Source organism: Gymnoscopelus microlampas (assembly GCF_963454915.1).
Source record: "Gymnoscopelus microlampas genome assembly, chromosome: 3".
NCBI classification, from domain to species: Eukaryota; Metazoa; Chordata; class Actinopteri; order Myctophiformes; family Myctophidae; genus Gymnoscopelus; species Gymnoscopelus microlampas.
In genome coordinates, this window is record NC_139940.1 from 36,080,533 (window position 1) to 36,152,621 (window position 72,089).

Consider the following 72,089-nt stretch of genomic DNA (forward strand, 5'->3'; position numbering starts at 1 on the left):
CAGCATAAAAAAGAAGTGGTGGATCAACTTTGGGCCAATGGATATTACATCAATCATTGCTATGTTTATCGTACAGTAAACAATTATCAAGAACCCACAAAAGGAGAAAATGCTCCTGGTTGTTGTTTACTTTTAACTCCTACTTTCCCATCACCCTGTCCTCAGCCTAAATGGCAGATACTATACCCTGGAAACAGGTCATTGAGGTAATGTGCTACCATGTATAAAAGTGTTCATTTTGTGGTCAGCAGGTTTTTTCATGGTGAGTGGAGTTGTGAGCTCTCCTTATGAGAGTCTTTCCATAAACTGCTGCTGGACAACTGTTTTAAGACTGGGAATACATGTAGAGAATAAGTTCATCCAAATGTCACTTACAATTACCTTTTCACAGTAGCTGGAATCCTCTTCCTCGAGGACAAAGCAGACAAACTGTGGCAGTGTATTTTGGTAACACTAATATCACTACAGAACTGATAAAACCCCATTTGGTTGGTTTAGCTACTGTACATGTAACAGGACCCAGTGGATTATATACTATATACGTATGTGTAAATGTAGCCTTCCGGGTTGAGTTAAATGAACATTCAGGTTTTTACCATGTATTCAATTTATTCACTACAGGTAATAATAAAACACAATACAATAATAATATATAATACAATAAAACTATTAATAAGCACAGGTAATAACAACAATATATGATACAATAAAATATAATATATACAGTAATAATAATTAATTCAGTGTCATTGTTCACAGCCATTGCCAATTCTGCATGTCTCTGCAGTGGTCCACAAACCTGTTCCATGATGAGACATGCCAGTAAAAGTGCAAAGGTGTATGGGCCTGTTGCAGAGTCTGTTCTGTACACCAGTCATTCATGGCCACAAAGCCCAAGACCACTCAGGACTTGTCGTGGCCCTGGTCCAGAGCGTTAGTGAGTTATCTCTAACTCACTAGCGCTCTGGACCAGAGCTAGACTTGTCCCAAGCCTCATCCAAATCTCCGGCTGGATCTTTGCATGATGCGCATCGTCAGCCATGTCCACAGCATGCTTCCAGAACGTTTCAGACCAGGAGAGTACCGCAGCAAGCTGAAAGAGGTCCGAGGCTGTCGTCGGTTGGCTGTCGTCTGGCCTGTGCTGCCGTTAGCTTTCTTTAAAACTCTTAGTATCGCCTCCAAAGCGTCCTTAATCTCTCCTCTTCCCTCCTTGCAGCAAGACAATAATTCCTTAAGCAGGAGTTGGTACTTTGTTATTCTCTGCAAAGGCTTGACGAGGAAGGAGCTGAGAGAACTGGCAATGTCCAGACCATATTTCAGCTGGATGTGGTAAAAGTAGGATCCAGCGTGTTCCTCCACAACAAGTTCGCTGGAAGCAGGCATGTTCATGCAGTAATTCACATACATGTGAAACTTCTCAGCCCATGTCACAAAGCAACGTCCCACATCAGCTGGAAGCTCACACTCGACCAACTGCTTTAGGAAAACATTTCTATGGAAGTCATAGATGTCCTGCATGTTACCAAAGATGATGGCTTCCTTATTGATGATGCTGGCAGGTTTCTCCCCCACTCCACTAGTCATCTCCCACAGGTAGATCTCCAGGCATTCACGCAGATCCTTGGTGTAGGCTCGCTCTGTCTTCAACAGTTCATCCATGATGCACCGCATCTTCCGGACAGACTTCTGGTCGTCTGTCAGAGGCTGGTGGCCAAGATGAAGTTCACCAAGTTGCTGCGTTGACGGCTGTTTTTGCGACAACGGTCCTCCCTGGTGTTTGTGAAGGGCATGTCTGAGCTCTTCAGTCACAGCAACGGGGTCCTCTTCTGGCTCCTGGAAGCTCTCAGTGTTCAATTTGAGAACATTATTCTCTCCGCCGACCGTTAAGCAGTGTAACTCCTCCAGGTCTAACTTGAAGAAAGTCTCCTGGTTGAAGAACTCCTCAACGTCTCCAGCGAGCATCATCTGAATCTGTGTGTCTTCCATCATCACTATCATCATCAACTGACAACCTGTGGCTGCGAGCGGCCTTTTATAGCCGAGCGTGACGCAGCATCAAATTTGAAAGATTCATAAAATAATAACCACGGTAACGCGCCTCTGATTGGCGGAGCGCAGGTCACAGGTTAAGTTCATGTCTCGTGATCGCGTCGTGACCACGCCCACTGTCCAGCCAGCTGGCCGTTAACTTTCAAACATCAACACTTGTGACGTCAGCGTTTTATATCAGGTACAGTTTAAATGATGCCGTTACTGTAGTATTAATATGATGGGCATTTATTTAACATTTATTTAACATGTTCTCTCAGGATGTATTGTATTAAAACAACTACATGATTAAGGTGAACATCGTTAGCTTAGCAAACGTAACGTTAGGTAAGCTTAGCTAACGTAACGTTAGCTAAGCTAACATTTTAAGTACTCCAAAAGTGTACATTACTTGAGTAATTGTAATTAGTTACTTTCCAACACTGGTAATTTGTTATCACTTTAGCGCCTATTCGTCCTTCTAGCGAAAATAGCAGATCTGCAAGATGAGGGCTTGAAGATCTGGTAATTTCTCTATTTTTGAAAAAAGTTTTATTTAAAAGGTTTTTGCCCTAAAGGGACAGGACTGTGGTTAATCTCGCCATAGATTTTATCGTTTATTTATTTACACCTAACTGACATTTATGTGATGTCTGATTTGTGATCATCATGACTCGTAAAAAAGTAATGTAGTATTAATTTAAATATAATTTCTTCTGTATATTATTTGTCAAAGCATGTAAAAAAAAATATGCCGTTACGTAACGTACACGCGCGATAATTATTTAGTGTTGTGTGTGGCTGATGGCCCTGGTGTGGTGGGAATGACAGTTCATCTATTCTAGAACAGTAGGCTAATGATTTATGTGCAGAGGCAGTTTTCAAACTTTTTTAGTTGTGGTATGACAACTAATCCGCATTTAAAATGTGAAATCTGAAGCTGGGTATGGAGGGTCATATATGCAAGAGGTGAAAGTGAAAATGTAAGCTTTTACTACATGTTGGGATATACTGGTGTTTTTATTTTCTGTTTTCATTATTTGATTGTCTAGGTTTTCTCAGTTACTATGTTGATCGTTCTGGTGTTACAGTGTTTGTGTCCCTTTTGTGACCATCTGCACCTACTATCAAGCTGGGAAGTGCAATTTGTTTAACATCTACTTTTTACTTTTCTAAATGTCTTTCACCAAAGATATTATTCTCCACTCTGTCTCTCAAGGTTCAAGGTTCATTTTATTTTGTCTCTCGAGGGAGAAATTTGTCTTGGAGTTAGAGCCCCACTGCATACATATAACAGATCAAAGAAAATAATACAAAAAACAACAATACAACAGTAAACACATAGACAAGATATATTGCACATATTCCCTTAACAAGGTGCGTCTAGACATTTCAAAGTCTTCTTTGTAGTCTTAGATTCAGTATTTGGATTGACATAGGAATGAAAGAATACTTATATCGATTATATTCCCACCTTGACGTCCTATACCTTCTACCCGATGGTAGTAGATCATACTCTGGGTTCAGTACATGCAAGGGATCAGACATAGTATTCTGGGCCTGCCTTATTACTGCTTGCTCAAAGATGACCTGGGGCCTGATCGGGGGGGTAGACATCCCCATAATCTTCCCCGCCATATTCACTAGTCTTGTAATTTGTGATTTGTACACAACCGTCAGGTTTCCGAACCAACTGGATATTCCGTATCTTAAGATGGACTCAATACTGGCCCTATAAAAAGTCAACATAATATTTCGACTGACTCCGAAGAGCCTAAGCCTTCGAAGGAAGTGTAGACGCTGGTGTATCTTTGAACACACAGTTGTAACATGTGTATGCCAGCTCAGATCCTTGTCAATCTGTACTCCTAGGTACTTGTATGAGGAGACTTGTTCTATGTTATGGTTGTGAATGGCGATCATGCTGTGGTCCCCTATGGACCTGGGGTCCACTATGATCTCCTGTGTTTTGCTTACATTTATTTTCAGATGGTGTTGATCGCACCACTCTGTGAATTTGTCAACACCTGATGTGTGACTGACGATGTCACTGTTGCTCTTGAGCAGACTAAGAATCACAGTGTCGTCTGAGAACTTTAAAACAAACTGATTCGGATTTGAGCTGACACAGTCATCAGTGTACAATGTAAACAGAAGGGAGGAACTAACTGTTCCTTGGGGCACCCCTGTACTGCATAGTGTCTCCTCTGAGACAAGTCTCTGAGAAAGAGACTCCTCTTTCTCCCCCACTGTCCCACTGTCCCTCTGACACACCTGTTCCTGTTTCTTTGCTTCTTGCATGTTGTTAGAGTGTTACTACCAACTTTTCCTGAGTTCTTGTTTGTCTTCTCTTTTTAAAGACTGTAACACCAGCACCATTATTTGTCTGCTCAGAATGAGGACCTTGGCTCTCGGCCTGTTCTGCCTGCTGTGCTGTGATGCAGCCCGGCCAGAGAAGCGACGCCCCAGACCCGACGTTTCTAGGACCCTAAATGAGTCCACTATACCAACAAAGATTGTGGGTATGTAATCTGTTACTGTTACTGTGTGTGTGTGTGTGTGTGTGTGTGTGTGTGTGTGTGTGTGTGTGTGTGTGTGTGTGTGTGTGTGTGTGTGTGTGTGCGTGTGTGTGGCAATGACATCGCCATGAATGGAATACGTTTGTATACTAATTTATTTAACCCATACCGAGCAGTGCATGTTCAAGTTACACTCAAATAAAGCAGTCATGAATTCCCAGTGAGACTCTGGCTGCAGTCAGTCCCGTGCCGCCACGTTAATGAGAGGTAGTAGCCTGGAGAGGCACTCATAATCTGAACGTTTATGGAGTGATTGATGAATGAATGAATGCATTAATGGATGAAGGCTGGTGTGTGTTAGGAGGGTTAAATCTCCGATCTCTCGGTGGCCCAAATAAATCCACAGCATGAAGAATCACCTGCGCTGGGCAAAGGTTTGGAGCGTCAGGTGTCTATGCTTAACCCAGGTTGTACATAACTCCATAGGACACGCTACTGTATATAGGTTTGGGAGACCTCATTGTCCATGAAAAGATTACAGTGGTGCCGCGCGCTGGTCCGACTCCCAAAAATGCTCTCACTTAAGTGCTCGTATATTTTGATAATAGCCAATGCAGCCATATCTGCAATCTTATCTGAATGACTGTTAAAGGGACTACACCATGAATTTTAAATTTTCCTTTTTTTTGGTGTGTTTTTGGTCTCCCCTACCTCTCTTCTATACCAAAAAATACCCCAGTTTGAACACTCAGGCTTTCACAGCATATCTGGGGTTTTATGTAAATTGGTCTCAAAACAGGCCAAACTGATTTACGTCACTAGCGGTACAATCCCGTTTTTTAGTTCCAACAAAAAAAAAAAGTGGGAAGGTTTGAGGGACATAAACAATATGATATTAAATATTAAATGTTTTTTTTTTAATTCATGGTGTAGATCCTTTAAAGCAGTGTTTAAGTTTAAATGAGTTTATAGAATGTTGTATTTTCACAGGGATTATTTATTAGTGTGTTAGATATACATTTTGGAGTGGATACATGTGTCCATATGCCTGTCAGACGGTCAGACAGTGCTGCTCCGCATGTCTACAATGGAACAAAACGGGGGTTGCTAGAGTCTACACGCCCTCAGACCTGATGTGAGATCTGAGTGGGCCGTATGCTGAAGTCAAAGTCACGATAGATTGATAAATTGGTGATCTCGCCGTACGCCCATTATTTGGTCTACACCACGTAGATGAATGAGAATGTGTCTATATAAACTGAGATCTGTTGTTCAGTTGAGCTTACTGCCTGCTTTCAAATGTCGTTGTAAGCACTAAGGCTGTCTGTACTCAATAAAAAAGTGTAGATTTCATACATACATCTCTTGAAACTAGACATACAGTAATGCCCTTTTTAAATATTTTCCAAAAGACGCTATAACCAGATACCGTTAATTACCTCTATTTAAAAGGGTAGTCTATTAAAAAGTGATACAATATTGAAATGACCATACACAGAGCACAATCTATTTGATCACTACCCCTATGATCAATATAGAGAAAAGGTTATAGTTGTTTTCATTTATTACTGTCATGTGGCTCAGATTTGCTACCAAGTTAGAGAGTCATTGGGATTACATTGTTTTATGATAGCAGATTCTCAAACTAGGTGATTGTGAAGTGAGATTTCTCCAATTTGGTGCTATAAAATGTTACCATATGTTTACCAGTGATAGACGTTGACCTTCTCACATTATTTGAAAAGAAAAAGTGACCTGACCTACTGAGAAATTGTTTGGTGGAAGGTCAAAGTTCAGAGTAACGTACATGTGTTGAGTTGTGTAGGTAATTATGAAGTGAGATTTCTCCAATGTTACCATAATATGGTAACATTTTACTGCACCAAATTGGAGAAATCTCAATATGTTTACCAGTGATAGAAGATGACTTTCTCAAATGGTTTGAAAAGAAAACATGAACTAACCGACTTGTGTATTTTTGGGTCGAAATATTTTACTTTTACTCCACTACAATTATTTGAAAACTTTAGTTACTAGTTACTTTGGACATTTTGATTATTATTACAAAACATACATTAACCACTTCAGCCCCATTTAAACTTTGGCTATTTGAAAATAGCCGATCTACAAGCTCACAACGTATCACATCTTGTAGATCTGATAATTTAAAAAGATTTTAATACATTTTATTCACATGATACCTTGTGAAACAGGACATTCTGCATAATAAGTACTTTTACTTTTGGTTCTTTAAGTATATTTTTATGCCAATACTTTTGTACCTTCTTCACTCAAGTAAATTTTGATTACCGGACTTTGACTTGCAACAGAGTATTTCTACATTGCAGTATTGATACTTTTAGTTCAAAATTGTATTACTTTTTCCACCACTGTTGGTGTATAGTGATAGTCACTGATAAATGGGAGTACACAGAGAAGGCAATTTAGGTAGACTGGCTACAAGCTTTGCTGTGGAGGTACAACTGTAGAGGAATATTTAATCTGTTAGAGCAGGGAATGCCAAACTGTGGTACCCTGGTGTGCGCAAGCTGCCTCTAGGACGTGTGTGACATTAATAGTGTAATGCTGGTGTTATAATTAAAAATATTTTCAACACATATACATTTCTGTGAACGCACACGCACACGCACACACACACACACACACACACACACACACACACACACACACACACACACACACACACACACACACACCATATATCTAGGTGTGCCCTGGGATATTTTGGCTATGCCAGGTGTGCCTTTGGGAAACACTGCTCTTGAGGATAAGGATAAAATATATATTGCTGAGTTTTGTCTGGTGGGATAAGTTTAACTGACATTCAGTTTATATATTTTAAGACATCCATCAGTTGATTTTCATTCTGATCATTTATTCCAAAGCTATAGTTTGTGTCAGAGTGGCGCAACTCACATGTATAACTCTATAAAAAAAATGTTTATGGACAACATTTGAAACTTCATTACATAATCAGAGAGTGACTTAAACTGCAGTTCTTAAAAGCAAAATAAACCTAAAAGTTTTGTTGTCGTTAACTCTGCTGGGGCTGCTTGATCCCAGCCTGGGATACCAGATTTGATATAAACTCACGCTTAGTTTGTGAGACTATTATAGTTGATTTTGTGTATTTAGCCAGCTATCAATACCCTAATTAAAGTATTAAGCCGTTGTTTTTGATCTATAGAGACACACGGGCGGAAACGGAAGGCCTACAAATTCACGCCCACTTTTGAGACAGCGCTGCTACTCGGGGTCCGTTAGAAAGATGAACTGCAGCTCTCAATGCAATCTTTATGAGAGGCATTGTAAAATACCGTCATTTCATTGGTTAACTACTGAGGCTGTAGCGACTTTTTTGGTGTTCTAATAAAGTGTCCCATTTGTTTGATTTGTCCTTTTTAATGTCCCATATCTGTCATCTCGATATACTACCCACAATATACTATAATATACTCCATCAGTATGTCAAAACCGCTAGCATCGGAGATCTAGACTTTAAGTGGTCGCATGGTATATACGTCACGGACGCATCCCTTGAGGTTTTCAATACCCAGAAAACTGGTGAAAGTGGACGTTTTCAATATGTTTTGGTCATTATCTCTGGAACAGAAGGTCCAATCTGCTCAGTTCAAAGCTTGTTGGGTGCGTGACTTTGAGGACATTAAGCACGCAATGACACATTTTCGGGTTATTTGTTTTTTTTTAGGGGAGGCGAGATCTTAGTTGGGCAGGCGACCGCCTGTCCTGCCTCTACAGTGTGGGTACACCACTGGTCGGCGCTCGGAGCTCGTAAAGACAGTGATGTCACTGAAATGCGACAACTTGTCTGTCTGCCGTCTACCCTCTGCTGTGTTAACATTATGGGTAACTCGTTAAAGTGGCAAATTAAATGTGAAACAAATCAACTATTAAGAAAACAAGAAGATATGTTTACAAAGACACTCCATACATTTGGAAACATGTTTTTATTTAAATCAATATCGTCTCCAGTTAATGCAGGATAATTTTAAAAGTAGGCTAATTCTCATATCCTCTCATAGGGAATGCATTGAGAGCTGCAGTTCGTCGTTCTAACGGACCTCGAGTAGTGGCGCTATCTCAAAAGTGGGCGTGAATTTGTAGGCCTTCCGTTTCCGCCCGTGTGTCTCTATAGAAACACTTTGTTGAGTTTAACACTTTAAAAGGTAGGTGGAGCTATTTGCAGATTGACATACCTGGCACCGTGTTGCCATGTCTGCTTATTATAAGCGACTTTGGGCTTCCTTTTCTGTAAAGTTGCTTGTAAAAATTGGTTGCGGTTTGCATTTTTTTGGGCTTGTTTCTAACATGTAGGCCTGTACTTGCTTATTTAGGGTTGCAATACATTTTTTGTAATTCGTTTTTTAAACCAGTGCACGGTTCTCAAATATTTTTATATATGTTTTGTGCCCAGGGTGCATTTGTGTTGTTAAAACGTTTCAAACATATTCCAAATATTCTGCATTTTATTTCATGAGTTTTTGATTTTTTTCTTCTTCAAATAGCCGATTCAAAGTGCTCAAGTAGCTTCTTTTGGGCTTGTTTTCTTAGACCTGGTTGCTTATTTCTCTCACAGAATATGGCAACACTGATACCTGGCAACCCAAATCATCGCAATGTGTGTGCACTGTGCTGTGTATTCTGTTTGACCAGACAGTCAGACTCCCCACTGGGAACCTCTGGGGTTGATAGAGACTACCAGAGAGACTGACTGACTGCTGTTTAGATGGCTGTTAGAGCGGAATAACTCTCTAGTTGTTGTTAATTTGCGCTTTTTTTTCCTAATGTTGTTTAAACCAGTGGTTCTCAAACATTTTCATGTTAAGGAACCCCACATTATTTGTAGACCCAACCTTCTGAAAATATTTTGTGCCAGAGAGTGAGACCCACATCAGATTCTTCTTTGAAAATAGCAGATCTAGTTCGGCTATTTTCCAAATAGCCAATGTAGTAGGTAGTTAAGAGTGTGGCTTCTTTTGGGCTCGTTTTCATGGACCTAGTTGCTTAATCTCTCTCACAAAACCTGGCAACACTGGACCAGACTCCCCGCTGGGAACCTCTGGGGTTTAGAATAGAGAGACTGCTGTGTTTAGATGGCTGTCAGAGCGGAATAACTCTGCTAACGGCATTGCAAACAACTTGAGGATTATCTAGCGGGTGTCCAGCGGCGCCGAGACGGTAACATGGAGCGAGAATTCGAAGACATAGATTCGTCAGGACGATGGCAAAACCTCTACAATGTAAGTCAGTCGCGATCTCACGGCGGGGCCTCTCATGTGTTTCTATGGCGATTGCTGCTTGGTTGGTTGCTAGCTTAGCTTGCTAACTAGCTAGCAGTGGTGTAAAGTAACGAAGTACATTTACTCAAGTACTGTACTTATAAGTACTTTTTTTTTTTTTTTTTTACTTTACTGGAGTATTTCCAGTTGTCTGTACTTTTACTTCTACTCCACTTACATCAGAGGCTAATATTGTACTTTTTTTTTTTACTCCACTATATTTATTTGAAAACGTAAGTTTATTTGTGGACTTTGAATTGGTTATTCCTACAAAACATACAGCTCTCTTTACATTTCGGCCATTTGAAAATAGCAGATCTGCAAGCTCATAATGCGTTTCGATGCGACGCATTGTGAGCTTGTAGATCTCTTTTCAAAAGATTTTGTATACATTTGAAAACTTGTGGAATGGGGACATTCTGCAGAACGAGTACTTTCTATTTTTGGTACTGTGGGTACATTTTTGATACCAATACCTTTGTACTTTTACTCTAGTACATTTATAATTCCGGACTTTACTTGTAAGGGAGTACTTTCTACATTGCAGTATTGATACTTTTACTTAAGTAAAAAAATGTCCGTACTTTTTCCACCACTGCTAGCTAGCCAGCTAACGTTATGCAGCTAGTGGCGAGCTTTGCCAAAGAAGCGCTCACCTTTTTTCATTATTTATTATTATTATAGCCTGTTAGGGAAGTCACTTATTTGGTTGGGTGGTCGACTTGAACGCATTGTGTCTGACTGGTAATAACATGATTCCGGTGTCACTTTAACGAGAAGCTAGACCACGTTAAGCTACCCCGACTTCCGTAGCTAATGAGCTAAAACGTGCACTAAGTAACACACCGCTGCTAACGTTAGCTTTCTGGGAATTAAAGATATACGCCAAGGATAAGACCATGACGTAATCGGTGTTGCCATGTACGCTTATTATAAGCGATTTAAAGGGGTTTAAGCGTTCTTTTGGGGGTTTGTTCCTGAGGTGTAGTTGCTTATTTGGGCTTGTTTACTAATGTTGTTTAAACCAGTGGTTCTCAAGTCAAGGACCCCCAAATGAATATGTCCGTGTGTGTCCCCATCTGAAAACATTTTGTCCTAGGGACCCACATACCAGATTTGTGGTGTTCAAATTATTTCAAATTTCTAACTTTTTCCCTCAAGATTTATTTGAAAATAACAGATCTACAAGCTCATGGGATGTATATAGGTTTAAAGTGTTAGTCGCTTCTTTTGGGCTTGTTTTCATAGACCTAGTTGCTTATTTCTATCACTCAATCTGGCAATGCTGGAGGTAATAAACTATCGGAAGTGTTGTGTAGTTAAAAGTAGTCGATCTACAAACTCAAAATTGTTGCAGCACGAGTGACCTTGTAGATCTGCTATATACCTGTAAAAAAAACTCAACTTAAATGCCTCATGGTGTCCTGCTGCCATCAGTGCTTATACTTCTCTCCACTGTGGCTCCACAAAAATGACGTAATTTAAAATAATATAATTATATTTCACTTGAAAATACGTCATTTTTAAAGAGCTGAAGGCGCGGTTCTTTCCGCTAATGTTTAGTTGTGACGTCACAGGCGAATCCCAGGTTGTATGCACCGTCAGCTGAACTGCAGCTTCTGAGAAGTCATCAAGACTTCCCAGAGAAAAGCCTACCGTATGTTTTACCAGCAGATTATGCTGCTCTGCTGTTGATACAGCATCCGAGCAGTGGTGGGGAAAAAGTAAAAGTATCTTCAATGCCACAATGTAGAAATACCCTGTTACAATTAAAAGTCTGGAACATTTACTTGAGCAAGAGTGCAAAAGTATTGGCATCCAAACGTACTTAAAGTGCCAAAAGTAAAAGTACTCATTATGCAGAATGTCCCATTTCATAAGTTTGGTTTTCAAATGTACAAAAATCTTTTGAAAATAGCAGAGCTTGTAGATCGTCTGTTTTCAAATGGCCGAAATGTATATTTCGGCCATAAATAATTGTAGTGGAGTAAAAGTACAATATCTGCCTCTGAGATGTAGTGGATTAGAAGTAAAGGTACAGAAAATTGGAAATACTACAGTAAAGTAAAACGTACCTCAAAATTCTACTTAAGTACAGTACTTAAGTAAATGTACTTAGTTACTTTACACCACTGCATCCAAGTTTCTCCAGCCCTATTACTGTTGGACCTGACCCTGTCATGTGCCTACTGTTGAATAATAGATTTAGTTAGTGGTGTTAAAGTAACTTCAAATGTTTTGTACTTTTACTTCTACTCCACTACATCTCAGAGGCAAATATTGTCATTTTACTCCTCTACAATTATTTGAAATCTTTAGTTTAGTTTCTAGTTACATTGTGGATTTATATTATTTTTACAGAACATGCATTAACCACTTCATCCCTATAAACATAGGCAATCTGAAAATAGCTGATCTACAAGCTCACAATTGTAGATCTGCTATTTTCAAAAGATTTCTTATACATTTTTGAACACTTGGGACCTTCTGATGAGTACTTTTACTTTTGGTACTTTAAGCTCATATTGATGCCAAGCCCAATACCTTTATACTTTACTCAAGTCAATTTTGCACACAGGACTTTTTCCTGTAACATCGTATTTCTACATTGTGGTATTGATACTTTTACTTAAGTAAAAAAATGTTAGTACTTCTTCTTCCATCACTGGTTTTAGTTGGACTGTTTGCTCATCAGTCAGAGAAATGGTCAGCCTAACTTCAGCTGCTGCTGCTGTCTACGTTTGTGTTATTACACAATCAGTTGATGGATTTTAGGTGATTAAAGATCCGCCAGAACAGCCTTCTCCCATTATTAGAAGAGATATATTTAAACCGTTGAAAGAGAAATTTGTGTTTTTCTAGCTGGTACAGTGCATGCAGCATCATCATTACTACTACTGTCATAAGCTTTCTCCTGATAGTTCCTGACCTGATGTGCATCAACATAGTTGAAATGTGATATGCTCCCTACATATAGTTTGTTGTCCAAATAGATTATATGCTTTAGAAATGCAGTGTTGTGTTTACTCATTTCAGCAGTCATTAGAAACAAATATCATGATTTTAATCTGAAACAATACAAAATTTGATCTCCTGCCATGAGTTGTGTTGATGTCATATGTGAGGAATTAGTCTTGCTCTTCATAATGCTGCTTAGATATATTATCTTAACCCATTAAGACCTGAGCCGATTCTTAAAAATGTTTTCTAAATCCTAACAGTTTTTTGAAAAAAATCTTTAAAAAAAAAAACCACGATTTTTCAAAGATAGCAGATCTACAAGCTCATAGCACGGCACTCAGTGCCGCGCTATGAGCTTGTATATCTGCTATTTTTGAATAGCCAAATAAATCTTAAAGTGACACAGATGCGTTCCAGGTCTTAATTGGTTAAAGGGTGGCGTAGGTAAACCATGCATGAATGTATGTATCACCACTGTCATAACACTATGTGATCATATTTTGCTTTTATTTCTCCATTAGGAAATCCGAAACCAAGCTGGTGAATATCCCTACAGAGTGGCGAAACTTCCACAGAATCGGAATTTGAACCGATACAGAGATGTCAGCCCGTGTAAGTGCAAAGCCAAATACTTTATTTGTTGTAGTTTTTATTTTTTTTAATTTATTTTGAATGCAAAACAAATTTGCGTTATAACAATTATTTTCTATGCTTCTGGTTTCAGATGATCACAGTCGGGTGAAACTTGAAAACTGTGAAAATGACTACATAAATGCATGTTTAGTCAATGTAGAGGAAGCTCAAAGAGCTTACATTCTATCTCAGGTAATGTATTATGTTATGTATATATTGGTGTGACGCTGGCTATTGGGAACAGCAAGAGCTTGAAGGGAGCTGTCATACACTCATAACTCTGATGCAATTACTTTATTTATAGGCTGGCGTTTCAGCAGAAAAGCTGCAGTATCATGAAGAAGGCAGCTTGTCTGCTGTAATGTCAGTCTACAAATAAAGTAATCACATCACTGATATGAGAGTGTGGCGTGGCGTCTCCCTTCAAGCTCTTAGCAAGCAATTTAATCATGAGTTAATCAATTGACCAGACAGGGTGGAATTTCCCGAACCCCCCAAATATGATGTAAGAGCAAAATGCCCATTGCCTGTCTGTATATGATTAATGAGGTCACGTTTGTTCATACAATTGTATGTAGGAAAATCATAAAAGATACTTGTGTGTGCATTCATTCATTAATTGAAGTCACATTGATATGCCACTTGATTATTTACTGGTGGAGGGGAATAACCTTTTTGTTTTGGTTCCGCAGGGCCCTTTGAGGAACACATGTGGCCACTTCTGGCTAATGATCTGGGAGCAATGTTCCAAAGCAGTTATAATGCTCAATAGAGTCATTGAAAAAGGATCTGTGAGTACTATTTACTTTTTTCTTCTCCCCAAAAAGTACTCAAAATATTATTTTTTTCATTTCCTAAAATCGCAGATTTACATGTGCGCAACGTGTTGTGAGCTTGTAGAACGGCTATTTTTGTGATTAGTCGTACAGCAAAGTATATAGGGCTTAAGTGGATAAATATCCTGGATCTCGATGTGTTCCCTATAATTATACACACACAGTTTGTACAGATCTAGAATCAGTTTTGCCCTTGTGGTGTTGACTTGGTCATCACTTGCCTGAGAGGTCCATTTGGATTTAATGCTACAATGCAGTATCATTCTGGCGGTTCGCTGATTCAAAACGTTTTCACAGTGTCCCATTTAGACCTGGAACATATACGTTGTTATACCGGGAACACCTCTGTGTGTAGTTGTTGCTATATACAGTATATAGCAACGTAATAATATATATGTTTTTTAAAGTTTTGAATACAAATTTAAAGTTTTTGAGAAAACGTAGGTCAGGAATTAGAAAGCGTGTTTAGAATCGTCCTCAGGTTTTAAATGGGTTAGTTAGGGGCAGTTCATATAAATTGAATCACCGTCCTTGATGTGAGGGATTAACGTTGTCCATATTTCCGTTTTCATCCATGCTTCTTGTGTAAACACACACACATTCCCAGGATAATCTGACAAGTTAATGTGAGAAAATAGCTGAATTGTGTTATCTTTGAGAATAAAAGGCAAAATATCCTCCTTCACCACAACTAACTTAAAATATACTGATTGTACGGGGGCATTTTTGGCACAGAGAAAGGTTTTCCATTGGCTTTGACACCAGATGGATAATAGAGCCCCAAAATAGGATGCCACAAGGGACAGCATTTCCTGTCTGGACCTCTCTGGGCAACACAAGAACCTCTCAAACTGACGTACACAGTAAGGGTTAGGGGAAAATAACAGCCATCAATATATGTAGGTGTTTTGTCGTTGTAAATGGCCCACCTCCATAGAAGATCACTCAAAAAGGCATTACATTTTATTTTATGTGTTTTCTTTTATTGAATGTCACCTTCTTTAGCTTTTTACAGCTTGGGCATAAATAATGGCCCAGAGCCTTCTAAGCATGTCTCTTACTTGACCGACCAACTTGATCCAGGCTTGGGAAAAAGCTTGAAAGTTACCTTGGTTAAGTCATTTACTGTGTGTGACATGCATCGATGGCGATGCTGTGCTCAGTAGTATGTAAGGTGTCCCTAGGAGAGTAGCCTTATTCTACGATGTACACGCTGTGTATTGTAGGAAACATTGTGCTACGTGTTGGCAGTGGAGAGTATTATTCTCCCCGGGCTATACTGGGCATGTAATGATCCGCTTCGTTCGTGGAGTGGCTGCTGCTACCTTACGCTGCAACTATTAATCAATGGAACCGGCTACACCGAGCCTGAGAACGACACGTATGTCACATGGAGTCTTGGTTAGAAGCTCTCCTCAAAGTAGGATCTCTTGCCAGGGGGAGGGGAGGGGTTATGGGTCCATCACTCACCAGGGAAGGAAATGAGGATTAAATATCAAATATCAAACTGTTGTTATTAAAATATGTATTTAAAAAACAATAATAAATATGCAATAAATGCTGATGATCTGGACAGATGAACAATGGGCAGGACGAGTACATGAGCATACTATACAGTACAAGTACTGAAACATGCAGAGTTGGGTACTTTGAAATGTAGTCCGTTACTTGAAAATGACATGCAACAGTCCATGAACATCTAATCGAGGACACCTTCTTACATATGTGCTGCTAATTGGTCTTGGTCCAAGCATCCATCCATCTTCTTTTTTTTTGTATATTTTTGGATGTCTGATTCAAACCTTGGCGCTCACTAGTAGCATATGGTCTGTGCACAACTAGTTGAGCTCCATGCCCCCCCATTTGTCTTCTAAGGAGATTGAATGAACTCATGTATTTTCTCTGTAACAGGAAAAGTGTGCCCAGTATTGGCCCACCACAGAAGAGCAACAGATGCCATTCACAGACACAGGATTTGTTGTGAGGCTAGTTTCAGAGGAGGACATGTCCTATTACACTATACGAGTGCTAGAACTGCAAAACTCAAAGGTGAGCACTTGATCAGTGACCACATAGAATGTCATTTTTGATATCCCAGTGGTCAGGTATAAAGACTGTATTTTGTGGGGAAGTACACGCAGTGACATCTTGAGTGTTTATTCAACTCTGAAACAAAACCAAAGCGGTTCTATTTGTACACTCTTAAGATTTAAATTAACACTCAAGGTTTTACTCTGCACTCTCAAACACAATGCAGCACATCATAGAATTTAGTCTTTCCATTGACTTGGCAAATTACTTGATTAGCTTTGCGTAACAGTGATTGCATGACTGCATTTTGTGCTCTATAATTTATCCTCACCAATGCAAGTTCTTTAGAACTGTTACAGAATACAGTTGGTAAGCAAAGATATTCTTGTTCTCCTTATCATCACTTCCACTTTCTCACTGTGTCACCTGGTCCAGACAGGGGAGTCCAGGGAGATCTACCACTTTCATTATACCACATGGCCTGACTTTGGCGTCCCAGAATCCCCTGCCTCTTTCCTCAACTTCCTCTTCAAGGTGCGGGAGTCAGGTTCCTTAGGTCCAGAACACGGGCCCTCTGTGGTGCACTGCAGTGCTGGGATAGGACGCTCAGGGACCTTCTCATTGGTGGACACCTGTCTGGTTCTGGTGAGGAGGATTATCATTGAAAGTTATGGCCAGAGGACAGCAACAGAATGGGAAATGTCATGTAATGATTTAGGAAAGGACAGGAAGGGTTTCCAGAGTGTGTTAACCTTTAACAATAAGTCTACCTATTGCCAACCATTGCTAATTTTAGTCTTGCAACCTTTGTGTTTATCACATGTGGACTATGCTGGTATAAACATAACAGTGGCAAGGGGCATTATCTGTAAATTGACTAAATAAATTGGCAAGTTTTGCTTACATATTTACTTACCTCGTCTGTCACATAATTTCTAGGTAGATATTAGAAAGGGGTAAACCTTCACTCAATCCTTTGGATTTGTTCCTTTGGTCATCATTGTATTGTTGGGTTTGCCTTTGATACAGAAAGGAAAAAAAGAACACTCCTGTTTGACTTATCCATACAAGTAGCTTATGTGTTCCACAGCACTATTTTGTCAAAACATAGGCTTTGTTAAACATTCTTCTCAGCTTCATTGTAAACATCCTCTTCCTTATCCGTTGTGCAGATGGACAAGAGGAAGGACCCATCGACAGTTGACATCCAGAGAGTCCTTTTGGACATGAGGGAGTATCGCATGGGCCTGATCCAGACCCCAGACCAGCTCCGCTTCTCCTATATGGCTGTCATAGAGGGGGCCAAGTCTATCCTGAAAGACATCTCAACAGAGGTAGATTCATTGGTTACTTGGAACTGAGATCATAAAATGGGTAGATGTTCAGTCTGCATTCACAGCTGCTGTGACTCACTTACTTGTGGACAATGTTTAAGGTCAGCATAATTTTTGTTTTGTCAACATCGCCTATGAAAAGACCAAAACCTGCTGTGCATTTTTCTCTTACTCGATTCGAATGCATACATTTTGAGTAAATTCTGGACTGTTAAAATCTACAGAGGTGTCAAACTATTTCACCATGCTCTGGTCATGTTCTAGTAAACGGTATTAACTTCTTCTGTTAACAGATTGTCTTTGTTCAACACTCCCCTGAGATGTTCTCTCTCAGTCACGTGTGGTAAGAATATGCTCATCTTTGTGTATCCTGCCTTTGTCTCCGTTCTCTGTAGCAGAGCGAGCAGAGAGTGATGTTCAAAGACAACGTCAAGCCAGATCTACCCCCTCCACCACCACCACCCAGGCCTTACTTGGATGACGGGCCCTACATAGACAACAGGCCCAACGGTCAGCCAGGGCCCTGTCTGGAGCACGAGCCTCCCTCTGGAGATGACGGATCAGCTGGGGAGCAGCCCGACACACTCAGCCAAGACAACAGCTCTGGGATGTAAGTACATACACACTTTTAGGTGTTGGTGGGAGAGTGAGTTACATATTTAAGCCCTATTTTATACTTTGTAGTACATGTCATGCTGCAAAACAAGTATAAATGTTTTGCCTATAATGACATGCCACAAATAGGGACGCCAGGTTGAAAGTGGTTACGTTTTGCCTGCAAGGAACCAAACTCCATTTCAACTCAACTTTTGTTAACTCACTGAGTGCCAGAATTATTTCTGGCTATGTTGTCCCAGTGCCAGAGATTTTTTCAAAGTAAAGAAAAAGTGCTTAGGAAGCGAGATACAGCCTTTTTCAGTTATAAGTTAAACAAGGAGTGGATGGAGCTGCAAATCTTCAGATAATGATATCTTGGGTTCTGAACTTTTCTTTCAAAAAAAAAAAAGAAATTATTTTTTTTGAGTTTGACAATTTTTTCAAAAACACGTGAAACACGTGATTGGCACGTTGCACCATAGCGGTAAAACACGTGAATAGCACTCAATGAGTTGATGTCTCATTAGAAACTTGAGGGTAATAAAACTGACATACTGTGGCACAGCAATGCTGCGGGGGCAGGGCAAAATCATACTGTAAATGATGGTCAGGCGTTTCAAGTATTATCATTTGCCTAATAGTTTTCCTTTCTTAATGTTTCAGCGTGCGAAAGAGACACCGTGAGGAGAGGATTGCAAGCACCGCACAGAAGGTCCAGCAGATGAAACAGAGACTGACCGACTCAGAGAAACAAAAAGAAGATTGGCTATACTGGAAGCCAATTCTATTTAATGTAGGCGCTGGGGTCGCCGTGGCTGTTGGCCTGTTGGTGTGCTGGATCTACTCCCAGTGAACTGTCTTGGTCACTTAGAACTGACTCTTATTTTGCACCTGTACCTGGGATTAGGTACTTTTCTTCAAGTAGAATTACATGGTAATATGTGCATAACTGGGGTTATTTATTTCTTCAAAATGCCAGAGCGCTGGATCAAATGAGTGTGTATATTTTTCACGTAAGATCTTCTAAAAAAATTGTAACATCTCAGGATCTTGGTGCCAGCACGATGATTAAAAAAAATAATTGTCACTATTGATGAATGTACTGTATCATAACAAAACGCTTTGGAACAAAACTTACTAAAGGCGCAGTACAAAAAAAGAGAATATTCTGACAGTTTTATTTTTGCATTCTTTATTTGTAAAGGTCAGATGTTTATTGTTCATCTGTGGACATGTTTTACATTTTGCATTTCAAATGGTGTGTGCTGACTTTCCATCCTACCATAGATACTTAGGAAGTTGAAACTCCAGAGACTAGACATCAGCTACAACAGAGCTTTTTTTCTTTCTTTTTTTTTCCTAAAATGAAAATTGTTCCGTTTCTCATGCATGCGTTTAGACGTTTTTCAGTGCACCTCTTGTTCTTCCATTTGTGTCAGCAGGGCATGCCAATATGGCCAGATATATTTTTTGTGTGACCAGATACTTCTGGTCAGTTGCCTAGCTGATGTTTCAAACTCTTATAGAATATTAATCTGTTCATTTATTTTCTATCATATGAACAAACTTTCATAGGTTTTACTTCTCAAATGAATCAAACAAGCTGTCAAGTCTCTTTCTGTGTGTAGATTAGCCCACTGGTTGGGTTAATGTGTGTATTTTCAGGTTATCCCACTATTGTCCTTAGGGAAAACAGAGTTACTCTTATCAGTACAGGATTCCATGTGGCAAAGTGTTGATGTCCTGAGCTATGGTAGAATCTTAAAGTTGTGCTCCCATCATATAGAATGTATTTTCTGTTGGGTCTGTGAGAACTGATGCCCACATTAGACAGTAATAGTCACAATGTTCTTTTTTAATGGTTTTTACTGTTGTTGCTCTCTAAGAATTGCAGCATGGAATGCATTTTGCAGTGCGACTATTCATTTGAATTATAACCACATGAGCCCTAGCCTCACTATTCTGGGGTTAACATTCAGCAAAAGTACTCTGATCTACAAGCTCAATGTGTTGCAACGCTTTGTAAGCTTGTAGTTTGACTATTTTTGATGGAAAGATTTGGTGCAAGTATGTAGGGTTTAAGTTGGTTATGCTGTTCAAAAGGTTGACCAGATGGGTATTAGATTCACTGGGACCGACCAATATAAAGGAATGTTTCATAGTGCAATTTAAACGTTTGACCAGAGCACCTTCTATTCAAATTCAGTTGTGAGATGCTTAAGATGAGAAATTAGGTGACAAACATAAATTAGTCTATTTATTCATTTACTGGGATGGATACTTATTTAATGTGCCTTGAAGTGAGTCAAATGGTTCGATAGGAAAAGTGAGTGATGCAAGATTTCCTACCATGACCAATACAGCAAAATTGGCTACACACAGTACCGTGAGCTGACATTTCCCAGGCTAGAGAGAGTAGCATGTTTGCACTGCATTGAAGAATATGCAGTAAGTGAAATCGATACAAGGAGACGTGTATCAAAATAATAGCGCACCAAATGTGTTGTTAGCATGTATTATATACAGTGAGATGGAGTGATCAATTGTACACTGGATATTTACCCCTATTGGATGTGGTTTGTACACATATCTTACTTGCCCCAGGATATAATTTTAGACCATAACATTCCATTTGTTTTTTTTTGTTTTGTTTTTCCACCTAAGATTCAGGGGAGTTTTGTACACTGTTGAGCTGCAGTGAGAACATGACAGATGGTGTTTTGAAAATCAAACAAAACATGGACTACTTCTTGAATAAAATGTTCCTCTTTTATAACAAAATCTGTTTGGAGGATTCTTCCTTTCAAATAATGTTGCTGCAGAATCAGGTTCAATTATCAACACAGAGCTCTCACCATCAAGCCACTGCTGTGCTACAGTAGTCATAATTTCATTTTGACTATGCTTTGAATCAATGCAAGCAAAATTGGATGCCCCCTCAATGTGGATTCCAGGAACTGATTCAATATTGCAAAAAGAGGCTCTTGCTCATATTGACTACTGTGGTAATTACATTTCCCCCTGGCCTGGGGGTTGGACTGGAGAGTGTGGAGGAGGATAAAAAAAATGTTCTATCATCAAGCACAACACACACACACACACATGCAAATTAAATATCTGTCTTTCATATATATATATATATAGCATGAAATTCGATTAGTGTGAAACTGATCAATCAATGTAACACACCAAACCTAATAAACCTAATTGAAGTAATGTTCCACAAAGTAAACTACAATTAGATATAAAAGAACTACAATCAATTTCCAAAAAGCCAAGGTCCTTAGTCGATTGTCGCAGATTGCTGACGACATCAGTGATATCAATAGAATGCCCAAATAAAATGAAAACGTTGTAAATAAGTTTAAACGAAAAAGACGAAAAATAAACATTTATTTCAATTTAATTTCTAACTCATATTATACTCTATGGTGTGTAGCACTGACTTGTTTTGTGATGAAATTAGAAATAGGGATGAAATTAGAAATATGAAGAGCTTTTCAGGCGCTTATGCATTGCAGATACATTCGCGCCAGTATTGCCATGTCGGCTTATTATAAGCGACTTTGGGCTTCTTTTTCTGTAAAGTTGCTTGTAAAAACTGGTAGTTGCGGGTTCCGTTTTTTTTGGGCTGGCTTCTAAAGTGAACTTGCTAATTCCAAATGTTTTAATTATTATTTAAACGAGTGGTTCTCAAATATTTTCATGAAAATGATTTGTGCCACAGGCAGCCCACAGGGAGCATTTGTGCTATTAGAATGCTTAAAACAATATATATATATATATATATATATATATATATATATATATATATATATATATATATATATATATATATATATATATATTGCAAGAGTTTTTTGAAAATAGCAGATGTACAAGCTCACAACCTAAGGTTTGTTTTGGCTTGTTTTCCTAGACCTGGTTGCTTGTTTCTCTCACAAAACCTGGCAACGCTGATTCGCGCTTCCTTTTCCGCCAGTTTAAATTGACAGTTGTTTTGTTGTCAAAGACCGTAGTCAGAAACCATAGAGTTATAATATACAGTCAGAAATGTAGAACGAAGCACGTTCACGTCTATATTTGACAGGTTATGGTTCACGTACACACACCGTTTGTCATTATATTGCAGGTTTCATAATTTTTGGCTGCAGAAGCAGCTCAAACAGTCTAACAAGTCTAACAGTCAAACAACATAATGTCTCTACCGCCAGAGAAAGCCTCTGAACTGAAACAAATCATTCACAACCATTTGATCAAGGTAAGTAAGTGAAAAAAGCCCCTGATGACGGCTGTGAACACTGATGTACTTCGTTAGTTAGCCCTGATACAAGACTGTCATATATTATTATGACCGATGACCGTCTTGACTTCCAAGGCTATGATGTACTATACCTGTTGTAATTGATTACAACGATTATGTTATTGTTTAGTTTTTTGGTAGGCTACATGCTGTACCTCTAAAATATTGAGTGGTGATCTGTGTTGTATTGTTAGCAAGTTGGAATGATATTCCATACATTTCATATATTCCAAATACAGTTTATACAGTTGTGTAATTTATAGAATACATGAAATGCATGTATGTTTGGAATATCACAGCCATTCCAGAGCTGGGTTTGTGTATATAGGCCTATGTATAGCCTATAACCTGCCGTGCAGCTGATCGTCTCAATGTGTTTAGTTTGATTGAATACTTTTCCCAAAAAAGCCTATGGCTTATTTCCATTGAGGTCCCGTGTTCTCCACTGTAATGTTGTCAGTGGTCAAAGCACCAGAACATATAAACCTGATACTGGTCAATGAAATGATTTCTTATTTCTGACCATTAGTATAATTGATAATTATACCATTGTTAAACTTATGGCTCAAAACTGACAAAGCATCAGCTTTACTTTGGTGTGTGAGGCTGGCTCACACAATTCATTTGATGTTAAGTCGGTTATCTTGCACTGTTTGCAATGGTACAATTAACATAATTGTATAAGAGCTTTCACACACCTACTAGATTCACACACCTACACAGTTTAAAAGCAGGTGCGTCGGCTAAAAGCAGTGGGTGACACCAGAGAAGAAAGGAACCTGCACACTGCCAGCTTGCATGATGTCGCCTACAATTAACATAATAAAAAAATATGGTAAATGTATGCATAGGGTATGCACATCCCCTGTGCAGTTCTTTGAAAACGGTGCCGCCGTGCTGGACCAAAAATATTCAAGTGAAAAGGGAATTTCCGCACAAGATAAATATATTGCTGCTCTCTCATATTTAATTTAACCACCACCACATGCAAGGGCTTCAACTGATGAAGACCTTGCATGGGTGAAACGTTGTTCGTGTTGATTAAATAAAATATGTGTGAGCAGCAATTTATCGTGTCCGAACATTCCCTTCATTTCAATTCCCATGGTAAACATAAAAAAAATACTACAGACTAGAGACAATTGGAGCCTCTAACTCAGTATACTGGTGACCAATATCATTGTGTGTGGAAGGAGGTGGAAAGGGTATTTACCGTTCACAAATGTTATTATTATTATTTTTTTAGATGAACATCCATGGCAAGATCCGAGACGTTCTGGCTGAGACTGTGAGGGATGACCTCGGCACTGGACGTCATGCACTCTCTGAGGCGGATTTTCTTTATGCTCTGCAACGTAGAGGCATTGTAGACGATGTCATGAAGGACCTACATTTCACCAAGGTTGCACACCACTCGGCAGGCAATTTGCACATTTACACGCACAGATACGTTATCCTTAAATCGCTTCACAGTCCTCCTCTAACCTCTCTGTTTTGTCTGCTGTTTGAATAAGGAATCTCCACTAGAAACTGACAAAGGATCGCCTTCAAAGCCTGCTACTCACTTTGTTGACAAAGACCTGACTCAATCAAAGAAAAGTAAGGAGATAATGGGGAAAGTGCTGTAAATTTGAGGGTCCCTTCTTTTTGGACATCATAGTTATTATTAGTGTATGTGGTTTTCCTCCCTGTTGTCTCAGCTAACATTGACCCAACACGGCGGTACCTTTATCTACAAGTGGTTGGTGGTAAGGCCTTTCTGGAGCACCTCCAGGAACCAGAGCCCTTACCTGGCCAGGTGTGTTCTACCTTTACACTCTACCTGCATTTCCGCAACCAGAGGTTCCGCTCAAAGCCGGTGCCCTGTGCCTGTGAACCGGACCTGCAAGAGGGCTTCCTCCTAGAAATCCATAAAGATGGCATGGGTAACACCACTTCCTGTTTAACCACTTCTAAACCTGGCATCCCTATTTTGGGCAAGTCATTATATGCGAACATTTTCAAAAAATTAAAAAGAATAGCACATCTACAGTTGTAACTCGTCAGCTATTTTTGCATAACACCATTGTACAACAAAGTAAAAAATAGGGCATAACCACTTAAACCCTCACCACCGTACAATGGACCTGAGTACCAACTACACTTGGTACTCTTTTCTCACTCTACACCAAATATTTTTGCCAGAAATACCTGATCTGCAAACAAGCTCACAATGCGTCACAAGACGATGAGTTATGAGCTTGTACATCTGCTATTTTTGGCGAATGTTTCCCCCAGAATAGGGGACGTTGGGGTTTAAGTGGTTGAGTGGTTAAAGGCAACAAAGGGAAAAAAAATAAACGTACCCATAGAAATAAAAGCATAACTGTGCTATATTGTTACTGTTTATTCTATCCATGCTCATTATTTCTATGCCTTGCAGGAGAAGGCAGTAAGATGGCCGATGCCACCGCCATGCTGTCTATCTGTGACCCAGTCCACTTGGTACTGATCAGGACAGATACGTCCAGCGAGACCACTCTGGTCTCCTCCTATTTCCTGGACTGGAGGACCGTCCTCAGCTCGCCCAATGGGAAGACCTGCATTGCCGTGGAATTACTGGGGGTTGGTGAGTGAATGCTCAACCCACTGTATGTTCAAATGGACAAACAATTGAACCACTTATTAAATACAATTTTAAAAAAAAGAAATTTACATCTACAAACTCACAACATATTGCATAATGATGCATTGTGAAGTTGTAGATTGGTAATTTTCACTGTTTTTGAATATCTTTTGCATTCTGAAAATGTTACTGCCCATGTACATGCCCAAAATAGGGATGCCAGGGTTAATGCGGTTAATTTGCGTGTATGTGTGTTCTTCAGGAAGTGAGTGTAAGGTACCAGCTGGTGTGCTGAATGTCAGCCTTGAACTCTACCCTCCTCTGACTGGAACTCTGAGTGCTGAGATAATCACCACACAGGTAAACCCTAATTTATAAACTGTAGTATTACTGTGTTGCTCACCAAAAAAACTGATCTACAAACAGCTGACAATGCATCGCATTATGACACGTTGTTAGTCTTCAAATAAGTTATTTTGCAAGTAACACCCTCGCACAATGGAGTATAAATTAAGCTTAAAGAGTCTTCTCTCTCTGCATTGATTTGTTTAATTATTCATTCATGAATTGACTCACTCAGAAAGTCATTACTTAAACTTTGCATTAAATCTGTATGACACTTTAGATTCAAACTCAGTTACCTCAGTTAATTGGTTTCTTTGTCCAATGTGTTCATTTGGTTATTTTATTAAACAATTCATTATTCATAATTAAATCATTTCATAAATACTAGACATTTACATGAAAAGCAAATAAAACATTGGCTACTTATTGAACAAAATGTTTCTCTTTTATAACCAAATCTGTTATATACTTGTATATCTGCTAATTCCATTATGTTACGATATTTTGAACATGCTGACATGCCCAAAATAGGGCTACCAGGTTGAAAGAGGTTAATCAGATCACATACATTGGTCATTTATTTGTCTCATTCATTAATTTCCCATGCAGCAATCACTGGAACGCCAGAAGACTGCCGAGAAGGAGAGACTGTTCTTGGTTTATGCCAAACAGTGGTGGAGGGAGTTTCTTGAGATCCGTCCATCGCACCAATCCAAACTAGTCAAGATCTTTGCACAGGTTGGAGCTTGTTCTCATATCTGACTGATGCTTTGTATCTGCTGTGAAAACACACCAGTTGTATCATGCATGGTTCCAAACCTTTTTTATGTAATACAATTCTTCTGTGCTTTTTTTTCCTTTCTTCCATCCAAATCACATTCTTTTGCCATGTACGTACTTCCATTGTACCGAATTACACAAATTACATGTATCAGAAAACTGACATATGTTTAGGTCTAGGTAGGATATTTTATAATATTGTATACTTCTATACAAACAAAACACTGTATGGACATAATTTTATGACCCAAACGTATGTCCTCGATCTGTATGTATATTTGAATAATGAGGCAAACCACAGGTGTGCATAGTTGATCTACTGAACTCTCTGGTGGACAAACTTGTAGACAGATTTACAGCCGCAGGCTTTTCCAACACGACCGACGTCGGTCTGGTGCGTTGCCTTTACACAGACAGACAACCTCGTTACAATAGTGTTGCACCCATGGAGGTATGGGTCGCACCACAGCACAACTAAGCTCAACTAATATCTACTGTTTTGGTGCCTTGGAAAGAGTGGTTAGAGTTAGGGTCAGGGTCTTTAAAACCCACAAAGCATCTACTTGTTCACAGTTTGCCTCAAGTTTAACTCAACTTTGTCCCTTTACCCCTTGTCTGGGTTTTCATGTGTGTTCGGTGCAGGATGAGAATGGTGTCAACAGGCCAGTGTGCTCTTATGTGCGTGTTCTCCGTGCTGGTCGCCTGCTGGAGAGCCCACGGCAGGCAGCACGCTTTGTCAGCCTGCTGGCTCACGAGAAGGCACCTGTGGTTGGAGGAGGCAAGCAGGAGCAGTGGTGCACTCTGCTGGCATTTCTCTGTAGAGGCAAGGTGAGGAAATGGTTTTAACCAGATTGTGTGAAGCTATTGCGGTTCAATGTTGTCAGGCATCAGTGGGAAAAGCAATTTTGACTTAAAAGCTTTAATAATAGCCGATCAATCAACTGATCAGTTACTTACAGTATGTTGAGCGACGTGGTCATATGATGATACAAAAATGTGGCTTATAGTAAAAATCGCTCTTAAAAACATAATTCTATGTAGTTATTATACTATTGCCCAGAGGCTAGTATAAACTTAGCCCTCTGTGTGACCTCACCCATCACTGTAGCTTGGGATTCTGTTACATAGCGTCATCATTTGGATTTGGAGTGGGGGGGTAAAGGTATTTCTGGCCTATGTTCCACTGTTGTACTGCAAGTTTGAAGGTATTGACATGTTCCTATGGACGTCTGTAGTAAAAATGGGGGTGGTAAAAGTATATTCTGCTGTAAAAGAACTGTTTAAGGGCGCGCTCCCACGCACTTTTATTTTACCTCTGGGGTGGAATCTGCCAATGCTTTGTCAATGCAAATGCATGGATTCATGGTCTTGTGGATTTTTTCCAAGAATCCATGCATTTGCATTGACAAAGCATTGGCAGATTCCGCCCCAGAGGTAAAATAAAAGTGCGGTTGGAGCGCGCCCTAAATGTGTTTTTTTGACCGCCTGTGCAGAATTCAACACTGATAAAAAATATTATTCATCCAGCCCCCTCAATTCTGGGTAATAATAACACAGATTGGGCTATAATAAACTACTTCATTTGCAATATAGAGTGAAGGCAATTTATTTTTTGTCTACAGTATATTTAATCTGCAGTTGCTGCCTTTTGGTTTTCAGAGTACTGTGGTATTGATGCTATTGTTGTACAATATGGTGGTATTATTGTTAGTACCATGATCATTATATTTGGTCAAACCTTCCAATGCCAATCTATTGTTACGTTATTGATCAATTTATATTAAAAGTGCTGCTGCTACTACTGTTGTTAAAATATAACCGCAATAAAAAGTGAAAGTAGTATTGCTCCCACTTTTTAGTCCGTAGCATTGATTGTGTCATCCTAAGAAACAAAGTCTTGAAGTTTGCAGAGTTGACTGATGTGTTTTCATGTCAGACTAGATATTAGGAAATTTCTCTGGACCACCACAGAATGAAATCTTCTGCCTCCTTGTCTCTCCGCATGGCTGGCAGACACAACACACCTCTCACAAAGTGGCCCTTGTCAGCTGTGATTTATTGCTTTCATTCCAGGGGAAATTAATTTACCCCCGTCAGTCCCCGGCCTGTTCCGAAGCTGCCGTCCATATTATCACGTCTGGGAATCATCTATCATTCTGACTTCCCCACAGCCTAAGCCAAGCATACAGCAGTAACACAAGCCCCCCATCTAATCCCCGGCCTCTTACTGAAAAAGTTGTACAACTGAAATAAGAGTTGCTTAGTGTCATGGGCAATTTCATAACCGAAACTATTGCATTTACAGTTGACTCAAATATACTTGGTTGCGCATGATGTCACATGCTAACAATTGCCAATCTACTAGCTCACAACACGTTGTGACTTGTTGTTAGCTTGTAGCCAATTCTGCCAATTCTGCTGTGCGACACCGGCACGCAACTAAGTATCCATCATGATTCAGAAAGCCTGCTGGTGTCAAGAGAACAAGGCTGGTTAAACAGCAGTGTAGCCTATATACAGTACATGATGACTTCAGAATAAAATGTCACCAGCTCATCAGGCTCTAATTGATATCTTATGGAACAGACAGTAATGATGTGACGATAGGAAGATGCACAACTGTCACCAACATTTTATTTATACATTTATTTTTAAGAGGGGAAGCTAATATGACACCATGACATGAACCCTTGCCATGATAGTGTAGTAGGGCAAAATTACCCATTACCCTGACATGATTTCATTCAGTCATCCACTGTGGGCTCTCTGAGCATCATTTCTGCTTTATGGCACAATGCAGTGGGCAATATAGAGGAAACTTTGGATAGGAGAGTAGGCAGATATCGTTTAACAAATGCTATTGGCTGAATTTGAAACCACAACATTGCACCAAAAACTTGGCTTATGTTGAATCACTTTGGATTACCAAAGACTCAGAGAAATATTTTGTGTGGGTTATGTTCTTTTTCCCCAGGGTGACTGTGAGGATCATGCCACCCTGCTGTGTTGTCTCCTACTAGGCTTTGGCTTGGATGCCTTTGTGTGTGTGGGCACCAAGGCCAAGGTTGGTCCACACACCTGGGTCATGACCCGCGGAACTGATGGCAGCATCACCTTCTGGGAGAGTCTGACTGCACACAGGTTTGATTTGTAGTGTAGTTTACAGCTACATGTGTTGGTATACTGTACATCCTGCTATAAAACGAAGGAAACTCCTCTCAGTTCGTCTGGCCTCATCTGTTTTTCTCCTCGGCGGGTTGATCAATCGATCTGAACTTGCACAAGGGCATTGATCTTTGGCATATGCAGGGAGTGGGGAAATCGATTTTTAACTTTTCCCAAATTTATGTTCTAGATTAGCATTTGTGACACGGAATCTATATTCGTTGTTGCAGTCCAAATAGCTTGGGCGGTGGTTGAAAATAAGGGTATGGAGAAGTTATTGATGTACGTGTGTTGTAAGGGATGATAAATGTCATAGTGGTAGTAATGCAGTAATATGTTGAGCATACTGTATAGGCTGCTGTAAAACTGTAAAGTGACCACTTGCACACACAGTATATTTGTTAGCTTGTTGATCAGTTGAACACTACAGTTCGTAGTCCTAAAACCTGGAAGTGAGTTCACAATGGATTCTCTCACCATCTTCTCAATGCTTTTTTTTACCATAGGGTTTTGGTTAAATGCAGAAATCAAGGTCTGTAATTATTAGCATAAGCTTAACCACTATTTGAGGGCATTATAAGCAAAAAATGTAGGAGTTCAAAAACTTTACAAAGTGTGTTGATTTGTGTAGGTTATCTTCTTGGAAATGTATGAATATCTTCACTTCATAAGCCTTCGTTTAGTACAGAGCTTATTTTTTTAATTAGTCCCAAACCCAATGCAAAAATTCCATTGGAAATCTGCCATAGGAACCCATGGCAGAGGTAACTTCCTGTTTGGCTTACAAAAATACATCATCTCTGTAGGACCTCTATTTTTTTATTTTTTTATATAGTCTTCCATCGTGTCTGTCTGTACTGTAAAGCAACTTGAGCTACACATAACTTATCAAAGGTGCTATGAAATAAAATACATTTAGAAGTCCATTATAGGGCTGTTTCTTTATATGCATAGTCCACCTTAAAAATAAATATCCAATGCACTTTTGTAAGTAAAGGACTATTTTTGCATCTCAATGTTCATTTTCATTGTGTGCAAGCCTTTTTGTTGTTTATGGACATCCAATAAAAGGCACTTTTATAGAATTGGTGTGTTGTTTGTAGAAAATAAAATTGTATCATTCCTTGATCCTGGAGGCATTGAATCTGCTTGTTTTCTTATGTGTCCCCAGGTACTTGCATCAGGCAATAGACCCAGATGCACCACCTCTGGCGCCCCAACCCAAGCCCACGTCCCCATACCGCACCGTGGGCTGTGTCTTCAACCACCAGATCTTTTTAGCCAACTGCCAGCCCTCTGATGCTGTGGAGCTCTGTGTTTTTGACTTACAGGTGAGAGGGGGTAATACACTAACTAAATACACAATTATAATTGAATGTATTATTATTTTAGTACACTAAGGTGTGGAGATAATGTTGTGTTATGTTTAATGATGAATTAGTCTCTATAAAATCATGAACCACAAGACCTTCTTAGCCAACTGCATTGCACTCGATTGACAAAATCTTAACCTAGAACCTCTAGGTTAATGTATAGAGATAGCCAACTGCAGACAGCACAGAATAGATTAATCAGGGTCCTCGGTCACATATACGTCACAAACATGTAAGAAATAACTAATTCAAAGAACTCAACTGGCTTCTAGGCTCATGCCTCGTTTCCACATAGTTGATGTCTGCATTTCTGTTTAATAGATGCAATATTCCCTCTAGTGTTCAACGCAAGGAAATGCATTTATTTTAGTGATGAATTGAAACAATCATTTTGAATTCATATAAAGTGCATTTGAGCGCCCTGAATAGCGCTCTGAAATAAAACGTATTATTATTAACATAGCCAAGCAAGTGAATTGAATGAAATAGCGTATTCTGACGTTTCCAGGGCTCTCCATAATTCCTTGCAAAAGTTCAACAAATCCGTATGGCACATACGTTCCCAGAGCTATATGGAAACGAGCTGTTACTCGATCTAGACTGCTGCCAACCTCTTCGTCACATTGCTGGCGTTTCCAGCATAGCGTAAAAAACGCAGCGCTCCCATTGAAAACAATTAAAAAGGAGAAAGAAAATGCCTCGGTGAACACAACCCCTAAAGGACCATATCAGTGGTTTACCATTTTTCAGTTGATTGTTTGATTTTCAAGGAAGAGACAGACTGATGTTTGGTGAAAAGGTCTAATGGTCCTGATAGCAATGACTAAGTTTGCTTAGGCAGGAGAGCCTCTGCTAAGTGTCCTCTTGGGTTTTTACGCTCAGAACCCGTCCCGATGGAAGGCCATGAGTGAGGAGGCCCTGAGGTCAGTTTGTGCCCCAGGATCCACTACGTCTCTGCCCCCTCTGCCTCCTCTGTCTGCTCCTTCTCTGGAACCGGCTGCCACCAGCAACCAACTGGAGCTAGAGATGCGCTACCTCATATCTGAACACAGGAAGGTAAAACGCTGCCTGAAGCTTACTGCTTGTATTGTGGCGACCTACCAGACATAAGCATGGGTCCTAATTTGGATCATGTTACATTGTTTTAAAGTCATACTGTGTAACCTTTTCAATTAAACAAAAGTATGTATTTTGGTATACTCTTTCACTTGTATACAGTATTTTTCGCAATCATTTCCTATAAATGTTTTTTGACAACTTCTCTAAAGACAATTCTTAGTCGTGAGTGTTCACACACTCACGGCAAAAAATATTTAGGCATCGGAAATGTACTGGAATTTCGAACTCGTTCTTCTTGCGTTCCAAAAGAATCTTGACACTCAGATCCTGCAGTATTTGTTTTGGAGAGGTACATCCGTGTTTTTGTTTCAAACTCAATTCTGGGAATCGCATTTCTAACAGACAACAGAGCTACCATAGGTGTCGGCAAAAAGACTACTAAAATGGACGTTACACAGTGGGACTTTAAGATGACTGACTGATATGCTGGTAGCACTAGTTGATCAGTTGACCACGCAATTAGAACATCCCAGTTCCATTCCATCTGGTACACCTGTGTTGGACTGCACTTAGTTTCCTCTCTTGCTACATTGCCCTGACTAATAAAGTGAAAAACAGTCTTATAAAACCATCAGTAATCAACAGTAAATAAATTCATAATTTCCACTTCCAGGACCTGGAACTGGCGACTGTTTGGGACGACCATCTGTCCTACCTGCTGTCCTCTGCCCTCTCAGCCTATGAGCTGGAGCGCTGCACCGGCGTCTCCTGTGGCAACGAGGAGTTCCAGGACGCAGTGAGGAGGGCGGTGCCTGACGGACACACCTTCAAAGGCTTCCCCATCCACTTCCTGCATCACAACGCTCGCAGGGCCTTCGCCACCTGCCTCAGGTGAATTCACGTGACAGGACTGCTCTCGCTCTGCGATTGTTAATTTTGGGGGGGAATATTCGCCAAAAATAGCCATATTTCTGGTGAAGAGATTTGGTGTAGATGGAAAAACTGCAGTCTGACTACTATTGTAACTCAAGTATGGTTGAATAAGACTAGAGGGTTTAAGTGGTTAAGTAAACAGGAAAGTGGGTTTTAATTACATGCCTTCAGACATGCAAAAGTGTCACTTTTCAGCTACAGTCACCTTTTTGAACCAAAATACGGCAATTGTGTGACACCTGACCCGAAAGAAAACAACATGTTGTCACCTTTTTCACCTCGGGGCTGTTTGCATGCCTGTGCCTTAATTTGGCTATTTTCCGTATTTAATATATTTCTTGTTTTACATACATTTGCGCTAAGCGGATTGGCTTTCGATGTACCAACTACCAAGTATAGTAACACGACTGTTACTGTTGTTGCTTGTGTAGGTCTTCCTTCTGCGAGGAGATTGTGTGTTGTCGTGGAGACCATGTCCGGCTGGCGGTCCGCGTTCGAGTGTTTGTCTACCCCGACAACGCCTGCGCTGTCTGGCTCATGTTTGCCTGCAAGTACCGCTCTGTCCTCTGACTGACAGACAGTTTACCCTCCACAGTGATGTCAAACACTCTTCTCTTATTACACGTTTGCTTTCATAAACAGTGCTTTAGATTGTGTGTCGGTAAACTATGGGTCATGTCGACAATTGATGAATCCTCTGTTGTGGTCCTAAGAGCTTTTCTCAGTTAAGAGTGATGACTGGTCCCGCAGTTGAGTTACTCCTCTGTTAAGCAACCAGCGGGCCTGGAGAACAAGGTGACACAAGGCGGTATCACACGGCATGTTCCTAAGTTTATTAAGCACATACAGAGGTCACATACAGTACACATGGCCAGAAGATATGAGTCATGACTGATAAAGCTAAGCTAGCCCATCTTGGACCTGAGGCCGATTCTAAAATGCCTCCTAATCCTAACCAAACTTTTCATAAAAACGTAAAAAACACCTAATGTGACACAAATGCTGTCCCGGATTGAAAGGTACATAACAACGTATAGGTTTAACCCATTTAGACCTGGCTCCTAAAAACACCTTCTAAATCCTGAAAAAAACGTCAAATATGTATTAAAAAAATACAAAAAAACGTATGTTGCTATATACTGCACATAGCATCAGGAACTGGGATGGGCTAGACTAGGCAGGACAGTGACAGACTGCAGAATCAGAATAAACGTTATTGTCACATCACTGGTTTACAGATAGAAGTAGGTGATAAGCTCCCTCATTTTGTTGTTTTCCAGAAAATAAGGAGAAGAAAAAGTAGGTGGAGAGGTAGAGCAGGGAGAAAACAATCTAACATTAAATAATCATGTCAAAGAGAACATAAAAAAAGATCACGATATCTACATAATAATAATAATAATAATAATTACATTATTGCGAATCTCAAAGTGCAAAAACATACACATATACGTAAGTACATACACATATATATGTATATATATATATATATATATATATATATATATATATATACATACATACACACACACACACACACACACACACACACACACACACACACACACACACACACACACACACACACACACACACACACACACACACACACACACACACACACACACACACACACACACACACACACGCATAGCATAAGACCAGCAGATAAAGTATGTACATGAGGTTAGGTGTGAAATTGGTTACACATTGGTGGGCCCACATAGCCGCAGGTATGTGCATGATTAGACATAAGGTGCAAAAGAACACTCGCATGCTGGGCACACAGTCACGTGATAAAGTGTATAAGGCTCAAGGGGTTAATCGGTATAGTTCGATAGAGATACTGGGGTGCAGTAGCCTGGCTCCAGCCCCTGAATCGACAGCCTCGCATTCAGGGTCTGGTGACGCTGTAGAAAGGCAGGGTTTTCTCGGTTGAAAATCTAACCGGACAATCCAGTATGAACCAAGATCGCCATCGAGTCCCACTTTGGCCACGCCCCCCATCTCAGAAAACTGCTGCACTGAGAGGGCTCTCAGACTGAATGATGGAGTGAAACTAAATGAAAATTCAGGCTAGGGTTGTAGCTCAAACCTATATATTACAACGGGTCAGGGTCCAGAATGGACCATAAGCCTATTTTCACATGGCAGGTAGCCTGGGAAGAAGCTTTTCGGGTCTATGATCCGGTCGGGAGCGGAAGTAGCCCTACGTCACCAGGCGCGTCATCCGCGTCATCAGGCGACCGGATCGCGACAATCCGGAAAGACGTCACCCCAAAATAGGTCCGTCCTAATAAAATCCTTGATGCGGCATAATTTAGCTTTTTTTTTTTTTTTTAAATGTGAGTGTACTTTCCAGAGACTATTTAGCGTCTGTATTATCCGTATTATCCCACGGGGAAATTCTATTACATTTAAATAGGGATTGGGGAACCAAAACAAAGCGGCACCGCAAAACCGGATCGCGACAATCCGGAAAGAGGATTCTTTTTTCTTTTATTTTTTTCAGTAGGCGTGGCCTAGACCGGATCATATGGGTCTTTAGTAACGCATACCAGGCTTTCCTCCGAGGTGGAAAGACTGGTGACGCAAGGTTACATGGCAGGAGTGCTATTCCGAAATAAGCCATGGTCTCATTATGTTACTGAGTTTAGTCAAGTGTGGCCTCCTGAGCTGAACAGTTCAAGAACCACTGATTTTATAACAGCTGAACAGCTGTCCTACCCGGGTACCCCGCACAAGCGCTAAATGTTTGCTGTTGAGCTACAATGTATTAACATACTCTTAATATATAGATTTTCTAAATTAACGTTTTCTCTAAAAAAGTTATGGATTGCAATTTTAAGCGCCTTGCTCCCATTCTACTGTAAATGTTTCCAGTGTTGTGCATAATATTATCTTCTTTGACACTTTTGTACTGAGCTGATTATTTGTACAGACACCATGTTTACACTCTAAGATTGTATTTATGTATCTATTTTTTTTAAATAAATATAACTTTGTAAGTGCAAGTAAGTCTGAAACGTGCCACTGGAATGACACATGAACATAAACAGTGAAGCACATTTATGGTTTGCAGTCTGTACTAATAATTGATATATTCTTTTATGATTTAGTCATTGTTATCTAGTAGTATAGTGTATTTCACAATCTTTCTTTGCAGTCAGTCAGGGTTGTGATATATTTGTAATACACTCTTTTAACACTAGATGGTGTGTTAAGCTAAACATTGGCACGCAATGCATCCAACATTGATATTATATTACTGTATATCCATATTATTAAGGATCTAGAGCCTGTAACCTGTTACCACACACACACACACACACACACACACACACACACACACACACACACACACACACACACACACACACACACACACACACACACACACACACACACACAGACAGAACTATAGTGAAAATGTATCCATGCTGAAATTCGGCATGTTTTGTTGGATTTTATTTTATTGTAGCTTTATCCTCCATTCAAATTTCAGGCATAAATGAAAAGGACACACATACCGTATGCGATGTAGAACCCCACCTACCCATGAATTCAGGGTTGGCAATTGGTGTGTCACAATTAGTGAGGTGAATCGATTAGACACTACTTCTCATCTGTCATGTATAGACTAGTATAGTTTACCACCAGTGGAAAATGCCTTTCTACAAAATAATAGAATCAAAAGCCATTTAACCACTGTGAATGAAGTCACTATTCCTGGCTTTGAAAGGCAATGTTGAGCATTGACTTGTAAATGGAGATTGATTGTGAAATTGCAGGAAGGGTGACGTGTGACAGCTGCTCCGTTGAGTGAGTTGTGTTGTGTGGTTGGTAAAAGTCAACTCAGAAAGTTTTGCCACTAATTGAAGAGCTCTATTAATTGACACAGTTTTGAGGCGGTGCCGTGTTCTGTTCCTTTGTTTTCCTTTTCCTCTGCACATTGCGGTGCTGTTTAGAGTACTGGGGAATCGTTGACACATCAGCCCAAACTTTGACGAGAAGCCTGTGAGGACAGCCAATTAATTCAATTTTTCCGGGAGCTAATTTGCAATTCTGCGTTTGCCCCGGAGTTGTTGAACACGAGGATCAGGGGGGAGGCTGAGAGAAAGAAAGAGAGACTAATGAATTATTCTACCCTTTTTCTGAAAGGCACGCGCTCTCTCTCCCACACACTCGCAGCCAATGACACACACAACACACACACACACACACACCTCCCCTCTGCTCATTATTACAGTATACCACAGGAAGAAGGTACAATGGAGGAAGTGTTTGATGCTGGGAACTCAGGTATTTTTATTCAGCCCATAATAAATAGCAGCGCTCAGGTGTAATTGACTAATAGGTCCTGTGGGATAGGTGCTATTGTATGAAACAGGAAGAGAAAGAGGATGCTGGTGCCAAAGAGTAACAAAAACATCACTCACACCTTTCCTGTCTTTTACTCCCATCCGACTTTACTTAACTCTCACCCCAAATTGTGGTGCTGACGTTATCTGTTTGCATTCAGGTGTGACAGTGAAACGTATAACAAAAAAGCCTTGTCATTAATACGATAATGTATCACCAGTTGCATTAAGTGTAGCAGAAAATTGGATTGAAACTTTTCTTACGAATTAAGAATAGTTTTGTCACTGATGTCGGATGATGAAAAAGATTAGTTTCACAGTACAGACGGTAATTTAAAAAAACAATATTTTTTTGTAAATCGCTATTTTTATACAGTGAAAATTGTTTAGTAATAAACCAGCAGGAAGATAGAATGAACCCTTACGTGAAAATTGTGTTTAAATTCATTTGTATTTGTGGATTACCATGCACACACCTGGCTCATAATCAGCCTCCTCATGTGAAGTGGCAGAACCTGATAATGAGTACTTTCCAATCTTAGATAATTCACTGGCAATTTACAAGTATTATAACTGCATTATCAATTATTATTATGGTGTTGATTGGGGGAAATATATTATAGCTTGGAGTCTTGTTAGGCATATAAGTGGCTCTTATTTGTTTTGTAATGCCTTGTTGTCAAATCAGTCTTTAAACTATTGTGACATATCACTGACAAAAATAAATAAATGTAAAAGAAAAATAAGTTTCCCTTAGGAATAATTGTGACAAATTATTAGGAATTAGTTTCTTAAGATTAGAGCCAAAATGGATTCAGACAATGGATTGTTGATTTGTGTTAGGGATGAAGTCTAAATAAATTGTTAATTTTCCACAGATAGGTGTGTGTGTGCGCGTGTGCGTGTTTTATCCCTATGCACTGGTCAGTTCACACAGGAATACATATTACCTGCACTGGTAACAAAGCGGACCTCAGCCTCAAGGCCTTGGATAGTTGATATTTTAATTAAATTTGATTGGCAATTTTCTAACAGTTAGCACAGCATATTTACACATCACACTTTTATAGATACAGATCTGTTGCATTTGCAACTCCCTATCCTTGGCCTGAAGCTCACTTTATGCGATGCATTGTTAGCTTGAAGATCTGTTTTTGTAAGCTAATGACACCGTCATTTTACGGAAATGGAAATAACTTTGAATGCTGTGACTGAGTTAATACTTTAATATAATTTTTAACCATGAGAGTGCATGAGCAGCACTGAGCATCCAAACACTGACGGTCGTACAGACCAGAAAAAAGGACACCGGTATACTGTCATGGCTGATTTATCTAAACACGGTGAGAAATCCATCCTAAAAGTCTGTTCTATGCACAAGGTAGTACAAAAACATCTGAAGTAGCTGATTGAATGCTGATTGATTGAAGGAAATCGGTTTCTCGTATAGGCTACTAGCAAAATTAATTGTGGTTCAAAGACTAACAGCTGTGCTACTTCCTCATTTTATTGATGTCATTGTCTGGACCTTACTCAGAATACAGGCCTTGGGCTCTGTAAGATTTGTCAGGTAAATGAGAAGACTAATGGTGCATCTCCTTATCAGCAGTGTTTTTCTATTGTGGTAATATATCTACTGACAGACTATGATATATCAACTAATTAACATTCGCTATTAAAAGAATGGAATTTAGATGGATTTCTCTGTGATTCACGCTGTGTGTTTCAATCTGCTGTCACTTGCAGCAGAGTAAATACACAAAAAGTTTATGGATTTAAAAAAAATTAACAATTCATTAAAATAGTGAGAATTTCACATTCCTTGTTTTGTTCCCGCGGGACTCACTGGTAACAGACATAGTGATGCTGAATCACAGGGACATTTAATTACATGATGTAAGCTATTTAACACACACACACACACACACACACACACACACACACACACGGAAGTTCATGTTTGAAATTATGACTGTCTCGGAAGGTTTGAAGCTGATTGTGTAAAGTAGTCATTAGGGTATACCTATAACTGGATATCTGTTAATTTATTATAGATCATTATATTGTATGTTCTCTCGCTCGCTCTCTCTCTCTCCCAATCTATCTTTCTGTTTTTGAAATGTAAAAAATCCTGCAGGGTGTAAAGAGGCAGAGAGAGAGAGAGAGAGAGGAGCATTGGGCATTGGAGTGAAATGTGTTGCATGGCCCGGAGCCTAACGGGTAATAAAGTCATTAATTCAGCTGATTAAGTTGGCCTTTGGGTTAAAGAAAAAATCATATCCGTCTCCCTTTGAGATGTGACTGGGGAAGCACAGAAGAGGGAGAAACAGCTAATTAGTGTGGTGAAAAAAAAACATGGATGGGGTGTGGGAGATGGGGAGAGAGAGAGAGAGAGAGAGAGGAAGAAAAACTGAGAGAAAGAGAGGAGTGAGGGTGGAGACCGAAAGGTGGTTCGAGTGAACTATTAATGAGGCATGTTTGGGGTGAGGGAGTGACAAGCTCATCAAAACGCCTGCTTTCCAGGCCAGACATTTCTCTCAAATACTTCGCCCAACTACCTTTTGAGCATCACGCTGCTGCTTAATGATGTGGAATGAGAGAGGGAGAGGGAGAAGTGAGGGTGAAATGTCAGTTTACTTGCAGTTTAATGAGCTTGTTGTTGAGATGCAAGGGAAGAAAAGGAAACTGCAAAGAGAGCAACAGGAGAGACACAGTTTCTCACCCCCTTCCTTCCCTTGAGCAACAACTCCCCCGATGGTTTCATCAACTTATTATCTATAGGCGTGTTATTGCTGTTTTATTCACTCAACTTTGATTATTTATGCTATTATTTATGCATAAAGGAAGGTAGTGTTTTGAAGTGAAGACGGAACGCACACACGAATGCACACTTACTGTACACAAGCGCGCGCACACGTATGTACACACGCACACCGATTATCCTTTTATGCATACGTTTTATCCTGAGCAGAACAAGGCTAAAACTCGGTACATTAGGCCAATTCAGTAAGATTTCCACTGCAGTTTTTTTCTGTGGTGCAATATCTCTATTATGTAAAGGCCAATCTTCGTTCTACGTACAGAGCCCTGCTGGTCAGAGAGAGAGAGGGAACAAGCCAGAGAACATTTATACTCCTCTCACGAGGGAACCACTGACCCCTGCATGACTTCAATTCTGGCTCTGTATTGTTTTCTATTGTCCGCGTCAAGCGGCAGGCATGTAGGGGTGCACTGAGTGCTGGTGGTAGCTATCAAGACAGATAATATGTGAGAACTGAAGGAGAACATTTACCATAAAACTCATGATGATGATGCTGGCATATCTTCTACACACAACTGAGTTAGACTTTACAAACATTTTTGTGCACTGGGTAGGTTGTTATCAATAATAGAGTTTATGCATGGAAAACAAAAGAACGCATGGAGGGATGGGCCAAAAGATGAATGTACAACATTTCCTGATATCGGAAATCACAGCAACAATGACAGTTTTTTAAAAGTTTTTTTTTTTTTTACTGTGGATACATAACAAAATCTTCAAACTCTTTCATGTGATATGGTATGATTGATGTTACAATTGGAACTGTTAGCTGCTAACTACCACGCACTCAGTCATCAGCCCAAGCACTTTAATGGGGTCACCGCCCTCCCTGTGATGTCTCTCTTTCTGGTCAGGGAACAATATTTACTGTCCTAAAACAGGAGGAAGACACACAAGATATTCCGGATTTTCCAGTGCAGGGGCTTCCAGGGGCTAGCACGTTGCGTCTACTGGCCTGGTACATCTGGTCCCATGGCACACAGAGAGATTCTTTTGTCAGTGTGCACAAAGACAAGAGGAGGAGATGAGAGGAAAGTGAGAGAGACTCTGTTGGCCTCTTTTTAAACCAATTCAAAGGAGGCCTCTCGTCTGGAGTCTATTAGAATCGCTGAGTGTCTTCTTCAATCGCAGAGAGGGACAAACAAATGTGCTCTGTGGGGGCTTCCAAAAAAACCTTGGCTCCTGCCACTGAACGCAAGGTCAGTCCAATGAAGGGGAAAGAGGTTGGCGAGAACTGAAAGCATCCATGCATTTACGGAAAAGAGGAAGGGAAGGAGAAAGGGATACGGGTGAAAAGGACAGAAGGGAAAGAAGGGCCGGAGTGTGAAAATGAGAAATAGCAAGGAAATGATAGAAGAGAGAGGCAGGTTTCAATTAAAGACTTGAAACTTGAGAATGGAGTGAGATGTTGGAGAAGTGGAAGCGGGTTCTCAACAGGTGATGGTGTGGATCAGTGGTTCCCAAACTTTTTCCCTCAAGACCCAAAAGAGAAATTAGATGTTTACCCAGGACCCAAATTAGTGAAAATAGCAGATCACAACATGTTGCTTCGTGCTGCGCTGTGAGCTTGTAGATCTGCTATTTTCACTACTACTTCAACCTATTTTGCATGTTTGCATGTTCTCCCTGTGTCCCCTAGGGAAGGTACCCTCACAAAAAACATTTAGTAATCCTGTATCCATCCTTTAGTAACCCTTTATATTGCCCCTGGTCAGCCGAGGCGCCTGATGGAGGGGAAAGGAACTGGTTGGAATAACGTGTGCCTTCCACGCGCTACGTCCTACCGGGTAAACTCCGGGGTGGGAAGAAGCGGCCTGCTCACTCCTCATGCATTGAAGGAAGCATAAGCTCAGATCGGGGCTCTCCCCAGGCTGGCAGAGGGAGAGTAGCGCCCAGGATTACAAGCTTAGGCATTGGCACTAGGTGAAAAATGGGTTAAAAAATTGTTGGAAAAAAACTAAAAGAAACCTATTTTTAAATGTATTCATGGAAATGATTAGTTTTTCATTTTATTTATGCAATACTTTTGACTAATGCTGGAATAGTTTTTAACTGATGCAAAGTTGTGATTTTTTTGTTTAAACTTTTTTAAATCTTTTGAAATAATATATATATATATATTTTTTTAAATGTAGAGATATTTACTCACAACCCATAAAATTTGTTTCGCGACCCAAAGATGTGTGGATGACGGACCAGACGGCCAGACTACAGGCCAAGACCACAGGGACAGAGCGAGCCCCTATGTGCTGTCTGCACTGCAGAGTGAGTGAAGGAGAGAGAGAGAGAGAGAGGAAGACAGACTGCAGACACAGAAAGATGTCCCAACACAGGAGTATCTCCAATGGGCACTGCCATTATATATTAGTGGTCTATGCAAAGCCTGAAAAGAAAGGCAGGCTGAACTGCAGTGAGTGCACAAATAAAGTGTGCGTGTGCGCGAGAGAGAGAGAGAGAGAGAGAGAGAGAGAGAGAGATTGTGTAACAGAGAGAGCAAAATATAAAGATGCTGTCCGGAAACTAATGTAAAAAAAAAAAAAAAGATGGTACTACCATCCACCATCCATGCACTCGTTTGTCTCCCCTCCCTGTGGCAGAGAGGGAGCAATGGAATCCCGTTAACGGATGAAAGCTTTCAAATGAACCTGTTACAGTAAAGTTGTTTTTGCGCTGCCCGGTTTATATCCTCTTCAACATCCCTATAACAGTTTACTACGCCAATTAGGGATTTATATTTTCAGGGGAGTTTTAATGCCATTTCAAAGGAAGAATTAATTAAGAGTCAGCTTTTGCTTTTTTGCACCAATTTCACACACCTTCAGTGACAGTAATTGCTTCGGGGTTATTTGAAAAATGTTCAAAGTACAATATCTTGTCACATAATTAAAAAGAAATATCTTCTGGTTTTCCAGTATGCAAATACTGTTGTGCCAGTCGTTGTTTGTGTGTGGGTGTGTATAAGTGCGCACGTGTGTGGGTGTGTTTTATGTGTGCATGTTGTTCATGTCAATAGAGCAGACAGAGACAAAAACAGAGAAGAGGCAGCACACCTTTCAAAGAATGATTCTTTTTTTTCTTTACCCCTGCACCTGCACTGTAACAATAGTACGATAGTGAATCAAATGCCTTGAGGGCATTTGGCTTATCGTACCCAAATATTCTCAAATTTCACTATTATTAATCTTAGAAAAGTCGAGCCTTTAGCTATCTATCTGCTGATCATCTTTCTTTCTGTCAGTCCTGTTGTTTTGAAACAAAGAGACAGGACTTAATAGGACATTTTTTTGTGATCTTCCCAGAAGAATCCAATTACAGGGCTGTTTGGAGATCAGTGAGATTACAGTGTACTATCTAACAAAAACAATCAAAGCCTATCTGATTCCAAGGTTTAGCAGGAGACACATCCCCATAATGAAGTCCCTCTCCCCTCTATCCTCTTTCTCCCCATCCATTTCTCTCTAACTCCTGTCTCCCATCTTTCCTCCTCCTTCCTTGCTCCTCTCATGTCTTTCCCTTTAACTCCAACTCTGTCTCTGTCTGTCTGTCTCTCTCTCTCTCTCTCTCTCTCTCTCTCTCTCTCTCTCTCTCTCTCTCTCTCTCTCATAGCCAATGTACAGCAGACCCAAGCAGGCAAACATCCCCCATTTCCCCCCCACCTTTCCCACCAGTATAATCTTGCCATCAGGGACTATTGCGGCAGACAGACCTGAAGGTGGTGCACGCACACAGAGAGCCTGGTGGCAGAGCGGTGTTTTCACCTCCGTAATGAAAAGATCACAGGAGACCCCGTGGTGGCGATGACCTTTCGAGAGCACTGCATTTTCGCCTCGCTTGCTCACTCTTTCGTAAAATGCCCGGCCACGCGTCTCTCCCCCCCTGGGCGATGTGGCTCAGCAACTGCAACGTATTGAGTGCTTGTAGATCTATACTCTGTGTAAATAATTTATCACTCCCGACTGAAAGGGAAAGGGGGGTTCAATGCTCTACGGAGGGCGGTGGCGGCGGAAGGGTGGAAAAGTCTGAAAGACAGAGAGGGAGAGATAGAGAGAGTGCAAAACAAAAGGCAAGGAAGGAGAGGAAACGGTATACATATTGGATAAGGGAGAGTTTTCCAATACCGTCTATGCAAATGACAAAACTGGAATGTCTCAAATCAGAAGATGCAGCGCAGGCATGTGGCATGCATCATAATAAAAGACTGTCCATTATTGCCTTTACTTCCCCCCTGACTGCTGGTCCATAAATGGTGAACAGATGAATGCATTATTGGCACCATTATGTTGAAATGTCACCATGTCCTTGTGCCATGCAACACATACAGTGCTGTCAGTTATAGTGCAGATAATGAATTGTCTCTTTCACATCAGATATGTCACAGCGGTGACATGCAATATATGGACACCTGTGTGTGTGTGTGTGTGTGTGTGTGTGTGTGTGTGTGTGTGTGCGCGTGCGTGCATGTGTCTTGCCTCAATGTCTGGTTATCATTTCAACTGTCTGTATATCAGTATTTTCCGGATTATTTATCTTTATCCATTTTCTCTGAGCAGATTTGATCTGTTGTGTAAACAGATAGGTGTATCTTGTCAGTGTGACCTATTTTGAGCTCTATGATGAAGTGACCTACAGGGCTGAGACAGTTGCTGTCAAAATGTGTTCTTATAGATTGTTATAGATTTATTACCCGGTTAAAATGGCCGCCGGCCACAAACCCCTTCATTACTCAAACCCAGTGACAATTATTCTTCCATCTGCTTTTGAAAAACTTTGCCATCCTAATTTCATAGAAGGGTGAAGGTAAACAGACATTTAATTTGAATTTGCAGACTGCAACTAAAGTTGTATCATCTGCAGCTACTGTATCAAGCTTATTACATTTAGTTTGTGGCCATATTCAAAGATGTCATTTTCTCCTTAAATCTGGATCACTGAATTTCTGAATAATTTATCCTCATGCTTTCGCATATCATTGTTTTGGTAACAGTAATGGAATAAATCCACCACTCTTTGGTAATCGGTTTACTGCAATCTTGTTACAAGTAATTTGTTACTTTCCAACCCCGATGACCTATGGTGATTGATATTGATGCTTGGCTCTTCCTCCACTCGTCAATGTGTGGTAATGTTGATCAATAGGGTCCATCGTCGTGAAAGGTCAGGGTGGAGGATACCACCATCAATGAGACCTCATACGCCTTTTTGATTACCACCATCAGTGAGACCTGCATCCTTTTAGATACCACCGTTAGTGAGACCATCATACTCCCTTTTAGAAACTTAAGTGGTGTGCTCTATTCCATTCAGCAGAGGATTCAGTAGATACATCACAAAGGTGAACAATAATTTTCTTTGCAAGTATAGTTTATACTGTATATACTGTGTGTGTGTGTGTGTGTGTGTGTGTGTGTGTGTGTGTGTGTGTGTGTGTGTGTGTGTGTGTGTGTGTGTGTGTGTGTGTGTGTGTGTGTGTGTGTGTGTGTGTGTGTGTGTGTGTGTGTGTGTGTGTGTGTGTGTGATTGATTGATTGATTGATTGATTGATTGATTCAATATTGTACAGAAATGTACGAGTACAGTCAAACACTTGGTCTAAAAGGATAACACCAAAAAAGTCCTTGCGGTCTTGTTTCCATTGGGGTCTTATGTATTCAATTGAACAACATATCATCATCATATCATCACAAATATAAAACACAGATGTACAGAGTAGGACAAAAAAAGGGATTCAAGTGAAGACAATGACACAGGCATAGTATATGGAAATTAAAGTGATGTTGCAGAAGAAACCATATATATATATATATATATATGTAAATATAATTTCTTCTGCAACATTACTTTAATTTCCATACTATGCCTGTGTCATTGTCTTGAATCCCATCCCAGATTGTCTAAAACATATTGTCTGGTCGGGGAGTATCCCTTGGTGGTTATCCTCCATTACTATGTAATGATATTCATGAGCTGGGTACACCATAAGGTTGTGTGTGTGTGTTTCCTACTATGGATCCAGTGTGCAGCTACCCGTTCCTGTGAGCCATTTGGCTATGGCCTAATGACCGAGAGACCCAGGCACATCCCCTGGAGGGACAGGCTGCAGTCTCCTTTGTGGGGAAGAGTCTGTGATGAGGTCTTTGAAGGAATGTCACATTTGTGCCTAACTGTATGTTGCCTCTGGCTCATACGCCCCCCTGCCCTGCAGGCAGAGAGACACACACACACACACACACACACACACACACACACACACACACACACACTTATGTTGATGAACATGGCCTTTTGTGATTCCCTGTACACATACTGTACACACACACATGCGCGGTGGGGCCCTCGCAGTAGGTTCCGCAGTAATAGGCCCCCTGCCATCTGGAGACCCTGTCCAGGGGGCCGCAAACAATAGAGCCTGCTCAATATGGCAGGGGACGTCACCGGATCTGCCCCACCTAAACCAATGTTTTCTCACACCCTGCATCCACCCTGGGGCTGTTAGGTGTATTGTTAAGCTTAGTGGGCCACTGGGCACATATACATTTTGAATAATGTAAGAACGTGCTTTATTTGCAACATCAAAGGTGGACATTATGTGTGCCGGCATTGGTATCGTATCTTACACCTGCCTGCGTGCATGTGTGAATGCATGTGTCCGTGCGGGCCGGCATGTGTTTGTTTGTTTGTGTGCGTGCGTGCGTGCGTGCGTGCGTGCGTGAGTGTGTGTGTGTGTGCGCGCGCACGTGCATGTGCATGTGCACAAGTTGAGGATATTTGTACCTAGGTGAGATATGAGAAGCAACAATAATTTAAAATCTACAATTTGTTAAAGGTTTGACCCGGACTTCTATTGTTTTTAATTAACAAGCACCCAGGAAATAAACTATCCTCTATAATTTATTCATTTCTTCTCTCCTTCTATAATTATTATGTGTTTTCTTTTGCTTTTCTTTGTATCTTTGGTGTTGTATGGTGGCCTCTGGCTGTGGCCAAATAAATGTACAAAACAAAACATTCTGCACATACAAATGCAACCAGCATGAAACCACCCTGTCACTGATACTCTACAATGTGTTTAGAGTTAGACTAATGTCTTAATTTGTTGTGTTGTATCATCTCTTTAATTAAAGCATTTTTATATTTTGCACGCTATGCAAGCTCAGGATTTTCTCCTTTTTAAAATAAAAGTACATTTTACAGCCGGATCATGTACTGTATCTTTGCACTTATGCAGCCACAGCTATTATCCTCCGTGGCGTGACATTGTCCTGAGCATCTTTTGAACTCGCTGTCTCTCTTTGAAATTTTAGAATCAAACTGGAATATTTTGCAGATTTTCCTAAGGTGCAGAATACTAATAACCATTTATCCTTTGTCCCTGTTCCATATATGAAAAATAATTGTCATAACGAAGCCCACCCCCCTTCTCCTGTTCCCCCGAGCCTTTTATGAAAATCAGATCTAGGGAGCGCCTAATTAGGCGTGATTCACTGTAAAGGAAAGGAAAGAGAGGAATGTGAATAAATTGAGAGCAGGAGGAGAGAGAAAGGAGCGACAGACTGGTGATTAATGTGAAGGCTATGATGCACGTCGATGGAGGACGAATGAAAGGATGGAGAGAGATTTCCTTTAAAAAGAATAGGAGGGACACAATCCAATGCAGTCTTGGCCTTGATTCTATGTAACACTTGCAATTATCAAAAAATAATCAAAGTCAACATTTCGCAGATATATTTTTCATATTCTTTGGTTTTGTTTTGGGGGTTTCTGCATAGTTTGTTATATGAGGGTATTTTCTATGAAGTGTATAATAGTGGCCTTCTTCTAAATAATTACAATGCACCCAATTAATTTACTGAATGACACAGTCGAATTCATCTCACTTACACAAAGTAGTGTTTCACATTTTGCTGTATCCTGCATCAAGAATCACACCAACACAAAAATAAATGAACCAATCATGCAGGAACATGCTGATCTGTGCTACTGTCTGCCCCGCTGGGCCATGCATTCAGTTGAATTCATTTAAATCAGGTTTTATTTTACAGAAGGAATATTCTGAGGAGGCAGACATGACTATCTATGTAAATGAGTGTGAACGGCTACTGTACACCAGAGTGCACAGCAGGTGTCTGTCTGTCTGTCTGTCTGTCTGTCTGTCTGTCTGTCTGTCTGACTGACTGACTGACTGACTGACTGACAGGCTGACCTGGTATCTGGAAGGTTTCCGGTTTGGCCCACTGGCGTGGTGTCTAATGGACAGACTAGCCTGTTGGCAAGCATGTTGGCTGCCTCGCCGATAATTGTTAACAGCAGGATTACGTTCCTGCCAGGGTCCAGCTCCCAGGGTGTGCTGAATTTGTTTGATTTCCAAAACAGGATGTTTTTTGATCGGTCATTATTGATCCATTGGGACATGCTGCCTGGAGCAAAGAACAGCCACTCTGTATAGCATTAAATCTTTCTAGTTTCAGGGGCACCCTGGTAGTTCACCTGGTAGAGTGCATACTATACCCGAGGCTCTTTGCTGTATGTCACCCCCCGCCCTCTCTCTCCTACCTTTCCTGTCTATCGCTATATCACTATCGAAATGAAGCAGAAAATACCCAGCAAAAATAAATAAAGAATTAAATTAATCTTAAAAAGAAAGAAAACCTCTGTAGTCCATTGAATGACTTGCTAGCTGGTTTATTGACTGATTTGCAGGCTGTCTGCCTGGCTGGTTTGCTGGCTACTGGCTCCTTCAGTAATCAGCACTCGTCTGGTTTGGCAGCAGCACTAATTGACGAGGGGAACGCAGGAGAGCTCTCCCCCACCACTAATGGAAGTCTCCCCTCTCCCCCGTCTGATTTTCATTCACCTCATTATGAAACACAGAACGGGGGAAGGTCAGGGGAAATGGACATGTTTCACATTGGTACCTATTTGATCCTGTCTTCTCCGCATTATATTAAGATGAGGAAAAAGAAAGTTTTTTTTGCATGCTGCTTAGTAGTTTTAATTTCAATGTTTGAGATGACTGAATTGTGTCAGTATTAGCCTAAATGACACTTGCCAATTGATCTATCTATCTATCTGTCTATCTGTCTATCTATCTATCTATCTGTCTGTCTGTCTGTCTGTCTGTCTGTCTGTCTGTCTGTCTGTCTGTCTGTCTGTCTGTCTGTCTGTCTGTCTGTCTGTCTGTCTAACTGTCTATCTATCTATCTATCTATCTAACTGTCTATCTATGTCTTTTATTTATTATATTTTTATTTGACCTTCATTTAACCAGGAGTAAAATCTCATTGAGATTCAAAATCTTTTTTCCAATGGAGCCCTGGGACACAACAGACAGCAGTGCACAATTAAAACAAGCAACACAGTAAAACTACAAACAAATATAACAAAATCAAAACTTAGCAGATATAAATAAATAAAACTATATTTCGATTGCATTTTATGTAGACAGATGCCAGGTCATTGTTGACCTGGCATCCTATAGTGTGTGTAGTTTAGTACAGATTATTGATTTTTTACCCGGATATTCTACTGGATATTCTGACTGATGATAGGTGCTTGGTTTACTTATGATCCTAGATTACTATTTCTATGCATTTGATGTATTGCCTTGTGTTGTCCTTGCTTACTGTAAATCACTCTGGATTAAGAGTGTCTGCTAAATGCCTAAATTGTAAATTGCAATAACCTAGCAACTAAAACATTTACAGTTCATAGAATCTGCCTCCAGCTCTTTCAAAATGGATTTAAAAGCATTCAACTAGACATTCTTACGTATCTGTATGTGTGTGTGTGTGTGTGTGTGTGTGTGTGTGTGTGTGTGTGTGTGTGTGTGTGTGTGTGTGTGTGTGTGTGTGTGTGTGTGTGTGTGTGTGTGTGTGTGTGTGTGTGTGTGTGTGTGTGTGTGTGTGTGTGTGCGTGCGTGCGTGTGTGTGTGTACACACTGTATACTGTATGTCAGTATTTCACCCGCTCCTTTAGAGCCTGGTGTGTGAACTAGTGATGTGACAATACGAAGACGAAGTTGTAGTTGAAGTTGAGCTACAACACCCATTACTTAGCTAAATATTTTCCTTTTTCTTCGTAAAAAAAAAAAAGAAATTACCTATAATGACATGCCAAATTCTGCTACAGGCTCACAACATGTCACATTGTGATGCTTTGTGAGCTTGTAGTTTGGCTATTTTCACTTTTATTTATTTATAAAGTTATGCCCACAATATGTATGCCAGGGTTAAAGTGGTTAATCTGTGTTGTAATACTATAACCTACAGTATTTCTGCCCCAGCAGGTGTTCTGATGGTGAGTAGTCGACTACATCACCTTGAAAAAACAGGAAGTCCCCCTTCTTCTCATTGGTGACTCAGCTTTCCTGTAATATACAACCTAAGCCAGTGTCATTTTCAGAGTATTGTATATTGTTACCCATTAATATTGTAGTGTTTAACACCAAACAAATGTGTGTAGATCTGACTAAATTGACAGTCAGCTCTGATAGTTAATTATATTTTGTCCTACCAATATTACAAATATTTACTCTCTCAAGATCAAATCACTATATTGCAAAAACAAAAAACAACAACTATGGGACAGCCCTTGCTGTATTTCATTTTTGGGATTCCTTCAACCACAGTGACACTAACAACATGCGTTGTAGGAGGTCACATTCTATGACGCTTTCACCACATAATACTCACAATATAATGTTTTTTTCCTTCCCTTTCCTGATCAGCAGGAAACTTCAGCCGCCTGTGTTAGTTAGGAGTTGGGCTTTTCTGCTTGTCACTCCGGGGAGTGATCAGTGTTCCTTTTCTAGGTCACTGGTTATGTGATGTGCAGAGCTACTGGGAGCCGCTCATATTCGTACCCTCCCTCTGCAGGAGACGCCAGCCATGTCTCCAATTAAGGCACCGTTCACCAGCTACCCCTCCACCATAGGATCTGGAGCAGTCATCTCACATTCAGACGTCTTCCTCATGCTCTTGTACCCTCGGTCCCTGAAGATGCCAGGAAGAGACAAGGAAAGATTGTTTCCTGATTGTCGGCAGGAGGAAAGAGGGGGCAACGTTTTTGAAATATTTAAGGGGAAACGGTCTCGTCGGAATGAGGAGGGTTTTGTTTTGTTTTATATTTGATGTTGGTAAACTTCTGCGGTACACGGGTCTTCCATTAAATCACAGAGATGTCACAGTGGATAAGACGTCACCATGGCTTCACGCATTACTTTTTCAAAGCTATAATGACTTAGGAATCATGGCACCTGATCATGAGGGAGAGAAGTGTAGTTTATGCAAGGAACTGCTTTTTTTATTCAAATGAAACAGAACGTCCTCTCTTTAACTATCAATAATGCACAATGCTACTTCTATCCTGCATCTACTGTCAATATAAACATCTACAGTATGTGCCTCTGGATATAGTAATAGCTAGTGATGGCAAAATAATTCTTCACAAAAGTAGCGGGGTTGGCATGGCAGAGTCAAAAGAGAATAAGCTCTTAAGCTGTTTGTGATCATGGTTGGACTTTCTCAAACCAATCTGTAAGCTGCCATGAGCTACCATGTAATAATTACATGGTGAACTTGTTGTTCTTACACTTCAGTCATTTGATCAAAAGCATCCTCCATGATAGGGTACAGGATAAGGGGTAAGATGTTCCAGAATGTAGCAAACTACGTACATACAGTATGGATACGGTTCATTCAGAGTTCCTGTTTGAGCTCCACGGCTAAACTCACCAGTGACTCTAAAAAAGCCCTCCCTTCTTTGCTCAACTTTGTTCCAGTCAAAGTACGTAAATAACAATGAAAATACCCAGCCTTAAGACACTACACTTATTTATTATGATCCTGTCTACCTATTCATATGGAAACCGTGGCAGCTGGCCTTCACAAACCTTGTGGGTGATGTCTAGCCACAGCAAAACATCAGTAATACAACCTCAACTGCCATTGGTGCTTAGGGATAACATACAGACAGGAATGCTGAATAACAGGTGAATTCATGGCTGTAAGTGTAAGCTGAGTGAATACAGCAACATTCACCTTTCATAGAACAGTAGAATGCAGTATGTTATATACCCATGCTGCAAACAGCCAGCCTCTATCTCCCAGTCCCTTATTAGTGAGGCTGCACACAGCCAAGACACCAGCAGAGATGAGGGGCCGTCAGGGGAATTCCTTCCACCCAGCCTACAGAAACACAGTATACACACTGCAGCGCAGGGAAGGGTGGTATTACCAGCCTCAGAGGCCAGAGACAAAGTTTTTAATCTAAATATTAATAATGCACCGCTCTGGCAGAAAAATAAGGGACACGAAAAGGTAGCAGGGGAGAACCTAATTAAAATCCAGCTAATAACTTTGGCATTCTGTTATCGCTCCAGAAATTCACAAGTGCCCCTTATCGAAAAACTGAAAAGGGCACAATCGAGCCCAAGCATTCAATTATGAGTATTTAATTGTAAGGATTAAAAAAATCATATCAGACAATGATTTGTTTGGGATGTGAGGAAAAAACATAATTTTTTAGGCCTACCTACTTGAGTAATTGCTTGTAGCCTACTTGACTGTGTGTGTGTGTGTGTGTGTGTGTGTGTGTGTGTGTGTGTGTGTGTGTGTGTGTATTACTGCCTAGTATGAACATGCTGTAACTGAATAAAGAGCCGGGTCAGAAACGGGTGGATGATGAAATAACTGAACTGCTCTGCTTTGAAGAATGATTTCACTGGCAATAAGGCTTAGCAAGTTACATGAACGAAATCCACACTGTACAACTGTCTTTTGAAATGGACTTATCAATGAATGGAAAGACACTGTTAGAGACCAGAGGAGATCAAATTCACAGCAGAATCATCGCCTGCAGATCTAGTGATTGGTGAGTGAATTAGGCCTATTCTATAGCCTACTCACCCTGCATGACTCATCTCTCTGTATTCTAACCACTTCACATCCAAGGACGTGTTATTCAAATATGCAGACAACACCACAATAGAGAGCCTCATGTCAGGCTATAATGAAACCCAATATCGTCATTTGGTGCTTGAACTATGACCTCCTCAATTCAGCATTGAAAAAGCAGTCACATACAAAATAAACTACAGCAGCCTGTCAACAAACCATCCAAAATCATAATCCTAACCCTCCCTTCAGTTTAATTCCTGACTACATCCAATGGACCATCAACTAAAAAAGATTACAGCTCACCTGTTTAAAGAACAGCCTTTCCCCCACCGCCATCAGAACTTTGGACTAATGTGAGTAGGCCTACATCAGGGTTATCATAGTCTTATAGTTTTTATTATAGGCTATTCATTAATAATATATTTTAGACTTTTTGTTTTCAATTTCAGTTTAGTTTTAATATGCTTTTAAATAGCTTTGCTTTGTTTATTTTTTGTTTTTGGAAATGCTTCGTTTTAGTTATAGGGCCTATTTATTTTATGTCTTTATTATTTTAGTCTGTCCAATCAGATTATAGCTGGTGTTTGTGGCGTACATTTTCAAATGATATGATGCTCGAGCGGCCAGTGAGCGCCCAAAAATATTAGACCTACAACACCACAGTGCAAGTATCCGCAATGCACTGTGGTCCTGTTTTCAGCTCGCACCTGAATACCTAAACCTGGCTTCAGTCAAGTTGTTGTTTGATGCAGAGACGTGACGCAGTTCTTACTGTAGGCCTACTACTTAAATGAAAGGGGGAAATATCATGGAAGTCAAGAAGAAGAGGTGAATTTTATTTGAAAAGATTCCTTTTCATTTCAACATTTTCTTCAAAAAACACTGGGAATCTATCGAGACAAAACGTCTCAATTCTATGTCACTTGAACTACGTGTTGACTTCGGGGAGCAACAGTTGGTACTACCAAATTATGAAATTACAGAGTAAAAATGTTTCCTCAAGTAAAAGTATCAATACTACGATGTAGAAATATGCTGGTATCAAAATGTACCAAAAGTAGAAAGTCAGAATGTCCCATTTTGCAAGTTGCCGCAACATTGTACTTAAGTACAGTACTTGAGTAAATGTACTTAGTTACTTACTTTCCACCAATGTTTAAGAAGATACATCTGAGTCATTGGGCTTCAGACATCGTGTGTAACTGGCACTGCTGAACTTGGATGAGGTATTGGACAATCATGGACCATGGTACAAGTAAGAAGACAGCAAAGGTAAGAAATGGAACATTTCACTTTTCTATGCTGGTTTTGCTTATTGGATTTAATAGCCCTTTTTGGAGGCAGGCAGCGAATACTGCCATAAAATAACCAGGTGAACACAGATGTTACCAATTATACTAATTAACAATAGCGCTGCAGTGGACTCTGTTTTGATGTGAAAGCAAATCATTATTTTCATTAACACACCTGTTTCGCTAGCTACTGTTCACAACTTTTTAATTTCAACTACCCCACAACTCTTGACAGTTTACAAATGGAACCAAGGGTCCATATAGTTTCATGTGTTGTGTTGTATAGTGTACTGTGTGTTGTGTACTCTCAGAGTTACAGACCTGTAAAGGGTCCATGGACCCCACTTTGAGAACCACTGCTTTAAAACTGCTGCCATGTCAAATTTAAAAGGTTTATTACCTGGTGGTCTGACACAGTTCTATGGATTGATTGTGTGTTTGTTTTGGCACAGGCTGGCTTTGCCTTTTAGTTATGGTGATGCATTGTCTATTATAATATCATATATACATTATGGTGACACATTGTCTATATCCTATAATTTGAGTAACCTCTGTCTGTCCGTCTGTTTGTCTGTCGTGTGTCTGTAGTGGTGTAGTGGTGAAGCTACCCGGTTCTCCTCAGTGGCTGGAGCAATTGCTCTGATTTTGCACACAGCCATTGACCATTACCATCTGAACTTAACTGTGAAGCCCGTTTTTCAATTTCATCAAATCTCAGCTTCTTATTAGCGTTTATGTGTCAAACAATGTCGCCTCCGGGTTGCCAGATCATGTGCGCATATCCCCCCACGGATGCGTCGACCGGTCTGGGTATGGTCTAGTTTAATATAACAGACATTAGGTGACACTGGCTTTTTTGTGGAACGCTGTAGGCTACCTGTTGTATTGTGTCTATTGGTAACTAGCAGTGGTGCTGAATTGGTTTGTCTTTGTGTTGTGTTGATTTACAATGTATTCCACAAAAGGCCTATAGTTATCCTGTTTGTTGCATATGAGAAAAAAAAGAAGAAAACAGTTCAGGGGACAAATTGTACAGCATAAAAGCAAAACTCTGAACATTTAGCATGAAAAAAGGGTTTGTGCTCTGTTATCAAAAAGATAAACATCTTTAAACCGTTAAAACCGGGAAAGCAACTGTGCCATTTTTAGCGGTGCCAACCGCTCTACACTTGACTTTGTCCGTTTGTCCGTCCGTATGAGCCTGACGGCAAAGAAGAAACACATACAAACACACGCGCACACACACACACACACACACACACACACACACACACACACACACACACACACACACACACACACACACACACACACACACACACACACACACACACACACACACACACACACACACACACACACGGCCTTGGACATTGCCCTATGCCATCTCTCCTCTCTTTGGCCACACGTGCCACTGCTTATCAAAGAGGGGTCCAGGGACCCCCAATGATGTTATGTCCGTCCGCCCGTTTAGAGCACGGGATTTCAAACAGCTATAACTCCAGTTCGCAGCATGCCACCAAGTCCTACTTTGATATGTGCACTTAGACCACCAATAGGGACGAGCATGAATTGCTGAAGTTATCAAAGCAGGCTCCAGGGACCCCCCCCCCGTAAGTTATGTCCGTCCGCCCGTTTCAGCACGGGATGTCCGTTTCAGCACGGGATGAGCACGGGATTTTAAACAGCTATAACTCCAGTTTGCAGCATGCCACCAAGTCCACATTTGGTATGTGGACTTAGACCACCAATAGGCACGAGCATGCATTGCTGAAGTTATCAAAGAGGGGTCCAGGGACCCCCAGCGCCCGTATGAGCACGGGATGAGCACGGGATTTGAAACAGCTATAACTCCAGTTTGCAGCATGCCACCAAGTCCACATTTGGTATGTGGACTTAGACCACCAATAGGGACCAGCATGAATTGCTGAAGTCCCGCCCCCTCTGTCTTCCCATTGGCTGGCCTTCAAACAGCCATAACTCAAGTTCGCAGCATGCTATGGAGTACAAATTTTGTACATGGACTAAAGCCAGCAATAGGGACTAACTGTCATTACTTAAGCCCCGCCCCCTCTGTCTGCCCATTGGCTGGCCTTTAAACAGCCATCATTCCAGTTTGCAGCATGCTACCAAGTACAAATTTGGTAAGTGGACTCAGACCACCAATAGGGACAAACTGAAATGAGTTAAGGCCCGCCCCAAAGGCACCGCTTCCTTCACACAGGGTGTGCTTTTTATTTTTGCATTGGCTATTAAAAAATAGCAGATATACAAACTCACAGCGCATCACTTTGTGCCACGCTGAGAGCTTGTACATCTGCTATTTTTGAACATTTTTAAAAAATCGTGAAAGTGTGAGAACTACTGATTTAGAAGGCATTTGTAGAATGGGTGTGTGATGTTGCCCCTGCACTGTGACACTGACTGGTCCTGAGAGGGTTTTAGAAGACGAATGGCTTTGTAATGATTGTGAACACAACTAACTCAAGAATTAATCCTTGTGTTCTATTGTCATTTTCCTACTGTATATCATGATAAATGTTTAAATTCAACAGGTGAAACTGCATTTGATTTGCTAAGCCTAATCGATGCAGATTGATTGATTTAAATGGCTCTTAGGTTACAATTTGTGCGTGCGTGCGTGCGTGCGTGTGAATGAATGCACAGATATCACACATCAACTTGTGTGGACTTGAAAATGTTGATTGTATGACCTACGGTTCAAGAGTTATAGCCCAAAACGTTGAGTGGCTTGATATAGCGCCACCATGATTTAAAACAATTGGGGGTGGAGGTTCTTCCAAGGCCTACTGGGAGTGTGTGTGCAAAGGTTCACACTGATCGGTCCAGTTGTGCCAGCCAGAGATATAGCTGTTCGCAGTCACACAGACAGACAGACAGACACACAAACAGACACACATAAACAGACAGACAGACAACAGTCCACAAGATGCAGCCTTATTTCTGCTACAGTGTTGAGATTCAGGTAATGTGTTGCGTAAAATTCAAAATAGACACACATGAACAATATTAAACAAATTCATGAGCCACCACACAAAAATATCTTGGGAGCCAGGAACCTCACGGTACGAACATGCATTGCTGCCATTTCAGGAAAAAATAGTATAATCTGGAGATACGTATCAAATTATTACATGATATGTACCTCTTTAAAACCACAATTATTGTTTTTTTCCTGACTTGGCAGAAATAGAGCTCATCAAAAATATGAAATATGAAACATTTCAAAAACCCAATAGCTTACGCCATCTCAAAATTAACTAATCAATCAGTGAATTGGACTGCCCAACACTAGATGCAGCTCAAAGGCAAATCATTACAGTTGATTAACGATAGAATATCTCGCATGTTGTACTTGACATCATGCAGCGAATGATTTGGACAATTAAAGTGCACGTTTGCACCTGGAAGTACACTGAGAGCCAGACAGCTGGCAATATACTGCTCCATCTCAGCTGGAAGCTGAGTGCTTGCTTTTATATGTTAAGCTTGCATAGCCTTGTGTCCAACATTGTAAACAAAAAAATACATTAAAAAATAAAGCTTTATAAATATTTCAGCTGTTTCAAATACTAGCTTTTCAAGATTGTGTGTGTTTGTGTGGGTGAGTGACACAGATGAGTGTACTTCAGTCAAGCAACAATTTCTTGTTGATCTTGAGGAAAACACGTTGCTCCCGAGATGATGTTGTTTTTCCGACCAGATGGCAGCAGTCTATACACAGAGAAGATGCACTCCACAAAGGCTTATGAGGCAATGGCATGAGATCCAACGCCACTGGGGCAAGCTTTGGATATACAGCCTCTCTTATCTCTATCTCCAGAACTACAGTGGAGTCTCATTAAACACACCCTGTTTGACATCGTTGACATACTTCTTGATTTCGGCCAACAGACTATCGATTACATTAGGCTAATTTGGGGATGACATGTTGACCTCTATACGAGGTGCAAGGAAGCAGTATTTCTTAGTGTGGCACTTCACCGATATTGCACCCAAATACACCCCGATAATAATACTTAAACTCTCTGACACTTTACAGTAACATCAAACTGCATGCACGTTAAAATGTCGATAGTTGATTGCTGTAGCTTAGCTTCTAAACATTAGTCTTCTTCAGAGATTTTTAAATCCCCCGCCCTAGTGGCGATGGCAAGTCACATATATGTAACACGTCATTAAAACGTCACCCCTGTCCTGGAATTCTGTCCCTTTTACACTGTCCCTTTATTTTTACGGCGCAACATTCCTGCCTTCAATAGGCTGTGTAAACGGTGCTGTGTGCTTGTATTGATGGTTTTGATATAGACTAATGATTGCTGGATTACCTATCTCAAGCAAGTTTAGTGTCTTTCAAGTGATTTTCATACTGTACCAAATTGAATCGAATAGTCCATCTATAAATCTACAAAATGCTGCTATAAAGTATTTTTTAGCAAAACTGTGTATTCCAGACAATACTGTAAGTACTTCAATTGTGTTTATACAGTAGTTGCAGTAAACAAGCACACACATGAGCAGAGATTTTGCACATTTATAGTAGGACGATTGGAAGTTCCGTGCATTACTTGCGCAACAAATATGACACAATTGGCCTGACAGGGCCACTACAATTAAAAGCCATAGAAATGGAAAGTGTTTCCCCAAAGGTTTATCAAAGACTTCAATTCACAATCCATCGCTCTATGGCCAAACATAATTGCAGTGGGATTTTTTTGTCAAAACTGTGCAGCCTTACATTATGTACAGTAGGCCTAGGTTTAGTTTGGTTCATCACTGTCTGTGCTGAATGCATGCAGGCAGGGCCGGTCGTCTCAGTCTTGTTTATGGGCCACTGATAATTTCTCCATTTGCTAACTGGAAAATAAAAACCCACTTCAAACAGGGAAGCGAATGCCAGTGCCTGCTGATGCAAGCTTGCTATTTCTGCTCCTGTACACACTAATCAGTGACTGTTACCCACCCCTCTCTATGCTACAGATAATGATTCAGATGCTGAGGATAGGCTACTGTACAGTAAGCAATGCATAAACATTCTTCTCTGTGAACGCAAGTGCAGTGTGGAAGGAATTGATTGAAGGAATATTAGGCAATACTTCTAACATAAATTGTGTACTTGTTTGTCATCTGTATTGGATTTGTTCCTCTAAATTGCATTGCTGTATACTGTATCTCATAAGTGGCTCCATATTTAGCATCAGCTAATAGTTTCAGATATTATTTCACATGGTATCATGCTGGTGTACGTTTAGCCTGGCTCTACTCACACCACAATGGTTAAATTTAATCAAAAGCAGTTCACTAAAAAGTCAAAAGAAAAAAAAATCATTCCTTCAATTATACTTCCAGTTTTGGCGACAAAACCGACTTTTAGATTTGCTCCATAATTTTCCTTACTACCAAAAATGTGTGTGATTGGACTGACTTATGAAGCACAGCCAGGACATATTGCCATAATGTTGACATACAGTATTATTAAGCACAAATCAATGGTTGTTCACTCACCATTGAACATGTTAAAGAGTTGTGCTTGTGCGTTAACATAGTCAGTGTAACCAAGCAAAAGGACTGAAGCATGTATTCTGTTCTGGATACCAATCACAACTGAGTTTGACTATTTGTCCCGAGGGGACATGAACCTAAGCCATGAACAACAATATACTGTAGTGCAGTATGTTTGAGCTAATAGCTAATTGCAGTAAACAGAATATCAATGTGCCACTGCCTGTCTTTTCCACTTTATACTTTGTCCTAATGCAAATATGTAAAATGTTTTTGAAAAAAATCATTCCCAAAATAGGGACCGCAGGTTTAATGTGGTTGATGAGGAAATACTATAATTGTGAACCTTTTTTTGTTATTTTATTTTGAAAAACATCACTCCCAATATAGGGACGGCACGTTTGATGTGGTTGATGAGGAAAGAAGAAAAACAAGGTCACTAAGTTCACTAAGAAGACATTCAAAAAGCCATTCCCTCGCGACCGACCCACCACTAATGAAAAGGCTTTTAAGATGATGGATGGTACTGCAGCACAGAATGACAGTCATACCTTTGAATCTCAGCTGACACAATACACAAAAACAGACGCGTTAAAATGACACACCCTGTGTCCCCATCCATGCGAAACACATTCAGTTCAGGGTGGCTGGTATTCAGTGCTCTCACCATTAAGGAAAGAAGCTACTGCTAAACCTAATCATGCTTGCAGTTTTGCCACTAGGCAAAACAATAATATACTGATTGCCCGTATGGTATTCATACCACACAGTAAAATCCTCTGTTACACTAATGTAGCATTTATACACCCTCAGAGTAAAACTAACACTGTGTGGAAAATCATATCTGCCTTCCTGATCATCCTCACAGTACCAGGTGTCAATAGATGGCACCTCTAAACCAATGTTGCTTACTGACTACTTAAGCCCATGTTATACTGGCACCCTATGTTACGGTATGCTATTTTCGGCATATGACGTCTGACGATAGCAGATCTACAAGCTCACAATTGGCTAGATCTGCTCTTTTCAGTTATTTTTTCTATATTTTAACAATTTTTGCTTATATTGAGTAATGACCAAAAGTGGTGGTTGATGAGGAAAGATGATGAGATTGATGAGGAAAGAAGAAAAGCCAGGTTAAAAGTGGCGATTATAACATCGGTTTTCTAAACATTTTTTATACAAAAATAAATATAGCCATCTCAGTTTCATTCCTCATGATTGATTTACAATGAAGATCTTTCAATAGTCTCAAATAGCATACGTGTATTTTTCAAGCATTGCCTGAATTAGTTTTTCCGTTGGTTGATTTGTTTTGGACATGTTTTCGATTGAAACAAAGATGCTGAAACCATTTCAGGAAGATGATTAGCAACTTGTTGCAATCATGTTATTTTTATTTGTGCACTAAAGATGCAAATACTATAATTGTGAACCTTTTTAGGGAGGTAACATACAGCAAAACAATCAGTTCCCATACTTTCATTCCAGAAAGACAGAAGAGAAAAGATTGTGTGTACCCTCTCCACACAAACTGGAATTCATTTTGTTTTAACCCAGCAGACTGAAAGCACACTCATTAAAAATCCTGTACGAACATACATGAATGCAATAGCACAGAGAATGCATAATGTGATCGAGAAGTCAGGAATAGTTTTTCCCTGTTATCATGCCTCAGCCCCCAGAGGCTGTGAGAGGAAATGCAGTGCACTGGCGTTGCTTTTGTTAATTAAAGCTGTCAATCAGAGGAATGTCACTCCAGTTTTTTGTTGTTGCTGTTGTTGTTTTTCTCTTTCTGGATCTGTTTGGTGTCACTCTGATCAAAGCAATGATGAAAGCAGAAGCCCAACTCTGTTGATGTAACCAACTGAAGTCTTTTTCTCCTTTCTTCCGTCTCTAATCTGTTAAATGTGAACTTTTGGGGAACATTTGGTTTGATTTTTAAAGCTTTTCAAACTTTCTTCTGGTGCGTTATTATTTCATCATTATTTTTTTCTCTCTCTCAGTGGGTTCACTCTACAGCTCCACTTTTTTTTTGGTGTTCATTACAAAATGCTACTGTGTTGGCACAAAGGAATATTGTTTTCCTCATACAGCGATGTTTAGAAGCATGTGAAATCCACAAGACAATCAAACAGCCAACGATGTGCTCTATGTGGCTTTGGTGTAAACAAGCACAAATGCCAAATACACATTTTGAGAGATTTCTTGTGTGTGCCCCCCCAATAAAGCCACTATTTTCAGGTGGACAGATTTGCGTAGACAGAGGACTAAAATGTATTTTCATGTCTCATAATGTCATGTGTGTCCAAGAGAGAGTGCATTTCTTTCTCACATTCTGGAGAGACGAGAGTCCCAGACTCAGAACACTCACCCCAGAGAGCACCTATAGAGAGATATAGCACTCTGATTAAACAGGGAGGTGTGTGTGTGTGTGTGTGTGTGTGTGTGTGTGTGTGTGTGTGTGTGTGTGTGTGTGTGTGTGTGTGTGTGTGTGTGTGTGTGTGTGTGTGTGTGTGTGTGTGTGTGTGTGAGAGAGAGAGAGAGAAGGCTACCTCATGATGTATGACTCTCCACTTACCTATTAAAGGGCAGGGAGACTGGTTGGAATGCAGTAAACACCCCTAGGACACACACACACCAAGAGACAGGCACAGCCACACTAAAGCAGTTGCAGGGAAGAAGTCACTTAATCATCCACTTGTCTAGTCAATAAGAATATAACATAATACAGTAGACCTGGCTGCAAAATATAAGGAAAGTAAAATCAGAAAGTCAATTAGGCCTGTAGAGTTGTTAATGCCCTGCTAGGTTCCAATGGAGATGGACACAGTGTTTTCATGCAATTCAAAGGGTATATGAATGTAATAGTCTATCACTGCAAAATTGCAAAATCTTATTGGGCCATTTAGGGGTGGGTGATATGGGGGAAAAATGACATTATTTGATATCAATGTATTTCAAAATGTCAGCTGATATGTGTTTATGGTCATCACACCGCAGTATCAAATAGAAGCAATTTTTCTAACTTTCTCAATTGTTCTTTTTTTGTTTAGTTTTTTGAAACAGACATAATGTTAGCTTTTTTGTCATTAATTTAGACAACAGAATTGGATATAATGGTATCACAATAAAATAATACAATCACATTCATACGCTATAATGCCATGTCCTAGGACAATCAGTAGGATCGTACAGAACTGTGCCCAGTTTTGATTTTAGAACTGGTCTACTTATTGAACCTGACATTTTTCATGAAGTCTCTGGGGCTAGTTTTTTAAAGGACAGCTATTGTAGATGATTGATTGATTGGTTGGTTGGTTGGTTGATTGATTGCTTGATTGATTGATTGATTGATGTATTGATTGATTGATTGATTGATTGATTGATTGGTTGGTTGGTTGGTTGATTGTGGCAAATTGTATATGTGAATTAAACACTATACAGAGGATAACAAAGTATAAATAAATACTTATTGGTATAAGTGGTACCACTTATATGGTGGTAATAATTATTATTAATGATAATAATAACTAGACGCGTCGCAATTCCGGGGAAATTGCAGAGTGTGGTTGCGCCGACGCCGGTCGCGGGTCGCGGCCGCCGGGACTCGAGGAATAGGCCGGGAGGAATAACGTCGGGGGCTGCGCCAATTACATTGTCACGTCTCTCATGAGATCGCTTGCGTTTCATTTTGAAAGGATCGATCCACCCCGAAATAATGTTTTTGCATCAAACGGTTACATTTTGCGCATTTGTGGCGCCCCCTATGGGTCAAAGTGGAAATGCTTTTGGGAATTTGTTGAGTAAACCACCCTCGACATGTGATTTGAATTTGGGATTGACCGGACGTTTCGTTCGTGATTTCTGGCATTTTTGGTAAAACGGGCCCCTCCCGCTAACTTTGGAAGCCATTTACGGACGAACGGTAAGGTCTATGAAAATGCCGTTTGGATATGTTTACCGCATGGGCTCAGAGATCATGTGTACCGATTTGTGTGAGATTTGGAAAGAAATTGTAGGAAAAGGAGCAAAAAGTGTGTTTTGAAGAAAATTCAAAATGGCGGAAAATCTATCCTGACGCAAATGGGCGTGGCCTATATGGGGAGATGCGTAATGACCCAAGGAATCCAGGGAAAAAGAAATTTTGATTTTACGACCTACGGTTCAAGAGTTATAGGCCAAAAGGTAAAGTGGGCTGTTATAGCGCCACCATGTGGCCGACTGGTGTGATTATTTTCATAATAATTTCGCAAAAAACTATTAACCTCCCCTCCAAATCTTGTAACTGTAGCCCTTACGGTTTCCGAGAAAAAAATACTTGAATGGGAGTTTTTGCAATTCCCATTAAAGTGGATGGGGAAATTTAATGCAGAAATAAATCAATATCAAAAAATCTATCCTGACGCAAATGGGCGTGGCCTATATGGGGAGATGCGTAGTGACCCAAGGAATCCAGGTGAAAAGAAATTTTGATTTTCGGACCTACGGTTCAAGAGTTACGGGCCAAAACGTAAAGGGGGCTGTTATAGCGCCACCATGAGGCCGAATGGTGTGATATTTTTTTCAATAATTTCGGACAATATTATGAATTATCCCTCCAAATCTGATAACTCTAGCTCTTACGGTTTCTGAGAAAAAAATACTTGAATTTGAGTTTTGTCACTTTTCCATTAAAGCGGATGGGGCAAATTTAATGCACTAATAAATCAATATCAATTAAACTATTCAAACAATCTCTTAGCCCTATACAAGCGCACGATTCCCGATTTAGACGGTCATTTTGATATATGGCACAACATTAGGGGATAAAAACTGTGGGAGGAGATGCGTCTGAAAAAAAGTTTATCTATAAATAAATAAAGATATAAAGAGTATAGAGTACTATAGTCTGGTTGCCCTGTTGGGCAACCACACTAATTATTAATCATACAATAAAAGCATTCAAAGAAAAAAACATTCTGATTACATTCTGCAATTGTAGAAAATGTAGCCTATACTACACAGACAGAATTGTATGATGATTCTTATTATGGGAGAGGTTTAAAAAAGTCCAATCTGTGACAATAGATTATAACAGGAATATTATCAATCTCATCAAAATGAGAATGGAAGAAATTGCTGACACTTGCATTGCTCTTGCAATTATGTATTGAAACCAGACAATAAAATTGCCCACAAAACTTGAAACATGAAATGGCTTGCTAATGCTAATTCAAACTGTTCCTTTCAGTTCTACCTTAAAGAGGAGAGGACAAGGCGCACACCAATTGTACCCCATACCCTGTGTCAAATAACTATATCTTAAGTGTTCTTAAGACTCAGGGTTCCGGTTAAATAGAAGGTTTGCATTGGTGGAGCAGAGATAAGGATTGAAAAATGGCTGCGAGTGAGTATCTGTGATGAGGAAAAAGCCACAGAAATGCCAACTCAGGCCTCTGCCACGATTAGAGTGTCTGATTGTTCAGAAAGACGCCCTTTTCTCAATGCCTGCCAGAGCTGTTCTGAATGGCTGCCAATTATCACGCCCCACAATGTTTCTCAACAATACTTTAACGACACATCGTTTGTTGAGAAGCCACTAAGCTCTCAGGAGTTAATTGGTTTTTAAAAAGCAATATAAAATCCCATCGCAATAATCAGTTCTCATAGTCTCCTTTCTCTCTCTGCCATCAAACAAAGCCACTAATTGTTTTAAGACTGAATGTGAACGGTGTGTGTGAAATTACCTTGAGTCTGTGTCATAATACCAACAGCTCTGCGTTTGGAAAGGGAATAGGAGGATAGGATTGTGTGCATTTCTCTTTCTTGCACTGATTTGGATTGTTACGGAGATGTTCAGGTAAAGAAAAAGAGGAACTCACAATAATGGATCAGACAATGCAACACTGCTGTTTCACTTCACTGTGACTTGAAATCATGTTAAATCCAATAGAATATTCCTAAATTATTAAATTCAATAAAATAAATAGGTCTCTTTGCCCCATAAACAATATATACAAATAATTAAAATAAAATAATTCATGAAATATTAATACATTTCACATTATTGCCAATGTGATTGCCAATCCAGGCAAGACAAGAGATAGGCGACTAGGCTTCTAGCCTTTTCTACCAGACCACATTAACCACATTAACCCATGGTGTCCCTATTTTGGGCATGTCATATGGGCAAGCTTGCAGATCGGCTATTTTCGGTATTTGTCGTACGATGAACTATATAGGGCTTAAGTGGTTAAGATAGTGTTATCTGGTCATTGACCTCTGTAATAAGCCTTTGGTCTTGCCATACAATCTCTGGGTGTGGTATTAATGTTCATTTCCACTTTAGGGTGAAGGAGGCTGCTGCACTTATTGTGCCTGCAGACATGTGACATAGAGGGGTTAAGGGATACAATAGCCCCATCATGTAAGGAAGTCACAGAGACTGGCAGGGAAATAGAAAGGGGGGGGGGGGGCGTTCTCTGCATTAATTCCCTGCACGTACTTCATATCTCCGAGGCTGATTTTATTTTATTTATTTATTTATTTTTTCCCACTTGTCCTCTGTCCTTCAACTGCAACAGTGCAATTACATTGCTGATGAGAATGAGAAAAAAAACTGACACAAAACATGATTCTTGCTTTAGGGAAGGTTGGCGTTTTTATTTATAGTCTTTTTGATTTGTGATGTACTTACTATAAATCCCTCAGTCACCTGTTAGCATCATAGATAGACAACATAATGAATTGAAAGGATTTGAATTGCCTCTTTGTAAACCACAATAATATAATTGCGAATACATTTATAAATGATAAATAATAATAATAATGCATTAACAAACAAAACATTTTTACTAAATGGTATTTGTGTATATTAATTCTGTAAAATAATTGAACATTTTTTATGAAACCGAGTATTTAAGTGCTAAATATATATTTTAAACAGTACTATACTGTATTTCTTTCTTTCTTTCATCTTTCAAAAAACAACAATCTCAGTCTGTGGTCCTTGAAATCAATTCACCAGTTATGAGCAGAATTAGCACTGGATCAGACCAAATTTGGCCTGATGAAAAGCAGTCTTTATGCACGCACCACAGGAGCCCTGCTGTCTACAGGAGGGGGGAGAAGAAACAATAGAATATGCGTAATGCTCATAACAGTATGATTTCTGCTCCCTCTCCACCTGGGACTCTGTGTGCAGGATCCCCTCTGACCAAAGCCCAATTAAATCACACACACACACACACACACACACACACACACACACACACACACACACACACACACACACACACACACACACACACACACACACACACACACACACCTCGCTCCACGTGGAGTGACCTGCTTCCATCATGAATATGGATGTGATGGAAGAATGCAAATAGACCCTAGCTGGCTACCACCCGCCCTGCACTGCGCAGACAGACATACAGACAGAGAGACAGATAGCAGACAGACAGACAAATAGACAGACAGACAAGACAAGACAAGACAGACACAGACACACAGATAGACAGACAGACAGCAGCACAACAAAGAGATTGTAGTGAGTGAGAACAAAGGACCCTCGTGTGTTGAAGCAGCATGGATGCCTTCACTCCCTACCTCTCTCACACCCAGAACCTCAGCAAATCTACTGTATGTGTGCCACAATAAATTACCAGAACTGTGTGTGTGTGTGTGTGTGTGTGTGTGTGTGTGTGTGTGTGTGTGTGTGTGTGTGTGTGTGTGTGTGTGTGTGTGTGTGTGTGTGTGTGTGTGTGTGTGTGTGTGTGTGTGTGTGTGTGTGTGTGTGTGTGTGTGTGTGGTTGGTGTTATCATGTGTGTGTGCGTGCATGCGTATGTACCCACATGCATGCCGGTGTTCTCGCCACAACAACAATAAGAAACCATCGGAGCGTTAAACTCACACCACTCACTCAATCACCCCCCTCGGTGCTTCTGAATGTCTTGTCATTTAGGGAGACGGAGACAGAGGGAGACAGAAACGATCCCGAAGACGAATGCGATGGCACATGAATCATTCTAATATGTTTAGTAAATATCTGTGAGCGCTCAGAAACCGGATCTTGCAGTCAGCCAGCGGTGTAGACCCCATAAATATTAGATGAATCAGGGACGATGGCTACGCAGAGGACAATGGTGATCCTCCTGGCTTGCCGGCGGACTGATAATACCCCTGATGCACAGAGGCCATTGGTACAGTAGTCCTTCTCGTCTGTTTAAACATGAATTTAACCCCTTCAAAAAGTATTTTATTAATTGTTTGTATATGGCAGACCACTATTGACTATTAATGGATAATTATGCTGCTATCAATCTACATTTCAAAAAAGAAAAACATATATATTTACAAATATATATTAAATTAAAAATATATATTTATTTTATATGAAAAAGTGCATGGGGTGATGCCATTGGATCTCTACAGTGCTTAAATAGAATAAGCAATAAAACGGATGGCTTCATGGATAGTGACATTTAATGCAGGAGAAGTGCCAAGCCAGACGTGGTGTACAGGGGTCTGCTTGTAAATAATTAATCTTTGCTCTTCATGTCTTCTTGTCAGTACAGACGAGGGGCTTGTATCCTGGCAACGCGCCATGGTTCCCGCATGCTGCAGGGAGAGAAAGGCCCTCAGGGGGGAGACAATCTTCAACCTGCCTGCACCAAAAACATGCACACACGAAAACCAACACAGGCATACATACACACACACACACACACACACACACACACACACACACACACACACACACACACACACACACACACACACACACACACGCGCACACATACACACATGCACACATGCACACACACGCGCGCACACACGCGCACACACACACACACACACACAGGCATGCAAGCACACAGTGGTAATGTTACTAACTACCTTCACACGTGGTTGTCTATGTGCACACCTACAGTATATAACTTGTGAGTAGAGGTAAATGTGTGCAACTATGGCGCACATGCTTTACACATACAAGCACAAACGCAATTGAATACGCAAACACATTTTTATAAATGAATACTTGACGCAAACGCAAACACCTGTCACTCAGCTAGCCAGTATAAACACAGTTTTGCCAACGCTTACAAAAACATATGCATGCATGCATACTGTATACACAGTACCCACTGGTATGACACATGCACGTGCGCGCCCGCACACACACACACGCGCGCGTGCGCTCGCACACACACACACACACACACACACACACACACACACACACACACACACACACACACACACACACACACACACACACACACATCCACACGTTTCCTCCTCCAGTTGTATTTTACACCACACTTAAAGATTGACAGGTTGTCTCATTAACATCCCCCTTTACTCTTTTTACGTACCTGCTAAATTGACATAGCTTTATTAGCTGCACTCTTGCTCTGCCACTAGAGGACCTGTACGGAAAATCCCATAGTACGGTACAGATGCAGGGCTGGGGCTGTGCTTAAGCCACAGCTACAGTACGTAGGCCAACAGCGTGGGGCTTCTCGTGATATATTGAAAAGACTGCATCTGACAGCAGGTCACATAGTTAAGTTCACCCAGCTGTGGTGGTTGCCGCGAGACCACCTTAAATGTAAATTTAATGAATACAGAGTGCTGTCTTTTGTTTATTGCCAAATTGAATGCGCACAGTCACAACGGAGTGCAGCGCATAACACGGCCGGTGCCTCGGTTACAACAAAAATAGCCGGCATCGAAATATTGGCACATAAAGTCTACAAGTGAAAGGGAGAGGGTGTTTTGGGGGCGGAAGGTCAACAACGAGAGACAATTAATGACTGTTTCTTGGACAGAATAGTGTTTCTTTTTTATTTCAATGTGAATAATCACCACCCAGGCCAGAGACTTGTACATTAGTGCCATAATGAGCCTGGAAATTGAACACATTAGCACATATCTGCTAAAAGCATGTGATACCCATTTTTCATCCCATTTGCCAGACGAGCATTCTGCCACCGTGAAGCATGTAATATTCATTCTGCACTTTTATGAAAATACAAACTACAATGTTTTGTGGATTTTTGCTACATTGATGTTGGTCTTTTCATTGCCCTCCACAGTTAGTACACCAAAAGCTTTCATTCCCAACACACACACACACACACACACACACACACACACACACACACACACACACACACACACACACACACAAACACTCTCAAACACTCAGGACCACCTGGGCAAAAATGAAATTATTTGTTCAGATTGATTGCAGAGATGTATTTGGCTAATGGAATTACATTTATGTGTTGGCCTCTCTCTCAACTCTCTCTCTCTCTCTCTCTCTCTCTATCACACACACACGCACGCACGCACGCACGCACGCACGCACGCACGCACGCACGCACGCACGCACGCACGCACGCACGCACGCACGCACGCACGCACGCACGCACACACACACACACACACACACACACACACACACACACACACACACACACACACACACACACACACACACACACACACACACACACACACACACACACACACACACACACGTCTCTCTTTGCCTTCGGGCTGGTAGCTGCTCTAGGGCTGACGAAGGCCTTCCCTCTCTGGTGGGTCAGGCTAATTATTATTCTAATGGCCCCTCAGTCAGATGCAAATGGCTCTAATGGCAGAACTGGAGCTAGAGCCAGGCTGGAGGAGAGAGGGAGAGAGACGAGAGAGTGGAGAAGAAGGAGGAGGAAAGGAGTAAGGGAGGGGAGAGGAGAGGATAGATGGAAGTGCACAAAATTAGATTTGCATTTTTGGGAGGAAAAAAACTGAGTATTTGTGTGGGGAAGGGGGATGTTTTGTCAGGGATGGTGCATGCGTGCGTGCGTGCGTGCGTGCGTGCCTGCGTGTGCTTGTGTCTGTGAGTGTGTTTATGCTTCCACACAACATTCCTCAGGGTCTATTTGAAGGGCTTATATCTCCAGTCAGTCAGTATAAGCTTTCCACTTCACTGTAATAAGAAAAGATATATATAAAAAATCTAAATGAAAAACCCAAAAAACTTCCACTCAGGGTAACAGAACCATAATGTTGATTGATTGTAGAATAAGAAAAAAATGGCATCTGCATTTTAAGTGATTTCTAAAATGAAATGATTTTTTCCCCCTCCATATTATATTCTCTGCGCGTTGCATGGTTTGAGCATACACAGATAATAAATCATTGACTGGATTTCTCAAACTCGATACACAAGCAGCGCAACTTCACCTACAGTAATTATACATTCCATATTTTCAGTTTCTTAAAATGTTCACATTACACCCACTGACTAAAATACAGTAAATAAATACAGATGGGGATGCATCATAACGTCTGACATCCGGCAAGCACTGTTGTAATTGCCTACTAGGTAGAGGGCATTGTAGGAAAATGACCTTGTGAGGCTATTAAAGCTGAGAAAGACAATGTCACTTCAGCATGAATGGTCCAAGGCTACGCAGAGACAAATAGAGACTGGGCCACGCCATGCTTCCATGCCCTCTAATTCTCCCATCTTCTCTGAGGTTACTGAACTCCATGGTGGAGTCTGTTGTTGTTGTTATCCAAGGCCTTCTGGGTTTTGGTCCATTGTGAGGTTCACATACTATTGTGCGACAGCATGAGATCACTGCTGAGGAATGCAAGCGGTTGGCCTTTGTCATAATAAGGTGCCAGGCCCAGGGTATATTCAGCGGTTGGGAAGTTGTCTGCATGAACGAACACTAAGAAGAATCAAAACACGTTTGGGGCAGACATTCTGCAGATACCAGATCTACAAGCGTCGCATTGTGGCTATTTTTGGTGAAGAGATTTGGTGTAGAGGGGGAAAGGGAAGGGCCTAATATACATATATATATCTGGGGGCCTCCAGTCAACAAATATAGGGTTTATGTGGTTAAACATAATGCTGGTTGAGGCCAAAACTCTATCTAAATGAAGTTTAGGATTTTGGCATGAAAAAATAAACATGTGGATAGACTATGCAATTTGTATAGATAAGTATCTATTATTAGTATATGTATGTATTAGCAAAACATAATGAATAAAAAAGGCATACTTTGTGTTTCCGAGACTCCGGTACTTCATTGAAAGGGATTGTTCGCCTCTGACATGCACACGGCTATTGAAAGAGTTATTTCATTTACACAGTGCTTTTCCTGTTGACTGCTGAGAGGCTGAATTCAAATGACGGCAACTACTGTTAAATTTGGATGATATATTCAACACCTGCAGTAGTGCATGACAATGAAGGGGGAGATCTTTGGATATTTTCCACACAGTTTTTTGAGTGGCAACCATGTCTGCCTCCAGTGATTTAATTCTCCTAGCTTTGATTGCTGTCTGAAATCTTTGAAGGTCTATG

The 72,089-nt window shown here is 40.5% G+C and overlaps 2 protein-coding genes across 4 annotated transcripts; both read left to right on the forward strand.

Annotated features, from left to right (window-relative positions):
- Positions 1 to 9,628: 9,628 nt before the first annotated feature.
- ptpn2a (protein tyrosine phosphatase non-receptor type 2a) lies at positions 9,629 to 21,041 on the forward strand. Of its 3 annotated transcripts, none has more exons than XM_084052570.1 (9): positions 9,629 to 9,829; positions 13,351 to 13,441; positions 13,554 to 13,654; positions 14,155 to 14,253; positions 16,210 to 16,347; positions 16,765 to 16,974; positions 17,502 to 17,663; positions 18,059 to 18,273; positions 18,924 to 21,041. In XM_084052570.1, exons 1-9 carry the CDS (start codon positions 9,773 to 9,775, stop codon positions 19,111 to 19,113), a joined length of 1,263 nt encoding a protein of 420 aa, XP_083908696.1. In that variant the 5' UTR covers positions 9,629 to 9,772; the 3' UTR covers positions 19,114 to 21,041. The 3 variants fall into 3 exon arrangements, with proteins under 3 accessions (XP_083908696.1, XP_083908697.1, XP_083908698.1); XM_084052571.1 differs by having other exon boundaries at positions 18,062 to 18,273; XM_084052572.1 differs by having other exon boundaries at positions 18,071 to 18,273.
- Positions 21,042 to 22,289: 1,248 nt separating this feature from the next.
- On the forward strand, positions 22,290 to 34,226 carry cep76 (centrosomal protein 76). Its single transcript, XM_084050928.1, has 13 exons — positions 22,290 to 22,521; positions 23,810 to 23,965; positions 24,078 to 24,162; positions 24,264 to 24,488; positions 24,986 to 25,171; positions 25,431 to 25,528; positions 26,123 to 26,251; positions 26,936 to 27,121; positions 29,268 to 29,434; positions 30,630 to 30,789; positions 31,714 to 31,887; positions 32,564 to 32,781; positions 33,255 to 34,226. Exons 1-13 carry the CDS (start codon positions 22,459 to 22,461, stop codon positions 33,391 to 33,393), a joined length of 1,986 nt encoding a protein of 661 aa, XP_083907054.1. The 5' UTR covers positions 22,290 to 22,458; the 3' UTR covers positions 33,394 to 34,226.
- Positions 34,227 to 72,089: the final 37,863 nt, after the last annotated feature.

Coding starts and splice junctions, on each gene's coding strand:
- ptpn2a (XM_084052570.1), top strand. CDS start 9,773: ATGGAGCGAGAATTCGAAGACATAGATTCGTCAGGACGATGGCAAAAC. Junction 9,830..13,350: donor GATGGCAAAACCTCTACAAT/GTAAGTCAGTCG, acceptor TTTCTCCATTAG/GAAATCCGAAACCAAGCTGG. Junction 16,348..16,764: donor TAGAACTGCAAAACTCAAAG/GTGAGCACTTGA, acceptor CACCTGGTCCAG/ACAGGGGAGTCCAGGGAGAT.
- cep76 (XM_084050928.1), top strand. CDS start 22,459: ATGTCTCTACCGCCAGAGAAAGCCTCTGAACTGAAACAAATCATTCAC. Junction 25,529..26,122: donor CTGAGATAATCACCACACAG/GTAAACCCTAAT, acceptor TTTCCCATGCAG/CAATCACTGGAACGCCAGAA. Junction 26,252..26,935: donor TAGTCAAGATCTTTGCACAG/GTTGGAGCTTGT, acceptor TGTTCGGTGCAG/GATGAGAATGGTGTCAACAG.